At 42.9% G+C, this 60,948-nt stretch overlaps 1 protein-coding gene across 1 annotated transcript; it reads left to right on the top strand.

Moving 5' to 3' along the window:
* Positions 1 to 15,361: 15,361 nt before the first annotated feature.
* fgfr4 (fibroblast growth factor receptor 4) lies at positions 15,362 to 35,124 on the top strand. Its single transcript, XM_049591855.1, has 21 exons — positions 15,362 to 16,012; positions 18,403 to 18,597; positions 24,008 to 24,180; positions 24,300 to 24,450; positions 24,556 to 24,606; positions 25,287 to 25,556; positions 26,141 to 26,230; positions 26,333 to 26,499; positions 26,645 to 26,768; positions 27,649 to 27,839; positions 28,034 to 28,172; positions 28,383 to 28,576; positions 28,716 to 28,861; positions 29,191 to 29,312; positions 29,398 to 29,508; positions 29,727 to 29,917; positions 32,419 to 32,541; positions 33,107 to 33,177; positions 33,350 to 33,487; positions 33,892 to 33,997; positions 34,442 to 35,124. Exons 2-21 carry the CDS (start codon positions 18,510 to 18,512, stop codon positions 34,616 to 34,618), a joined length of 2,823 nt encoding a protein of 940 aa, XP_049447812.1. The 5' UTR covers positions 15,362 to 16,012; positions 18,403 to 18,509; the 3' UTR covers positions 34,619 to 35,124.
* Positions 35,125 to 60,948: the final 25,824 nt, after the last annotated feature.

Genomic DNA, 60,948 nt, shown 5'->3' with positions numbered 1-60,948 from the left:
CGCTTGGGCAGTGACTTGCAGCATCAGAAACCAACAACAAAGGTGTCCTTTAACGTCAGCATGATAGGCGACTGGTTGCCATTATGGTTTAAGGGTGCCCAGCAGGGTCAGGGGGAAACGCAGCGGGACGAGGACAAAAGCGAAGATGGCGAATGTCTGAGTGGGGCGGGCTGGAGGGGTGGTGGATGGATCCAACAAACACCGAGGCCGGTGTTCACTTCCTGTAAGATTGTAAAGCCAAGCCCCGTACTTTTGTCCTGAACTCAACCACATGTATTTGTTGTTGGAGGAAATAAATGTCAACTTGTGGTGTTGTAGTGATGTAGTTCATTTATTTTGAAAGAGACTGTACATTTCCTGTGAAAACAGAAGTGTATTTTGAAAAAAGACAATGCATGTAACAGGCTGAAGTTGACACGGCGTCCCAGAACGTCAACAACCAACACACCCAGGGTACCTTGGACGTCATATGTGGACGTTGAAAGTCCATGACCAAATGTGGACATGTGAATTAGAATGTGTTGACCACACACAGCATTGCTTAAATGTTAAGTTTCAATGTGTCTGCTAGATAAATGCGTTCAAATGAAGAAACGTACATTGCCAACATTTTTTCTAGTGTTTGTGTTGGTTGTGGCAGATTGAGAGGTATAGAGGCAGCTAATGGATGGTGGCTGGTGTCATGGTGGGTGAGGGGAACGGGCAGGAAGGCCTCCAGCTCCCCTTTTTTCTCCCTCCCAGCCTCTCCATCCCAAACCCTTCCTTCATCCCCTGCTTAGCCACCTCTTAACCCAACCATCACCCCGAGGCCCCTTCTACCATCCCCCTTTCCTCCCTAGAGATCTCCTCTTTGCCGCCTTAATCACATGATTACATCTATTCATAACGCCGACCAACCAAATGGGCAAAACGCACATAATAAAGCGTTAGCAGCAATGTATGATCCTGAATGATTGTGAGAACTGGATGGAACATCGAATACAAAACAGAATAATCCCACACATCCGACAAAAAAGCAACAGAACAGATATTTGTTGTCACTTCAGACAAAACAAAGATAATAAAGACAAGGATAAGTCTTTTTTCACAGAGGATATTTTGAGTTGGTACAGTAGTGAAACGCTCAGGTGTTAATAATGACGTTGATGTCTAAAGTCTGTTTGTTAATGTTATGAGCAACACCACTGCCTTCTACAAGTCAAAATGTCTGCTGTGAGAAAGGCCTGTTGTGATGGTAGCTCCTTTTAGACTGCCTGTTCAAGGCAGGAACATTGTGCCGTTATTCCGCCTCGACAGCCTGTATAAAAGGTACAGTCATGAAATGAAAGGACAGAGTTGTCTCACCTCTGAGCTGGAAACGGAGGTCGTAACAGCCCTGTCTCTATAAATGGGACAGCTGGCAGGACAGGATCATGGGCGGCACAGGTGTAATGTTTTGATGACGTGTTATGTGTATGACCCACAGCGGCAGAGTAGAAAGTAGCAGTTAGCAGTTGGCAGCTAACTCAAAGAAGAAGAATAGTGGCCGTAAAAGTCCCAAAATTGGAAAATCAAAGTGTATAACATATATTTAATGATAGTAATAATAATAATAATAATAATAATAATAATAATTAATATTATTGATAAACATGTCCTGGAAAATAAGAGGGCGCTTTAGGTATTGGTCTGTGGCTCAGAAGTAGAGCAAGTTGTCCACTAATCAGTGGACCTCCAGTCTGCATGATGAAGTATCCTTGAGGAAGATGCTGAACCCCAAATCACACACCGATGTCTGTTACATCTGTGTGTGAGTGTGTGTGAATGGGTGAATGTGACATGTAGTGTAAAAGCACTTTGAGTGGTTGGAAGACTAGAAAGGCGCTATACAAAAGCAGTCCATTCAAGGCTTTAAAGGTCTAGCGCAGGGGCAGGCAACATGCAGCTCTTTAGCCCCTCTCCACTTGCTCCCTGTGGCTTTGACGTAAAATTATATGGAAATGAATGACAGTTATTTTTTAACATTCATATTTTCATTTGTCATTGTTGTAGGCTGAAAGTGATCTTTGCATTCTGCAACTGTAAAATGTGTAGCCTATACATTGAAATAAAAAATGTTTTAATGTTTCATCAACTAAAATATGCGTCATAAGTCTACGACCTGGAGCCTTTTCCTCTAAATTCTGCTGAGCTTCAGTAGCGGCGGCTGCCTGGAGTCTCTCTAACAAAGCTAGCTATGGATTCTAAATCCAATAAAGGAAAAGTCTTGGAAGAAAATAAAGGATTTAATCATGTGTGGACAGATTAATTTGCTTTCACCACCAACACTGCAAAGTTAAAGTACTAAATGATTATAAATAGCCGACTGCAGGGGAGCCACCTTGTAGTAAAACATATTAATGAATGCTCATTTAGATCTATTCATAATATTGATAGGATAATTTAGATATAATAGGCTGTTACCTTTTTTCAAATATGATTCCGACTCCAGATTTTTTTCTTTTTTGGCCAATGATGGCTCTTTTAATAGTAAAGGTTGCCAACCCCTGGTCTAGTGCGTAGGATTTAGTGGCATCTAGCGGGGGGGGGGGGGGTCACAACCAGTTGAAACTTCTCACTTGTGCCAAGTGAGTAAAAGAACTAAGACCGCCGACACTAAAGGTGATAAGCCAGCCCACACACATAATACGCAGTGGCCAACAACTGAAGTCCTTAAATACGACCAGTGTGTCAGTGGATGTCTGCTTGAGGCCCAGTTCACCACAAGATAAAACTGCTTTAGAACGTAGCAGGGAAAAGTTGCAACGGTGTGAACTGGGCTACCATAGAACAACATGGCAGTTGAAGATGACCTGCTATATATGTAGATATATACATCCTATTCTAAGGTTAATATTATATTTAATTTCTGCCGATAGGTGCCACTAAATCCTACACACTGGACCTTTAAGTCGATGGAGGCCAACAACAGAATACATGGTGTGCAAGGATCATTCACTGGAGAGCTGGAGTGCGTGGCTCTTAATGTGAAGGAGGCGGTGTCTGGCTTCCTGCCCCAATGGAGAGGGCGGATCCATTAGCAAAAGCTACTGTGACACCGGGTGCTCAAGACCTTTGATGTGTTCACAGCAGCAGGCTGCAGGGGCGGAGGAGTGAAGACCTGAGAGCTTTCAAAGACAGGAGACCTGGTGTGTCCAGATGGAGTCTCTATCCACTCATAGTGTTGCCCGCTGAAAATGAGAGGAGTTTGTTCTTGTTGGAAAAAACAATATATTGTCAGAATACCAGCTTGTCAAAAAAGTTTGTGTCACCTGTTCTCAAAACCAGATGAGAAGAAAAACTACTGACAAATTTCAGGACACAGTCAAGGTCAACAACAAGTCACACAAACACAAGGCGAAGATGTTACCATTTAACTGTTTTATCTGATCAGAAAGATCTCTGAAGAAGAGGAAAAAGAGAAACATAATCTGAGATGAGATGAGATGAGAAGAGGAAGAGCAGACAGGAAAGAGGTGGAGAACAGGAGAGAGTCAGACCGCAGATCAGTTTCCATCCTCTCTTTCTGTTTATTGAACTGTAATCATGAATAATACCCCCCATATGTAACACGTTACCGGATTTCCTCCAGAACACTGCAGCCGGGAGTCTGCAATCGCTCAGACCACGTTGTGCTGAGGTTAACCAAACATGTGTCTGCATGTACATCCTGGGTATATCACATAGTATGTTTGGACGGCAGCGATCCCTCTGTTGCCAGCCAACCCTCTGTAACAACCTGCACCTGAGATTAAACTACCTAAGCACACACTTCTTTTTTTATTCTCCGCTCCCCAAATCAAAGACCAGAGCAGCTTTGAGCAGGTAGAACATCTATGAGAACGCTTGGCCTCATGCAGCAACATTCTTTAAAATTTCTCTTATATTTTCTCTTAATTTTCTGATAGGAGAAAAAATAAGAGAAGTCAACTCCAGATGCATCAATGTTCTTAAACGTCCAAATCTGCTCTTACCCAGGCATGCTGAAAACATCGTAACTCACCTATCAGCATATGTAACACCTCCTAAACACTATATAAGGGCAGGTGCAACCAGGTCTTTCTCTGAAGTCGTCGAAAAACAGTGTTTGGTCAGGGACTTCTGGTGTCAGACCACTATGAAGAAAGTCTTCCTTTCACGACAGCATGATACATGGCTAGTTACCGTTATTGTTTAACAACACCCAGCAGCATCAGGAGGAAACACAACACATGCACGTGGTTGATTTTAGGAAGAAAGAACAGGATTTGGCTTTATATTCAAACGGGAAGCCTTCTGGATGAAAGTTGATGGTTGTTGGATCCATCGACGATGCCTCCCACTTGGACTTTTGCACCCTTAACTTTTGTTGTTGTCCTGCTACTTTTCCGCCTGACGCCGCCGGGCACCCTTGCACACTAACGGTGTCCAGCTGCGAATCATACTGATGTGAAAGGGTGGCTTTTTTCATCTGTGTCTGAAGCTGCAAGTCACTGACCAAGTACCAGTATTCAATGACTTCGGAGTGACACCCGGTTGCAATGTCACAGCTGAAATTCAGGCACAAATCCACGTTGAAAGACATTAGTGGCCCACTGGGAATGATCTCTGAGGACAAAAGTAAGAAGAGATGATTCTTGATGACCACAGAAGAAGAATGCGTGAATCCATAATAGCACAACTATAGCAGACAGAATAGTTTGAATATCTAATACATTAGAAAAATAAGTGAATTTCAGCACTTTCCACCCCCCATCTGACACACACCCTCGCTGCCACAAACAACATGAACAAAGATATGCATGAGTCCAAATGCTCTTGATCACTGTGCTCCTTTTTTTATTAAAACTTTTTTGTTACATGTTGAGGGTCATCGAAGCATCCTGTGACATCACTCACCATCATCCTCCCCACAGATATATTCAAGAAACAGTGACGTTACAGAGAAGAGAAGAGGGAATCCTCCTCCTCCTCCTCCTCCTCCTCCTCTGCTCGAGGTTATCATCAGTGCTGGGGTTGTTTCAGCCGTGGCATCCATCCCAAATACTTCAAAGAGCGACGTGTTCATGCACACACACACACACACACACACACACACACACAGGCAGTCAGCCAGCCAAACAAATAATTAACAAAGTCAGTGAGATTAATTAAAGCAGCAGGGTTCAGGCAGGGTTCAGCCTTCTGTGTGTGTGAGGGGGGGACAGGGACTCCCCTGCTGGATGTGATTAGGAAAACCAAAGAAGAAAGGCAGAAGAGGTGAGGGAAAACAGTGGCTGTCATTGAAATCCATCTTCATGTAAACAGCTGGCTGTGTGTGTGTGTGTGTGTGTGTGTGTGTGTGTGTGTGTGTGTGTGTGTGTGTGTGTGTGTGTGTGTGTTAGTAACTTCATGTCCTTCTGAGCTAAAATAAGAGTAGGGTGGCAAAAAATTACATCAGTCCAGCAGTGGTGAAAGAAGAAGTCAGATGCAGATACAAAATGTAGTGAAAGTATTTAAAGTAAAAGTATTCGTTGTGGACTTGTTTTTGGATTCATATTCTTGCTGCATTGCTACGACATGTTATGTGTTCAAGCCACCGTGGGAGATTTAAAAAGTAGCTGTAGCAGTTAGCAGTTAACTCAAAGAAGAAGAACAGCATCCATAAATTTTCTTACCTTCTGAGTGGAAGATGAGATCAGCTGCCATGTAACAGAGACAGTAAATGATTGTTAATAACATGTTGTGTCATCGTTAAATAAAACGCTGCTGATGCATTTGTTATATGTCACATGAGAGGCAAATGCTGTTATGTTACATGTCATACCCATTGCGCCTCTTTTGATTCCTTGATGCCAACATGCTGTCTAAAATCACACACTCAAGCATTATGATGTTGCTGTTGTTTAGTTCTGTGTAAAGGCCCAGACTCACCAAACCGCCGTTGGAGAACTAGCGGCGATGAGAGCCCCCTGCTGCGTCACCTCTCATCGCTGGGTCTCGGCCAACAAGCACATACGTTCTGCTCCTCTGTAAGGGGACATACACCCCCGTACCAGCAGATGGCAGTAGTCTGTAATCATCATTCAAAAAGGCAATCAGGAAGACCGTCTTGATGCTAGTTAGCCAGTTAACATGTTAACAACTTGAATGTTGACAGAAGAGAGTATATTTACTGTGCACCAGTGAACAATAACACAAACCATCAACGTTTCTGCTAAAGAGCTCAGTGGATAAAGAAAAGTAATCTGATCTCATGGAACAAGATTTGTTTTGGTCGCACTCCATCTTGACTTCAGCTCTTGTTTACTTTCCTCTTTTCTGTTTCTCTTCTGGTGCACTGAGCTGACTGCTGATAATCAGACTGATTTCATTCACCTACATGCTCCACTGTCCCAACGCCAGTTCAACATGCTGAATCAGGTAAAAAAGGCCAACTAGTGCCAACAAGGGCCAACAGTGCAGGACACACCATACCAACAAGGGCGGCAGAGGCTCATTAATGGCCTAACTTGCACTGACGACCATCCTCAGCTTGTTGTGTCAGGGCTTTAAAAATGCACAGGCTGCAAACAGAAGTGACTTCGTAGCTGCTCTATAGCGCCACCTCTGTTTAAAAGGGGCTTGTCTCTCTCTGGTGTGTTTCCTCTGCTCCTGTAATGCTCCATTTACCTCCTGAGGATTCAGTCAAGTTTGATCTTATCTCTATTTCTTTCTGTGTGATCTGGTGTTCATTAAAAAGGTTTGTTTTAAAGTTTTTGTATTTGTTGTTTGGTTTGTAGGTATTAATTTGTGAAATGTTGAGTTTCTGACAGTGTTTTCTGCACAAAACAGATTATCTGATAGAAATTAAACAATCTATTTAAGACAACCAAACCAAGAGGGCGTAGGTTTCATTTCATCATTGGAGAGACACTTCTGAAATGGGAGGCTTCAAGCACTTCATGCTTTTATTGAAGGAGACAAATGCACATGTTCTAGATACAGAGTGGGAATTGACCCTTCTGTTTCTCCCGAAATCTACACCTATGGTAAACTGAGCAGCCTGAGACCTGTGCTGATTTAAACCCCTTTTGTTTCCTCGTAAGTAGCTTAAATTCATCTTCCTGTCAGACTGTATCGTGTGTTGTGCATCAGCTCGTTCCAGCTCTTCGTCGAAGATATAAAATGTTTAAAGTGAGTGAAATAATCAAACCTGAGACACCAGGTTGTTCATGGCTGCTCCATCAGATGGAAATAGAATGAGATGGAATCTGGATGATTTGTCTGCGAGCATCATCCTGACACAACTGATGTCTTTAGAAACCTTTGGATCTTCGCGACAATTCAAGATAAAGTTCTGCAGGTTTGAGCAAAGTTTGGCTGCTCAGCATGTGTCTGTACTGACAGGACCACCAGTACGTCAGATGAAGGTCTCTTGCCGTGGGACCCTCCTCCCTGCCCTCTCCGCTCCTTTCTCTCCCCTCCCCTCCCCCGTCTCCCTCTCGGCTCTGTCTCTCTTTCAGCCCTGTGTTTTGGCAGCAGCGCTCCCCCGCATCACAAAGCCCGTACTCTCAGCTTGTCCCATTGTGTTGCGAACATCGCAGGTAATGATTAACACAAACACACAACAATGGGAGCTGCAGCACCCAGCCAGCGTGGGAGTCCATGGCCTTAAGGTTACGGGGTGACCCCAAGCCACAAGATGCCACGAATACTGTGTGATTTTAGCTTCGTAGTTTACATATTTCCCTCGCCATGTTGTTCACCTTCATCTGTGACAATGCATTTTTGTCGTGGAGACTCTCGACACCTTACTGAGAGACTTAATAATCAGTTTTTCCAATCTCTTTGCAAAATCTCTTTGAAAGTCTGTTTGACCCAAAGCTCAGACTAAACACAGGCTGTTTGCATTAAATGTGCTTAATTTCTTTCATTTAACTCAACAGAATCCATGAGACAGTCATGCATGGGTTCGGCAGAGACTGGCAAAATAGGCTGAGGCTCAAACACACCACGATTCTGATCTCCATATTTCCTCTTTTAGGGGGGGAATCTGAAGTGATTTCTGGCTCCAGTATAAACTAATTAAAGGGAATAATGCTTTTAAATGAAGATGCACTGTTGTTGACATCTTGCAGAGGAGCATTCTCTCAACAGTCTGAAATTGAAATGTAAATGACACCTGATGTTTCCATAATGTGTCCCTGCTGTGAAGTAGACTAATGAGCGAGTGGCCACACCTCGCACATTCCTCCTGACCTTTATTCCACCTCACTTTCCCTCCACACACACACACACACACACACACACACACACACACACACACACACACACACACACACCCTCCTAACCTCACCTCACCCCAATGATTATCATTCACCCCGACATCACCCCTCCTCCACAATCTGTTATCAGCTGTCAGGCACCAAGCAGCCCTGGTATTCCCCATTAGCATTAGCATCTGTATGCAGCAGCCTATCAATGCTATCTGGACCTGAGGGCACCGGGAGGGTCAAGAGGGATCCGCCATATCACTGATGTCATCAGATAAAGATGTGGGAGGGAAGAGGGTCTGGTCCCGGTCAAGGGGGATCTCAAGGTAAGGTATTTGATTCCATCATGATATTGTAGTATTTAGTACTTGGATACAGAAGACTTTTGCTGTGCTTCAGTTAATCACGTTCCCAAACAAAACTCAAGATAACAAAGTTGTACTGCAATATTTTGGTGCACAAATGTCAAGGGAATATTCAACATTTTGGGAAACAACTTATAACCGGGTTATCCTAGAAAAGAAGCGGTTCAGTGGTCGTGTTGTCAGGAAATGAAAAGTGTTTATAGCTGTTATGGATGGCCACACTGGAAGGCAGAGTAAAAGGCCAGCAGTCGTCACACAGCCTCTTGAAAGTGGGAATTTCATGCTGTTATTCCGCCTCACTGTTCTGTACAAATGGTATCATCATGGAATGGGGGGACAGAGTTGTCTCGCCTTTAATGTGGCAACAGAGGCTGAAAACAATGTCTGTATAAAAGGGACAGCTGGCTGGACGGGATCATGGGCGGCACAGGTGTGATGATATGATGACATGTTATGCGTACAGCCCACCAAAGGAGATTCAAAAAGTAGCTAATAGCAGTGGGTGGCTAACTCAAAGAAGAAGAACAGCAGGCGTAAATTGTGAAAAATGTCTGGCAGTCTGAAAGTGTGCACTGTCCCCCTGTTTTTAAATATCTTGCTGACTGTCCCATTTATACAGACAGCGTTCCGACACTGTTACTACCTCAGATGGCGTCTCAAAGGTGAAACAACTCTGCCCCCCCATTCTGCAGTTGTATCTTGTATACTGAATGTCAAGGTGGAATAAGGGCATGAAATTCAGGGGCTACAGTGAGTTTAAACATGGGAGGAATGGCGTACATTTTCAGACAGTGTCTCGCGGATGACTTCATAATGCTGCACTCATGCTGAGAGAGAAGCGTAATCCTCTGCAAAGCTGGCCTGGTTACAGAAAATTACGGATGATGTCGGTGACGGTCAGTGTTGCATGAACATGCTTATGTTTTTGGTGAACGGTGAACTGAACGTGTCCGTTTGCAACAAATGAACATGAATGGCACTGTGTGTTACAGCATCCGACATGCCAGTGTTGTGTCCAATGTCTTGGATATGTTTCCTTTGACCTCAATCTTGACCAAACCCAATCTCATTTTTCACATACTCACCAAGAAAACAAACTAGCAAAAGCACACAAATACAAACCAACGTGAAACACAGACATGCAGATAGAACACAAAAGAAAGTATAAAAAGCATATAAACAAACTAAGTATTCTGCATAAGATTTACAGGATAAAACACTTAGTTAAAGTAACTTATATCTGTATATTCCTAAGGCAGAACCAAAGCTTTGAAGTCTTCCAGGTTCTTAAAAGTTCAGGTTGTGGATCATTAAGATCCTGTAGAAAAGACCTGCAGGTGCAAACCAGCAAGTTTCCCTGTGAGAATTAAATTAATTTTAACTCCTTAAACCTCAGTAGTGATGAATCTTTCTGTCAGCTCATACATCACCACCTATATGATTGGTCCTCTAACTAATACATGTCATGTGGCTGCAGTGCATTCTGGTCTCGAGACAATCTTGCTTGTGTATTAATTATTTATACTCTTTAGATTCAGAGCTGTCACAGATGTGCTTTTTTGTGTGCGATAACGTTTTGTCAGAAAGCGTTGTGCTTAAGTGTTTGCATGAAAAGTAGACAAGTGTCTTTACTGTCCGTACTTTGGCATATAAGCTGATGGTAAATATGTAAAGTTGTAGGGTGTATTTACTTTAAATGGCCAGTTTAGGGCTTTGAAATGAATATAAGGGTTGTGTGTGTGTGTGTGTGTGTGTGTGTGTGTGTGTGTGTGTGTGTGTGTGAGAGAGAGAGAGAGAGAGAGAGAGAGAGAGAGTGACTGAAGCTATTGAGGTGGCTGCAGTCCCACCTGTGTCTCATTAGCACAACAACAAGGTGCAATAACATTAACACTGCTGTCTCCTCCCAGAGACACAGGTATCTTAATAATCTATCAGTCTAAACACACACACACACACACACACACACACAGTGACAAGGCTAACAGTTAGCATCCCACGGCTAACAGTTTTGTGTTGGTGGGAGATTGGCTTGGTGTCAGATGTTAACAGCTGCTGCGGGCCTTCTGCCAAAGCGGCAAAACATGACGAGTAGTGATGAGATCACATTGTGCTGTGTTCGCTTGCATTAACCGAGCAGAGACAGCAGGAGGAGAGCAGCTCTGGGAGTCAGTCCCTCAGCGCCGCTTCGAACAGCAGCAGCAGCAGCACCTGATTGCCCCCCAACCCCACCACAGAAACACTGAATGCTCACAACAATAGCTGACAGCATTACAACTATTTCTGCAAATTGTACTTGCCCCTGCAATTTCACTGCAAAATGAAAAATAAAAAATAAAGAGACCTATAAACATTACAACATGCAACACAATTTTTTAGAAAAGCTGCTGCGAAATCAGACATTTCAGGCCTCGGTAAATCACAAACTACCATTTTGAAACTTTGAGTTTGGCACTTTGGCCACCGACATTCTGTTTTTTTGAGCCAGAAATGACCATATTTGGATGACAGGGTGGAGCTAGTGAGGGGTGAGGGGTGGATCTGACTGACAACCTGAGCTCACTGCTGTGGTTGCAACTTGTAAATCACAAGGTAGCCACACCCTAAAGCACACCCTGCTTTAGTGTCTAACTGCCGGCAACTTTTAAGGTGGAACGTTAACTTGTAATGCATGAGTTGATGACGTGAATCCACCAGCACACCTTAAATTTCACTGTGACAACTTTGACCATTACTTTAGTTTGTATATGACAGACACTTTAAGTAATGAGTGGCTCTTCAAGTGTTTTAAAATATATCTTAATATATAGTAATAAATATGATAATAAATTAAATGTTTTTTTTAATGAATAGGCCAATTTGTCTTTGCTAATAATATGTTAGATTTATCGTAATGTGCACCTTCAGACATATTTCATAAGACGGTGATGAGAGCAGCCATGTTGTTTGGTTTAGAGACAGTGGCACTGAGGAAGAGACAGGAGGCAGAGCTGGAGATGAAGATGTTGAGGTTCTCTTTGGGAGTGACAAGGATGGAGAGGATCAGGACTGAGGACATCAGAGGGACAGGTCATGTTAGATGTTTTGGAGATAAAGTCAGAGGGGCCAGACTGAGATGGTTTGGACATGTTCAGAGGAGGGATAGCAAATATATCGGTAGAAGGATGCTGAGGCTGGAATTGCCAGGCAAGAGGCCTAGAGGAAGACCAAAGAGGAGATTTATGGATGTTGTGAAAGAGGACATGAAGTAAACTGGTGTGAGAGAAGAGGATGCAGAGGATAGGGTTAGATGGAAGCAGATGATTGGCTGTGAGTGAACAGCCCAAAGAAGAAGACTTTCAGACATATTTTAGTTAAAAAAGAAAAAGAAAAGAAAAAGAAATCAAAACTTAAATTGCGCTAAATGACTAAACAAGAGTTTGGCGGCCCCTCTGCAGTAACTGAAGACCTCCTAGAGGTCATAAACCCTCTGTTGAAGACCTAGCATCTATTTGAATCTAAATGGGACCATAATTTTACAGAATGAACACTGTGCCGTTTGAAGAAGACTTGAGATTGGTGAGACCATAAAGTCATTAGGAAAATGTTTACTGAGGTAATAAATCAGGTAAGAAGTGGAGCCAGTGCCTCACAAGCTTCTGTACAATCAAACTTGTTTTTGCATCCAAAAAGGTCGCCCCCCGCAGGCCGTTAGAAAGAATGCAGGTATATGATACTTCTACATTGGCTTCACTTTTCAGACTCAGAGATAACCCCGTGCTCCTGACTAAATGGAACCTTTGAGCAGTGTGTTGAAAGTCTGTCTGAAGTAAATGATCGGTCAGCAGTCCTCACTTTCCAAAAACATCCGCACTCTCAAGGTCTAAAACTCAAATTGTTTCTCACAAAGAGAGCTATACAAGTGCACACACACACACACACACACACACACACACACACACACACACACACACACACACACACACACAGGGGCTGGCCCAGCAGTCCACCATGTAGCGGCTGGCATTAGCACAGCTCTTATCTGCTTTATGACTTCCACTCTGCCTCGTTTATTTGTGTACTTTGACTTTCGTTGTAAAGCTCCGTCTGACCCGCAGTAGCACCGCCGAGTGTCAAAGGTCAAATCTGGAATTTATTTCAACACATAAATTTCATCTAAACACGCTCACGCTGCGCACGCTGGAGGAGTTGGACCCACAGATAAAAGTAAACGGAGTATGCAGCTTCTCTCCTGATTTATTTTTAGAACTTTTATTTTGAAGCCGGCAGAGCTTTTTAGCTTTAGTCAAACATTTCTTGGAGCGTCCCGGCGGCTCGGTCCGGCTGAAGCAGGTATCACGTAACCATGTTTGAGTCCGGGCCAGGACCTTTGTAGCTTGTGATTGCCCTTTTTCTCACCAGTACTTCCTGTCTCTCTTCACAATAAAAACTGTGCTGCAGAGGCAAAAACAATCCTGAAATGAATTTACTGGTTGAGTTGAACCACTGTGGGTCATGGGTCAGCTGAGTGGCTTCAAACCAACTGTGGTTAAATTACATCATTTTCTCTGTATTGTTTGAGGTGAATTTGTAGATCTAAATAAATCCAGAGAGACGGCTGCTTGTTCCACCATTTTTGATATGCTACATAGCCAAAAGTATGTGGACACCCATATGTGATACATGCACCTGTGATTCCAAATTCAGGGCTTTAATGGCCTCCACTCCTCTGGGAAGGCTTTGCAAACTACAATGACATTATATTTAGACCTTTCATGTGCATCATTTCATCATTTCTGAAGTGGCATAATATATGAGCTGACTTTGTCATCAGGAGGTGGAGGAGAGGCTGGATGTTGAGATGCCTGCAAAGCTGCAGATCGCTGTTCCAGACAGAGAAACAACAAAACCACTTGATTTTAAGCATCATAGCTGTGTTTCAATCGGATTTTTAGGCACCAAATGTGGGTGTTCTGTAGTGATCCATCAGTGTTTGTCCAGCAGGGAGAGTGGCATGTAAAGCGAGTGTTTTTTCCTGAGACATCACTGCGTTTCCAGCTGGGATAGGGGTGTGAAAAATTATTCTTTTTTTTACCGAGACATTGCTGCATTTTCTTTCAGAATAGTACCACAAAAAAGCAGCTGTTGTGTTTTACAGAGACATCCCTGCATTTCCAGCCGGGATAGTCCCACCAGAGCTGTTGTTTTGCAGCGCTTTCTTCTAGAATAGTGGCACGAAGAGACACCGCTGTGCCACAAAAAGAGGTTGCTTTGTAACGAGACATTGGTGCATTACCTGCCAGGACAGTGGCATGAAAAGCAATTGCTTTTTACTTTTAACCAAGAAATCACTGCATTTCCAGCGGGGATAGTGGCATGAAAAGTAGTTGTTTTTTACAGATGCATCACAACGCTTTGTTCCTGTATGATGCCCCAACCAGGTATTGCAAGTGAAAAACATGATCATTTCATGCCATGCAGCCATGTCGCACTGTGTGCCCAAAACAAATTTCCCATCTGGGACAATAAAGTTTATCTTATCTTATCTTATCTTATCTTATCTTATCTTATCTTATCTTTTTTCTTTGCTGAATCAAATGTTTTGTTTGCCTAGTAAAGTTTCAAAGTATCCACTCCATAATAACAGATCTGCAGATTTGTCCAATGCCAACATTTTTCCTGGTGATACAACATAGAATAAAAACAGAGTCACAAAGGTCCAGACCTTTTCTGACTTTGGACATCACGCAGTAAACAGATCATCATTTTCATGTTATTTTTTCCCACTCACTTAATCACAGGAAAACACGTCCCAGTAGTCTGTACCTCTGACAGAACTTTATGTTGCTGATGCAGAAACTGAATATTTTCCTGCTCTGGTTCCCAAAGTTGCAGGGTTAAAGCTAAACATGGAGGATGTAGATATTAAAAGGACTCATTTGTTTCTTTCTTCTGGATTTAAACGGATTGAGCAGCTCTGCATCAGGATCAAACTGACACACAGATGGAGATGTGTTGTTCCTTGTTTTCAACTTTTTATTAAATGCCAGCAGACTAAACTGAAGAGTGGCAGAAAGGCAGAAGTTAATGAGTGAGTGAGTTCATATGATCGATCTCATGTTCACATTTTTATCACTTTATTGTCGCTATCATTTTTTTGAAACCTCCCCTGTATGCTCCTCTCATGGATCTCACCACACAACTACGTCTTGCTCTTATTTACTTCTTTGTGAGTCAAAGAGCAGCAGGGTCTAACTTTAACATGCGGGGAGACATCAGAGTGTTGAGCTGATAATCACAGCGCTGATTTTGATTCTCCGGCTGCAGCTAATGAGATTACGCGCTCCTCTTCTTTTACTGATGCAATTAAAACACGGAGGCAGCTCACAGCATTCACTCACTGCAGCAACTTAATTGCCTCAATGCTCTGTTTGCATAAAGGACAATTAGCCTGCAATAAATTATGAGGCTTCATTTTTTTTTTTTAAAGTGATTTATGTGGTTGATTTGGCACGCGCTCTGTCACTGCACGAGATGGTTTAAAAAGTGCAGTTTGCTCACAGAATGACAGAAAAATAAGAGTTAGATAACTTGTGATTGCAGGAGCTTGAGGAGGGAGGGCGAGGCAGAGGGTCTTGGGTTTTATTTGCCAGCTCTTTGGAGGGATGGGGGTGTTTTTAGTGCGGGGGTAACAGAAGCGCACCCCTCCCCTCCCCTCTCCCCCTCCCCCCCTCCTCCCTCCTGCTCCCCTGGCCGCTCTCAGACCATTGTTGTTGTGGCTGCCGTCCGGAGAGCAGCAGTGTTGGAGGAGGGCTGGTGTGTGACGGACGCAGTGTCTCTCTGCTGTGGAAGAGAAACGGACTGAGGAGGCTGAGCTCCACATTTGAGCGGCAGATCTCACCGGGATAAACTCACACAGGAGAGGAGAGCGTGTGCGTAAAGACGCACGGAGTTACCCAAGAGTTTGACCAAGAGGGGACTCTGAACTACGAGACACGTTTCTGACACCCTCTGTCAGCCCCTGTGTCTCTTATTCTTTCGCATCAGCGGATCTTTTTCAACATTTTAAACCGAGAAAGGACTTTTTAGAATTATTAGTCGCGCAAATCCACTTTCACGCTCCGTGTTTGGTTTTCTTTCTCTCCATGGATTTAGCCCTCTGAGCGGCCGGCTGCAGTGGACTTTGCCCAGGAGGGGGATCGCAGCTCCTTCCCCCGGTCACCAGGAGAGCCCGGCAGCTGTCGTTCATGTTCCACGGGGCTGTTTTTGATGGATTTATAAGCTCGATTTCGCTTTCAGCCGGATACACGACAGCCGCTCTCAGGCACAGCTTTTGGTGAAGGATACAGAGCTCCAAATGAGGATTTCAATATTCACTCTTATCGACCGGGACAAGGAGTGACTTCCCCCGCGGGACCAGTCATCAGACCGGGGGGAAAGGTGGGTGAATACAAACTGAGACAGCTGGAGGTTGGTTTCATTCATTTACAGCGGTGGAGTGTTGCTCAGATCGCGACCAGAAGCCTCACGCTGAATAACCTGAAGCCTCAAATCTTTTTACAAGAGAACCCGAAGTTTATTTTCCAGTTGTTTTAATCGAATTTCGCATAATTTAAGGGCGCATTTCTTGAATTCAGGCACAAGACGGTTTATTTCTCCACCGAGCAGGATCGCTCATTTGCATTGTAAATCCACGATTTGTCATTTTAAACAGGGAAGAATCTGCAGTTTTTCATGAGGCCAAGTTTAACTTGTTTTGCAGCGTGCACAGATCCAAAACAAGTCACTTATTAGACATTGAACCTTCCACACACACTGGGACTATTTGTCAGGAGGAAAGACGCTCGGAGCGGAGTTTGAACTCCTGTCAGACCACAAATCACAGCAATCACACACATTAAATTAATTAAAATGACACTTTAAATTGTAGTTTGATCCAACTTAAGTTTATAAACTTAAGCTTAAGAGCCCGTGCGTGATGTCCGTTCTGATCAGACATTCCTGCGTGGAAATCCTCTGATTTTTGGATCGATTTTACGCACATTTAAGGTCAAATTTTACTTAAAAAGCTTTTATTTTTGAGTTTCTTCTAGTGATCCCAGGATGACTGACTGCTGATTGACTGAACAATGTGACCCTGCAAGTCAGTATAACTGTAGGCCATAACAAAAATAGTAACTTGTTCACATAGGTTCTCCTACAAGGACTGTTTGAGACTAATAGCGCATACGACAGATTTTATTAAGTGAGATTTATGAGACAGAAATATGCAGTACATTAAAAAATAAAAGCCTCCACAGTGTTTTCGTGTTTGGAGACTGAAGAGTAGAATACAGTAGAAGTGTTTTGGCTGCAGCAGCGAGGCAGCGTGCCAGCGGAATTAGCAGCAGCAGGAGAAAAAGTTTTTTCCAGTCCCTAATTGAGAAAGAATACGTTTCATTCAGCAGGCTGGTTCTTTAAACTGTGTGTGTGTGTGTGTGTGTGTGTGTGTGTGTGTGTGTGTGTGTGTGTGTGTGTGTGTGTGTGGGCGCGGCCTGCATGGAGCGCACGCACCAGGGTCTGGCGCCTGTGCGCAGTTTGTCCCGACTCGCAGCAGCAAAATCACTGCATTATTCCTTTAGTGTTTCTGCTGTAGGCGGTTAGAGTTAATAGTTTGTTTGCAGAATGAGTACATGGGACGGTGTTGTACTTACATTTGAATTATCAATATCTTCATCAGTAATAAGGGCAGAATCCAGTTTTCTCATGGAACTGAGGTATTTGGATCATTTAACAGAGACACACGTTTGTAACACAAGTTTGTGTATTAACTTTGTACTTGTTTAGATCAGTAAACTTAAATACAATTAATACATTCATTAGTTAAACAGCTGAAACAAGAATCAAGAATTTTGGGGGATCTTTTTAGTCACCTTTAAGACAAAAGTGTCAAATAGATCCTGATTTTAGCTCCAACTTCATAATCCAGAGGGTTTGTGACCAGATGATAATTTCTGTTTTAAAAGTTGCTGGCTGTGATAAATGGTGTAAGTCCCTCCCCAGTTACTCAAAATTATTTGACATGCCCCCTATCCCACCTTTTGCACCACCCCCTTCCCCCTCATAAGTAACAAACATTCCCTAATAATCTGACTGTCTTTGGGCTTTGGACTGTTGGTGAGACAAAACTAGACATTATTGCCATTTATCCTACTATTTTCTGACAATTTATGGACCAAGCAGTGAGCAGCAAGCCTGATTTATATTCCTGAAACTAAAGGAACAAGGTATCATTTCCAGCCTTGATTCCAAATCTGCAAACACTGATATAAAAGGCTCAGATTTAAGGTATGACACGTGCCCTCTGCAGTCAGCGAGAGGAGACGATGCTCCCTAAAGTCACCTGTTTGATTATTTTGCTGCCTGTTGTCGTGTTTCCACCTGAGGTCTCATCAGCTGCCAGTCAAATCTCTCCACCGCTCCTTCAGATTCTGTAGCTTCCTGGCAGGTTTCAAGTGTTTTCCTAGCGAGGGCCCATTATCCCAGGGCAGACTGAGCCAGGCCATCCATTGACAAACAACAGGCGGTAACAGCCCTGCTCCTTATTCATGACGCAGGAGAGCCTGGACAATGTGAGGCCGACGAGCGGGACAGTTAGCAGGACATCTGGTTAAGAATACAGCTGCTCGCGGTCAAAACAGGCTCTCTCACTGTTTGTCTGAACTGTTTGTGTGTTTTGTTGCCACCTGGTTAAAACACTGAACAGAGAAGTTTGTGTCTCTGCAATCTGATCTCCTCAAATCTCTGACCAACAGATAACCGTCTCCCATTGTGTTTGTTTCCATTTGCAGGGTTCAGATTTAGAGACTTTGTGGGTTTCTGGAGTTTCCAATGCCAGGGGCCGGAGTGTGAGGCGTTTATTTCTACCCTTTTCAACCAGAGGACACACGTAAAGAAGATGGAGAGGATCTGCACATTCTGCGTTCTCCTGCTCTGTTTGATGGACAAAGTCTCAGCCAGGGCCATCAACGAGGGAAGGACCAAAGGTAGGACCTGAGCTGTGTTTGGTTTTCTGCAGGTGATGATGCCTGAAACTGAAATCACGTCATTATCAGGTGGTTAACAGAAAGTTTCCTTCCTTATCTTTGGGGGTTTGTGTTGCATAAGCTGAAACGTTTGTGGAAATGTGATTGTATTTAGTCTTCTTTTGCACTTAACTGCTCAGAAAAAAAGTGTGTTTCTGTGCCTCAGTCCACTTTCCCTTCTTAGAAAGTATCAGTTTCTTGGCAGCTGTGACCACAGAGGAAGTCAAGGTGACAAGAAAAATGACAGAGGCTGCAGTCGAGTCTTGGATGAAGTGAAGGAGGAAAAAAACTCAGTGTTTTTGCTGCCGTAAACTGAGCTACCTGATCCGTCAGAGGCCCTGAGGCTCGGAAGTGTAAATCTGCCTGGCTGTGTGCCAGCTGTAGAGGATGAGGATGAGGAGGAGGAGGAGGAGCAGTGCAGGGCTTTTCATTGATGCTTTACAAACAGAAGCCAGTGCAATAAGTCAGCCGTTGTCAGCTCCATTAAAATGTTAAGGTGTAATCAGAGTACTTGTTCCAAACAATCAGTAAAATTAGTTGTTTCTCGTTCGCTGTGAACTAGGTGATGATTTCTAAGGTGGATTAAAGGACTCAGTGACAATTTCTGTGTGGAGATTGATGAAAGACAAAGTGGATTGTTGCCCCAGAGGCATCGAGCACAGAAGCTGTCTCTTTCCGTCCGTGGCCCCACTTTGTACTTCAGGGCCCAGCGAGGCCAGCCGGGGCTTGCTTGTTCAGACGACAATGTGCAGGAGGGTGGAGAGGTGCACAGAAAAAAAACCTCTCAGGTTTACTTACAAGATGGATGAGCAGAGAGTCAAACTAGGATGGATGAGAGAAAGATCTTAAGGTCGTAAAACATGCAGGTCGCAGCTGTGGAGGCAGAATTGTAACTTTTATCTTGGTGCTTTGGAGTTTCAAACAGTCTCAACAAATCTGTGATTCTGTGATTTCGAGAATGAACTGTCCACTGTCCAACTGAATGAACTGGAAGAATGTTTTTTGGTGGTATGTGTGGAAGCAATCTGATACAGCTCTTCAAGGCAGGAATCTCACACCAATATGCTGCCTCACCATTCTACATAAAAGGTACAATCGCAGAATGGGGGGACAGAGTTGTCTTGCCCTGAAGTTGCCATCGGAGGTAGCTCCAAAATAATGTCTGTATAAAGGGACAGTCGGCAGGATGGGTGTGACATTTTGATGCCATGTTATGCATGCAACCTACTGCAGGAGATTCAAAAAGTAGCTGCTAGCAGTTAGCAGCTAACTCAAAGAAGAACAGCAGCTGAAAATTGGAAAACAATGATGTTCTTACCCTCCAATCAAAGGACAAGATCAGCCGCCACATAAGAGGGACAGTAGATGATCATTATTTTCATGTTAGGCCATTGTTGTTGTTTATAAAGCACTGTCAACGCATACGTTGTATGTAACATTGGAGGCCAACACTGTTGGGTTACATGTCACATGCGTCACACCTCTTTTGATTCTACGACGCCGACATGCTGTCTAAAATCGGAGCTGGAGTGACATGACTACCTCTGCTCCTGGCTCAGAGGCTTGACATCTCTGTCCCCATATTCTGCGAGTGTACCTTTTATACAGAACAGCGAGGCGACAATAACGGTATGAAATTCCTGCCTTGAAGAGGCAGTGTAAAAGAGGCTAAAGATGAACTTCTCTTTTGCGTTGGGTCCAGCTGAGAGGAGGTGCTAAGGGGTCAAATGGACCCACAATGCACTGCTCAGACTCCTGACAGAGTGGATCTGATCCGATACTATGCAGAGTGAGTTTCAGACACAAAGAAAATAGTTTACATTCAGGATGGAAAAGAAGAAACACTGAAAGACAGACATCTTTTTTCAAAGGAATGCATTTCATCTGACAAAGCTTTTATTAATCTCTTTATAGTCTTCTCCGCCTGCGGGGCGTTTCCTGTCATGTTGCTAAATATAATTATACATCTAACGTTACTAACCGCATGCTGCTAAATGCAGGGATCTGACTTGTCCAATGTTCTTTTTCCTTCTACCCCCTGGAAAAAAATTTCAGTCGAGTTTTCCGCCACATCATTGCAGATTATAGAAAAGTCTGAGTGAAGCATTTGTCTGTTCACTGCTGCTGCTTTTATAGAGACAGAGGGGATATACAAACAGGAAATGTACACAGATGATGTCAAAGTTTAAAAAGATGGTCAGCAACTTAAGTCCTTGGCTTGTTTGGTCCTGTGCCTTTAAAGGTCCAGTGTGTAGGGTTCAGAGAGCATACTGACAGAAATGGAATATAATATAATATGTGTGTTTTCTTGAGTGTATAATCACCTGAGGATATGAATCATTGTGTTTTTGCATCAGCCCTCACAATTAGCAGCCCCTCTTTGATGAGCAGAGTAGCAAAAACACTGATTTCTTAACATGAACCTGCTTTTTTCAGTGTTTTACCTGCTTTAAGTCACCTGGTCTGTGTGTGTTGGAGAGGAAGAGACCTCTGCAAATAATTTGGCTCCTAGTAAAAACCTCCTGGTTGCAATCTGCAATCTTCATCACTAGACACCATTAATTGTCCTTAAATCTTACACACTGCTCCTTTATGAGAGATTAAAATACATTTTCCTCCTAAACAGAATCACAAAAATAAAACAACGCTATTAAAAGTTTAACTTCACAACATCAAGAAGACAGTGCGTTTGCCATCTTTTGCATCTTTTGCTTCAGAGTGTTCAAACCATAGAGAAGCAATTCCTAACTCAAAGTCCACTTATTAGAATTCTGTCAGAGCTCACAGTCGCCTCTCATTGCCTCAGTTGTCATGAGAATAGAGAAGAAGGATTTCTATTGCGTTAGTATTTATGAGTATAATGACCAAACAATATTGTTAACCGTACATTATCTGTACATGTCTCTATCAGTGCTTCACAGGAGGAGTTAGAATTGTTAAATAGTTTATTAATTGTTCTATACTTTCTATAGATTCTAATGCAGGGAGGTAAAATAAAGAGCTACCTCAGCTTCTTAAAATCAAAGCTGCAAACAGATTTAATTTCATTTGTTGTCCTGCATAAGGAACAAAACTGAAAGACGTTGAGATCTTCTCGTCTTGTACTATTATCTCTGTAGGCTGCACATGTTCCATATACTGTGGATTCCTGCACAAAACTGTACGGCTTTTTAATTCTAAAACAGCTAAATGTACATATTCATTATGTTATAGTATTCTTTTAAAGTATCTTTCTCATACTTTTTTTGTAATACTTCTACTCTATATTTATGTTCTTGAGTGTTGAAGGACTTTGCCTCTATTCTTACTTCCTCTCAGGGACTGTTCATTATTTATGAAGGGGGAGGAGGTAGCGCAAAAATGGGGAGGCATGTGAAATAATTTTTTAAGCACAGGAGGTTGCTTTATGGTTTTTATTTTGGCTTGGGGGACGGGCATACAAATTTAAATTGTTGTGTTTTATATTTGTTTTACCACTGATTTTTAATAAAAACATGCATTTCAAAATACAGTGCATGTTTTCTGTTTTCATTTATCAAAGCCAGAAATAACTGTAAAAACAGAAATGATTCTTGGATTTTCACATTTCTTATGGTCCTTGTACACATCATGTCCATAAGAAACACTCATAACCAACTGTGAGCTTAAAGTTGGGATATTTCATCAAATAACTTGGTTTTACATCTCAACATTTGGCCAAAAAAAATATAAGCATGAACTAACCATGTAGCTTTGTGGTTCTAAAATAGAGCCGTAGCTCTGTTGCTCTACTCTCGGGTCAGGGCATGAGACTCCTCATTGTCCCGACTGAGCGCTCTCCTCTGCTCCTCTGCCATCCCAGCCGGCAGGCTGATGGCTGGCTCGCACACCGGCCGAGCGGTTTGTTTGTGTTGTGTTGTGTTTTGTTTGCCCCCTCGCCTCTGGGTGACAATTCACACTCTGCCGCGAGTTCAACTCCGGGGCACCGTCCCTGTCTCTGCAAGTTCATTAGCATGGCTCCAAGTGTGTGTGCTCATCTCTGTGATTTACTGCCGACTGTTTTACTGAGTTCAAGTCCTCTCCATTAGATGAAGATGTGTCGGCATGTTGGGATCTCCTAATATTTTGAACTCAGTGGACACAGTTAGTGTTTATTAAAACCATCCATCAAGACATTGCTTTGAGTTAGTTTTCCTTGTGGCTGCTCTGACCAATCAGCATTACTGATTTTACACTTACAAGGTCCTGACTGTGTGTTTGCTCCTGAAAGCTTTACCTCTGCGTGTACGCCGGGCAGCACTTCACACCTGACAAGCGAACAGATTGCCTTTTCACTAAGCGCTCGCAGGAAGCAATCAGACAGAAAATTGCCCTGGAAAATTGCTCGTTCTGAGTGACTGAGCAGAGTGAGCGAGGTCCCCGGCCAGGGCGCACATATGCTCTAACAAGTGAGTGGGCGAGCACATGAATGGGCGAGTGACCTGCTGAATGGATGGCACTGTGGCTGATGGTGACACGATAGTAGCTGCCAGGGCGCTCCATCACAGGTTTCTGGTGGAATTAAATGACAAAGGTAGCTCAGGAACACGGGGGGCTTTATGTTGCTGCACCTTTCAGAGGTAAACTGAAACTGTAAGGACGTGGTTTCACAAATTTTGTCTCATTCACTCGAGGGGCAATCAGACCAAGGAGGTTTATAGCAGTTTATTAAGACTCTTGACTCCTCTATTCTGTGACAGATCCATGACATGAAACCAGGGATCTGGTTACTTTAAAGTGGAAACAGAACATTTTTCAACTTTTCCCCAACAAGCTTTACGAAGTGGCATTACTGATGGTGCTGCTGTTGCAAAGATAACCAGATTGCTTTACATTTTCCCCCTGAGCCTAGCCAGAGTCAGACAGTCTCTGGCTTTCAAACAAAAGCCAGAGACTGTGTTGTATTGAGTATCTGTGAGCTTTAAATTCACTGGTTCTAAGTGGAAGAAAGAAGATAATGTTCTCTTGTGTCTCCTCCTCTCGGCACCTGCATTGTTTCAGCAACTGTTTGTGCCAAAGAATAGCGTGAAAGTCAAGAGCGCTCACTTCACGCAAAATCTGGGGACAAAAACGTCCCCAGAAGTTCACTGCATGGCACACTGTCGGCAGACCAAACTGTACAATGCAAAGTGGGGCTTATAGGGAACCGATCTGAACACAGATGGTGTCATTATTCTTTAGTCATTACATTGTGCAATCAACATTTACTTCATAATGAAAAGTTACAGCACAAAACTTTACTATTTTATACAGGGTTGTTATTTTAGTAGATACGAATCATTTAGAGGAAAAAGTTCCTCGTGACTCTCTTGAACTCTTGAATCATGACTGATTTTCTTCTTTTGTTACCCAGATCTTCGGGTCTCCAGGCCTCTGATCATGCCAGGTTACCCAGAAAACACCACGGGGGTGGTGGGTGGTCAGGTGAAGCTGGTGTGTAGAGTCCACCGGCCTGTGTCCACCAAGGTGCAGTGGCTGAAGACGGAGGTCATCCAGGGAGGACCGCCTCGCCTCAGGGCTCTGACGGTGAGAACAGATCAGCTGACAGATACAAACAGTGTCATGCTCTACTCAGACTACAAGTTTCATTCTCTCTTCATGGTGTTGAAAAGATGGTGAAGTGATCTTTCCTCTGTGACCTCCAGGCCCTGCAGAGCAACGTGTCCAAGGTGAACACTTTGCATCTGTCCAACATCACGCTGGAGGATGCAGGAGAGTACATCTGCATGGCCGAGAGCACCCACGCAGGACAGACAGTGCAGGCCATGCAGACGGCGTGGCTGGAGGTCCTGCCTGGTAAGACACTTAATCATCACACTTTACTTGTTTTGGTTTAAACTTCATCCATCTATCAGACCAAGTATCACAGAATTTCATAACCTCAACTATGCCCCTCCTCAGGTACGATCATTTCTCGGACTGTGGACCTGACTGCTGCAGACATTCCTTCAGGTAACTTCACATCCTCATGCCGGACAAGAAGTTGTGTGCAAATGTGTGAAATTTACTTTTGCTATAGTTGTCATCCCTGTCATTGGTCGATCCAGGATTTTAAGCCACTCCTGTAAAAAAAAATACGTTTGTAAAACCGAGAGAAGATGATACAAACTGTTGAGGGCCGTCTGTGTGGGCTGGAATAAACTTCTCTCCTCCTGTCGCTCACTTAGATCTCCAGTGAACCTTCACCGCCCCTCAGATTTACTCTCTGTCCACTGTCACGCTGCAACATGTTCATTAGCCTCAGCCTCTCTTCCTCCGCCCTCCTTTTCTTCTTCTTTTTTTTTTTTTGAGGAGGGAGTTTGCAGTGTTAGCTCGGTCGCTCTCTGTCCCACAGTAATCCACAGGGGAACAAAAAGATGAAGGGAGGAGGAGGGTGTGTGTGCAGGAGGGCTGGGTCGGTCAGGCCTTCTGGTCTCCATGGTAATTTCATTGTGTGTGTTTGTGGTGAGAGGAGATAATGGGGGTGAAGTGTTGAAGGTCATAGTTGAGGAGACGGCGACTTGCTTTAGAGGAGAGATGAAGAAATAACCTGCTGACTGGCCTGAGTGATGACGTGTGTGTGAAGTAGGAGTAAAGAAATTGAAAATGAAAGCTGACGCCTCGTGTGCCGATGTTCTCTTTGGTTTCATCAGATGTTCTGGAGGATCTGAGTGAGGACACCACAGAACATCTCCTGTTAGAGCCGGGAAACGTCCTGAAACTGCGCTGCGACACCAACACCAGGCCTGGCATGGCGGTCAACTGGTACAAGGAGGGAGCCCGGGTTCTGCCCACGCCCCGCATCCAGATCCGTGGTGCCACCATGGAGATCACAGACATGACATATGAGGACTCTGGTGTTTATGTTTGCGTTCTCCGGGGAACCAAAGAGCCTGTCAGGAACTTCACTATCACGGTGGCAGGTAACCAACACTGTTCACTTACTGTGGTTGTATTGCTGTAAGTTTTGTGGTTTTCAAAGCAAATCATGTTGACTTAATTCAGCTAATATTTTTATTTAAAGTTGCCGTTAACAAGCCAACAGTATGTACTTCATCTAAAGTGCAACGAGTCCATTATTTGGTTTGCTGGTGGACAGAAAGTTAATAGCCACCAATTTGAATAACTGGTTGATCATTAAAACATTTTAGAAGCAAAAATTCCTAAAATTCACTTGTTCCAGCTCCTAAAATGCAAATATTTGTTGCTTTTCTTAGACTTACATGATAACCCAGCTGGCACCATAGTTCAATATGACATCAGAAAGATGGAATGAAATTTTAAAAGTCAGCTGTGCAGCTTGTCCTGTTTATACAGACATCATTTTAACACTGTTACTACCTCCGACTCTGTTCCCCCATTCTGCAAACTGTGGACCGTTGGTCTGACAGAGTGGTTTGAATCATTCAACTTGGGTGATGTTGAATTTCAGTGTTCTCTCTGACCTTTACAGACCAAAGATAGTCACAAAGTGTTTTTTCATCTCCCTTCATTTTTTTGTTTCCAGACTCGTTGGGGTCGGGAGACGATGATGAGGACAACGGCTTGGAGGACTCATCGGCTGAGATTGAAAATGACCAGGTTTACTTCTCTAGAGGTGTGTTGTTGTTGCTGTTGTAGTTCCCTGAGGAATTCGTGCAACTCCAATTCCAGGCTTCATCAGAGCACTCTGACTAATGGCTGATCTGTGTCTATGCAGGTCCCTACTGGACCCACACCCAGCGGATGGAGAAGAAGCTGTATGCTGTTCCTGCAGGCAACACGGTGAAGTTTCGTTGCCCGGCCATGGGCAGCCCCATGCCGAGCATCCGCTGGCTAAAAAATGGACGTGAATTTAGAGGAGAACACCGTATCGGGGGCATCAAGGTGAGAACGGTTTCTTATCTCCTACCTGGCAGAGCTCTCAGTGATGTTGCAATTCAGTCATTCGTGCTTCATCCTGTTATCCGGATCATAAAGTGAGTGTTCAATCACGCTGATGTTATGTTTTTTTGTATGTTTTTTTGGTTAGCTGAGACACCAGCACTGGAGCCTGGTGATGGAGAGCGTCGTGCCTTCCGACAGAGGAAACTACACCTGCGTGGTGGAGAACAAATACGGCTCCATCACTCACAGCTACGTCCTGGATGTCCTCGGTAAGAAACAGATAATCCAGCACTGTCTGGCCACATTTTAGAGAGTGTGCAAGTTACAAAATTTTACATGTCATGGATATCAGTTGAATTATTGAACTGAGCAAAACAGACACAAGAGATTCTTCTGTAAACCTGAGTTTAAATGATGTTCGTGCTGGCTGACAGTATTACCAGCAGCAACAGTTATTAGTCAGCACTAGTAGAAAAAGCATCATGCCTCCAAATAAAAGCCCCCAGTGTGAGGGAGGGGATAACCGGGCTGACAGGGGCGCCTGGGCAGGATGTGGACGGTCAGGCGTCCACACCAGTTTTCTACCTGACCTGTGACAGGAGATTGAGGAGGGCTGCGGTTTGTTTGTTCATTTGTTCGCTGTCCGTCCACCACGGGGTCAGTTTCCGTCCCCGTCGACGGGGGGAGAAGACTAACGAGACAACTAACGAGATCAGAGAGCGAGAGTAACCGCAGATCAAAGGGAGCCCAGCGACCAGCTGACAAAGAGCCACGCTAATGGAACCGATTTTCATCCACAAAATGACATTTCCTGCTCTTGTATGCCAGCATGCAAACACATTATACGTGACAGTGACAACTGCCGGGCATTTTTAGACGTTTGTTTACAAAGCAGTCATGTTTGCCGGCTGTTAAACGGCCAAATATCTGGATGACTTGAGCCGCAGCGCCCTCTGATTCCCCCATGTTTGTCCTGCCTGCATGGACTCCTGGTGAGAGGGCAGATCAGTTAAATCTCTTTCACGTCCCTAAATCACCTTTGAACTGTTGCCCTAAGAAAGAGAGGAATCCCTTAAGCTCTGAGTCTGGATGTGATCTTTCATCCTCACCAACTTTGCTCACCTCTCCTCTGATTTCTTCCCCATACAGAGCGTTCTCCACACAGGCCCATCCTGCAGGCCGGTCTACCTGCAAACACCACAGCAGTGGTGGGCAGCGATGTTCAGTTCCACTGTAAGGTCTACAGCGACGCCCAGCCTCACATTCAGTGGCTTAAACACATAGAAAGGAATGGCAGCCGCTACGGTTCTGATGGGACGCCCTACGTCCGGGTCCTCAAGGTTGGTCAAACTTAAGAGAAAGTATGTTCCATGGCTGATGAATATCCAAAAGACTGGAGCTTGTAATACAGCTTCAAACTAATTTCTTTCTTCTTGTTTCCTAACCATAGTCTACAACAGTTAAAACCTCAAGTGGAAAATTTATTGTTGATACTAACTGTTAGCATCACTTTTTCTGCTTCTGTGTTGTGCAGACTGGAAGTCTGAACATGTCAGAGGTGGAGGTGCTCTACCTGTCCAAAGTTACCATGGAGGATGCAGGAGAGTACACTTGTCTGGCTGGAAATTCAATTGGATTCGCTCACCAGTCGGCCTGGCTCACCGTTCTCTCAGGTAAAGACTGATGGCTACATGATACGGTGCTGGAAAAAATTTACCAAATTGCTTGAATAATGTAACTCAAAAAAATACTAACAGACTATCTTAAATTTAAAACTACACTACGCTCAAAAAACTTGATATTCGTGGCTCTAAATTGGCAGCGAAAGATTAAGAGAGTGATATCTTGGAACTTAAAAAAAAAAAATCCCCCTCTTCTGACAGAGGAGGAAGCAGCAGATGCTATGGACACCATGGAGACCAAGTACACTGACATCATCATCTATGCCTGTGGTTTCCTGGCTCTGATCATGGCCATCGTCATCGTAGTGTTGTGCCGAATGCAGGTTCATCCCAGAAGGGAGCCGTTTGACGCCCTCCCTGTTCAGAAGCTCTCCAAGTTTCCTCTTCGCAGACAGGTTCGTAAAGTTCGGCTGGGGTAAAGTTCGACCAAAGAGTCATCCAAAGGCAAAAGTGTTGTTAGCTGTTCAGAGTGGCAACACACAAAGCTTTTCTCTACGTTCCTGATAGCTGAATTTTCTGTATCTCTTACTTCAGTATTCGGTGGAGTCCAACTCATCAGGGAAGTCCAGTGCGTCGCTGATGAGGGTGGCTCGCCTCTCGTCCAGCTGCTCCCCAGTGCTGGCTGGAGTCATGGAGTTTGAATTGCCCTATGATCCTGACTGGGAGTTCCCCAGGGAGAAGTAAGTTATCAGCAAAGTTAAAATCACTTCTGTCACCGTTTGCAAAGTACACTCTATTCTTACATTTGAAATTATCAGGAGAGAGGTGTATTTACAGAATTTGCTTTGCAAAGAGAATATTTCTTCTCTAAGTTTAGTTTGGCTTCTGGGACGGATTTAAACATCGTAGCTCTCAGATCATGTGGGGACCAAAAAAGAAAAAAGCCCGCAGCCCATTTTTGGCTCTACCCAACCTATATTTTAAGAAACCAGAGCCCCAAATTATGGATTTGTACAGTTTTCATATGGCCATACTTATTGTCACTAACTTTCGCTCTTCCGCTCTCTAGTTTAACACTGGGCAAACCTCTAGGAGAAGGCTGCTTTGGTCAGGTGGTCAGAGCTGAGGCGTACGGCATCAACAAGGACTCTCCGGATCCGTCCTCCACTGTGGCGGTTAAGATGCTCAAAGGTGGGGGAGAAATGATACAGGCACAAGAATACCACGAGACATCACCTTAAGTCGTCTCTAAATAAGGTTTATTTTTTCTTCAAAGACGATGCCACAGACAAAGATCTGGCAGACCTCATCTCGGAGATGGAGCTGATGAAGGTGATGGACAAACACAAGAACATCATCAACCTGCTCGGAGTCTGCACACAGGATGGTGAGTGTCTGACGAAACCTGTATTGTTTGTTTTATCTCCTACCCCGCTTCAACTGGGGGTTCAGGTGAAACGGTTGCTCTTACCGTCCTGTTGTTATTGTAAATCTCAACAAACAACTAACAGAATGAGTGTTTCAACGATGGTGGTCTTGGGCCTCCAGGCTACAACAACAATAGAAACAACCCCCATCCCTCATCTTGTTTGTGCTCCCCCTCAGGCCCTCTGTATGTGCTGGTGGAGTACGCCTCCAAAGGAAGTCTAAGGGAGTATCTGCGGGCCCGGAGACCCCCAGGCATGGACTACACCTTTGATGTGACCAAGGTACCTGAGGAGCAGCTCACCTTCAAAGACCTGCTGTCCTGCGCCTACCAGGTGGCCAGAGGGATGGAGTACCTGGCTTCTAAAAGGGTACATTCACTTTACAGGGCAGAAATAATTTAACTAACTAGTAATAACTAGTAGAAGAAGGATCATCTGAGAAACTAGCTGAAGCTCTGGTGGCTCTAAATCTTTTCTGCAAGCGTGGCATGGATGGATTACTGAATGGGCCTACCAGGCACAAGCCTAGGGGCTCAAGTGTTAGGACAGCATTTTGTAAACAGTAACCTTGGAATAACATGTCAATAACAACCATTTACCATCTCTATTATATGCCAGCTGATGTCATCCTCTGCTCGGAGGGTAAGGAAGGCCCGGAAGTCATTATTTTCCAAATTTGCGGTCATTTTTGACCACCGTTCTTCTTCTTTGAGTTAGCTGCTAACTGCTATTAATGGGTCACACAAGTAACACATGTCACAAAACATCACACCAGTCCTGCCCATGGTCCGGTCCTGCTGGCTGACCTCTTCTTACAAACACAGTTTCAGCGCTGTTACTACCTCCTATGGTGGATTAAAGACAAGACACCTCTGGCCCCCATCTGTGATTGCATCTTATGCACAGCACAGCGAGGCGACATAATGCCACAATATCTGTGCCTTGAACAGACAGTTTAAACGGGGCTTGTGTGTCTTGCTCCTGTGTGGGAGAGGTGGTGGGGCCCTTTGCATATCTGTGCCCAGGGGCCCATTGTCTCAAAATCTGCTTATGAATGCAAGAGGCAGGTATACCTCGAGTCAAACACTGTTTCAGTTTCATTTTGGTGGTATAATTATATGGTTGTTTTTTTGTAAACTTTATGCTTGGAGAGTTTCACTAATAGCTGGGAAGTTTGTCAGGAGACTAAGATTTAGTGCAGAAATAATTCAGTTCAATAACCAGCTGACTGACAGGAAGTTAACTAACAACTATTCTGATAATCGATTAATCATATCAGCAGTTAGTTAAGTTAAAAAAAGCCAAATTTCTGTGTTTCCAGCATCTTGGATTTGATCATTTTTCAGCTTTATGTCATTATAAAGTACATTTTATACTTTTAGTCTGGAGAAACAACATATTTGAAGACATGATCTTGGGTTCTGGGAACTTAAAATTTTTGACATTTAATAGATTAAATGATTTATCAAATGAGATACTGTAGCTTTTACTGTGAACTACAAACCTGTATTTTTTGCTAATTTTAGCAGAAGTATCCACATGCTTGCATAGCCCCAACAGACATGTTCAGTACTCCAATATAACTTGAGATTTCTGAAACATAAAAATTATACTTTTAGTGTGAGCCCAGCTGTGGGTTTATGGTTTTTGGGTGCTCTTAAGGAACCTAAGAGGAGTGTTTATGAATCAGAGCTTGTTACAGTGAAACAAATCCACATGCCTGGGTGGGAAATAGAGCCATATAATCAAAGCAGGACAGTGAAATGTTTTGTAATATCAGACGTTAAAAAGGGGATCTTGATTCAGATTGAGTTTTGTGTGATTCAGTCTTATTTTGGATTTGGGCACTTGGCCTTCAGATGGATGGCAGCACCAGCCTTCTCCTCTCTCTCTTTCCTCTCTTGCCATCCCCTGTCTGTCCCTTTCTTCCCATCCCCACCCCCCATGTTTCTACTCCTTTCATTTTCCCAGCATGCTCTCTGTCTGTGCACTTCTTATCAACACGTCTCTTTGTCTGCCAGCCGGTGTCTCAGACAGGCATTCCTGAGCAGAGAGCTGCCGCAGCTTCAGTCCTGTTTACTCTCCTCCATCCATCTGTCCGTCCCTCCGTCGCAGGGCTTTGTCCTTTTTAGTGCTGCCATAAATCTGTTAGCAAACAGGCACCAGAGCCATCGTCTGGGTGTAGGCATCAGGTTTCTGGCTCTACGGCCTCCTAAGAATGCAGGAGCCTGAAACTAACCCTCCATTATGGGGAGACCCACAAACCAAGACTGGTTCATTTCGCACGTCCCCACAAATCCCACGTCTATTTCGAATGAAAACCAAAATAAACTTAATGACATCCATTCAATGTGGGCAAACAGCGCCTTTCTTTTTTTCCTCCCAAAGGGGTTGTTTTTTCTTCAGACTCCGGGGTTTCTATATAAAGACATTTTCATTTTGTTGCGTTCACTAAAATGAGGAGCTGTGTGTTGACTTTATACTCCTGAGTCTTTTCATTTTTGGAGTTCTGCTGTGAATCATTTCTACCTCCATGTTTTTACATGACGCTCCAAAACCACAGCTTGGAACAGATGAGGACGTGCCGCATCACAAGTCGACATTCAAAAGAGCATTTCATGAACGTAAAAGCTTTGATGATGAAGTTTGACCTTCTGGTTCAGGCAGGACTGTCAATTTATACTTTTACCAAAAGGAGAGCAGAGGTCAGAACAACACAGAGAAAAAGAGGCGACATAACGAAAAAGAAAAGTGACACATTTAGCCCACATTTCAAATGAGACATGATGTGGAGACCCAGCAGTTGGCTCTCAGCTGACTTCAGGGTTTGTGTCAGTCTCTAATTGTCTCTCCTCTCTCTCTCTCTGCAGTGCATCCATAGAGACCTGGCAGCCAGGAACGTTCTGGTGACTGAGGACAACGTGATGAAGATTGCCGACTTCGGCCTGGCCAGAGGAGTCCACCAGATCGACTACTACAAGAAAACCACCAACGTGAGTAGTGGCGTGTTTTCAAGAATCTTTTTCTTGTTTGTTTTTCGCTCCTGTAGCTTTCCAGTGGAGAACTTCTGTTTTCCAGTAGTGACAGAAAGTAAAAGTGCAGCTAAATTATCACTAACATGTTCTGCTTGTAAATATTTGACCTCTGACCCTCTGAAATTACATGAACATTTCCCCTGAAAGATCAAACAAGTCAAGTATCATAATGTCAAGACATTCGGATTGTTAAAATGTGAAAGTGGATGCTGGGCTTTATTTAAAAAAAAACTGCTTGTAAACATGTCTGCCCCCCAGTCAGGTTCCTCCCAGCCTCCATGGTTCCTTTCACAGCTTTAATACTCCTCAAGACAGATGATGTCTGATGTTTCCCTTTGATTGGCAGCAGGCTTAATGGGACTTAATTAGAAAAAAAGGGGAGACAAGGAGGGAGGAGGGGGAGGATTGTGAGCGAGCATGCATGGAGCGAAAAAATTTTATACAGTGAGACAGACAGAAAAATGTGTTCATGATGGAAAGTGTTGAGTCGCTGTGGTAAATGTGTTCCATGTCCGCTCTGCAGGGACGACTGCCGGTGAAGTGGATGGCACCAGAGGCTTTGTTCGACAGAGTCTACACACACCAGAGTGATGTGTAAGTTTAGCTTCTCATACTCAGAATCACTGCAGGAAAGTTCTGTGAAGTTATTACTTTTCCTGATCAAATGGTGCTCATCAACTCTGAGCACCCTTGTATCCTGCACTAAACAAAATTAACCACGTGTCCTGATCATAAACACTCTGTGTTTCCTCTCGTCTGTGCTCAGGTGGTCGTTTGGCGTACTGATGTGGGAGATCTTCACATTGGGCGGCTCACCATACCCTGGTATCCCCGTGGAGGAGCTCTTCAAGCTGCTGAAGGAGGGACACCGCATGGACAAACCCTCCAACTGCACACATGAACTGTAAGCAGCAACTCCTCTTCAGCCAAACAGTCTCTTTTTAGGATGTTTTTGGGTAACAGCAGTGAAAGAGTGGTGTTCACTTCAACACAAATGGTGCAGCATATGATATAGAAAGCATACATCATTTTTCATGAACTCCACCTCTACTCTAGCATCCAGGGGGAGAGGGGACTAATGGAGTCATTTCTTTGACCCAAAAAGATTTTGTGGACAGGATGTATATTTTAAGGGCACTAAAAACAAGAAAGAACAGAAAAAAACTCCTGAAGCTCTGCAGTTATCGGTGGAGCTCCCCACAACTGTTTAGTCCACAAACACTTACTGTTAAACTTTTATCTCACAGCAGAGTTTCTAAATCACAGAGATCATTTTCACACTTGTGTTTTTGTTTTTGTCCTCTGTAGCTATATGATGATGCGCGAGTGCTGGCATGCTGTTCCCACCCAGAGGCCGACCTTCAAACAACTGGTGGAGGAGTTGGACAGAGTGCTGCTGTCCATCTCTGACGAGGTGAGTCTCAAACACACGTTCACACACCTTCTCCCTCCTATGAAACTGTATACACTCATGTATGTGCGCGCGCACACACACACACACACACACACACACACACACACACACATTTTCTTCCTCCTTTTCACAATCTGCTGTCCAGATGTCATCAGTACAGAGAGTGAATGCACACAGAGCAGAATCCAGGCCTTATTAACTCCAAACAACAGAAATAAAATCAAACTGGGTTTGGCTGCAGAGGGGTCGACAAGTTGTGTGACTGATTTGTTGTTGCACTAAAAAAATTTAGTTTTATGTTTAAAATCAAAACAGTAAGATGGTCTTAAAGTGGAACGGCAGCAGTTAAGCATTGAGAAGCTGTTAACTCCCAATTTTACAAACATTTAAATGTGGATAAGTTCCAACATTTCTCTAATGTCTGACCTCTGTCCTTCTCTTCAGTACTTGGACCTGTCGACGCCCTTCGAGCAGTACTCCCCGTCGTGTGAGGACACGTCCAGCTCTTGCTCCTCCGACAACGACTCTGTGTTCACCCATGATGCCCTGTCCACCGACCCCTGCCTCCTGGGCTACCAGGACGTGCGCTCTCGGATAGACATGAAGACGGCGCTCCGATAGACTCGCAACTGAAGGCACCCACGCATACACACAGACACAAACACAACACTAACACATCCACTGGCGGCCATATTGGAGGTCCACTGCTGCAAAGTTAACTTATCTTCATGAAGTTTTTCACTGGACCTCCATTATGACTCCAGACAAAGCCCTCAGATATAGATGGGCATTCATACACACACAGAAATACATGTACGCACGTGGAGCACTGAGGCCGGTGGGCTTCATCACCTGGTGAAGGTTTTAAGAGAAACATTTCATCGTAGAAGAAGAAAAGAGGACAAACACAATGTGGTACTTCGGAGGATCAGCTCTGGCTCTGTGCCCAAGAACAATTGCAAACATTGGAAAACTGCGGCACTAAACCTAACAGAAGACGACCCTGGTACTCCTCGAAATGCTTTCTGTGGTCATCAGAGGCGACGGACAATGATCTCACGCAACCCAAAACCAGGGCGTGAAACCTCGCTGATAAAGACATTTTTAACAAAAAAAAAAAAAAGATTTATTTTGCTATGATAAAAAAGAAGAAACTGATTGTTAAATATAAATCTCTCTATATAAGATTATTTTACTTTTGTGTTGCTTATTTAAAAAAGAAAACGGTCTTAAATCTCAGGATCTCTTGTGCTAAGACATTGCTGTAGTGGCAGCAAAGTGCCTGAATTTACGATTTCCTGTGAATATATTAGAATATTAAAATATTGTATGTACATAGCAACAGCAGAAAGACGATTGCCTTTTATAAATTATTCTGAATGACACGAAAAATGAAGGTTATTGGAGGGGAAGGGAGAGAGGAATTGAACCAAGTGTTTCAAAGTGCCAAACCTGTCACAGCTGTCTTCATGTTCAGGTTTCACTCCAAAATATTCAGTCCTAATCATCTCCAAATTAAAACCCAGCAGCAGAGTCATCACTAACAAACAGTAGATGCTCTTACTTTTGTCAACATTTTGTAAACGCCTGTATTTTGACCAAATTTGAAAAACAAAAGTCTGATTTCCCATCAACAGCTCAAACTTCTAATGTGTGTGGTCAAAAAGTATTGGACCTTTAAAGATGAATTCATCTTTGGAAATTTTGGAATGAAACCTCCATTTGTCATTTTGTTGTAAACTGCTTTGACCTCCAGACCAGGGAAAACAATTTGTGGTTAAATACCAGAAGGAGTTCCAGTTCTTGTTGCTCTTGTTAGATGAAAACCACCAGCTTGAATGCATTTCTTAAAGGGATAGTTTTTTAAATGGGGTTGTTTGGGGTACTTATCCTGGAGCTGGAGTCCAACATGGAAGCTCAGCCATCTACTGCTGTGGAGGGGTCAGCAACAAAATGTATTTTAGCCTCCTGAAAAAAGTTCCACCAAAAAAAATATATATATGTATCAGTTAAGTGTACGCTATGTTGAGAGTATCTTCTATACCTTAAACCAGACAGTGATTTCCATTGCCGACTGACTGATCTCCTGTATGTAATATACTGTCTGTGGATAAGTACCTCATTCAACCCCATTTCAAAAAAATCTGAACTATCCCTTTAAAACCAGTTTTGAGAAAAGTCTCAAAGGTCACAAGACTCATTTACATGTTCAAACAGCTAGTACACTTTTGAGACTTGGTCTTCCTCTAACAACAGCTTTGCTCTTTCAGTCTACATGACCGCTTTGTCAGAGACAGTGTGTCCAGGCTGAGGACTCGACCTGAAAGGAGGACTGACGATTCGGCATTGGGGACTCTGTTGGGGAGCTGGCCCAAGCCCACTGTCACTGCTGACAAGGAGAGGGGGGCACTGAATGTGAAAGCCAGTGTGATTGATTTCAAATAGAGGAGAATGGGGAGGGAGCCTCCTTTGTCTGGTTGTAACCCTTCACCCAGCCCAATCTGTTGGCGAGGGGTCCTCAGGTCCGCAGCCTGGCCGGACAATGAAGGCTTTGCAGGCTTAATGGGTGTGACTACGGACCAGAGGGAGTTTTTGGCGGGGGTGGTGGTGGTGGTGTGGGGATAGCTTGGGCTTGTGTGCAAATGAAGAGGCTCTTATTATGGTAATGTGTCCTCTTCTCCCCCAAACGCCCCTATCTTTATCCCCACAGCCACCATCTTTTAAATTACAAATCTTGATTCAGATTCACTGCACCGGGACCAGCTGCAGAAAATTCCCCTGTGGGGTAAAAAATGCCAACTAAGTCCTGGTGCACCTCCTGAATCTGACCATGGACGAAACAATTGAGACACAGACAAAATAACCACTGACAGTCGAGTGGAAATGACCAAACTCCTCAGAAGACAGAAAAAATGTCTTGTTTTGTGAAATTAAACTTCATTCATTTCAAATGTCGCTGATTTTAAGGTCATGACCTCCTTGGTTCTCCTGAAACACATTTCATTTAGCTGATTCCTGCATCATTCCTTGTGTCACTCCATTTCTCTCTGGTCCCTTTATTTCATGTGTTGTAAAAAAAAGATGGAGCATTCCAAAATGCTTTAAATGCATCATCATCATCATCGTCATCATCATCATCATCATCTCCCTGTGTGTAAAACCAGTTCCCTTTACTGTCAATGAAGGATTCATGTATCATCTCTGCTCATGTGTTAACTGTTCATGCTGTCATCCAGCAGCTGACTGTTGGTGTCTCATTTTGGAATGAAGCTCTTTTTACATTTACATCCACACACAAAGTGTCCGGATACATTGTCGCCTTTACATTCCAGATATCTCCCAGATACAAACTGTAAACAATCACAGCGTTCTTAAACATTTCCTCAAGAGAATTATTTTAGAAATATCTAATTTATTTGTTTATTGTTTTGTTTTTATATGAAATAAAGTATAATTTAAAATAAAGCATTTGGTGTGTCATGTTTGCTACAAAACTACAAAACCAGAAGTGATCTCGCCGTCTTTTCCCTCCAGCTGTGTGAGAGTGACCCTCAGGAGGTAACTGGCCGACAGTGGAGGCTCGTCAGCTCATCTGGTTCACCTGGCTGCAGCTACGAGGCCACATGCTCATTACTTCTCTCTCCCTGCAGCTGATATCAACATTTTGTTGGGTTGCATGCTTTTAATATATTTCCGATTCATCCGTCCCATTATTTTATGTAACTGCCAGTTTTGATAAGTTACATTTGTTTAAGTAAACCTCTTGCATAGACCTTGAACTTATCACATTTCTTCAAACTCTTTTACAACTTTTCCATCAAAATCAACACGTGTACGCAGGTTTTTAAACACTGGACAACGTGCTAAAATAGGTCATATACTCCCCTCCCTTTGGTGGTAGAATAGAGCCATGTACGTAGCTCCGCACCAGACATAAATAAGCTCATTCAAGATGGACCAGACCTGAGCACATTCAATCACCAGCAATTGCCTCAGAGCATGCTGGTTAGATTTGTGTCCAACTTCATCCTGACTTGCTCTGTACAGGTGTGAAGCCCTGATTATATCTGACTGATCTGTAATGAAAGCTGTTGTCTTTTATTTCTTTTCTCTGTGTTTGACTGTAGTTTGAGGGAACAGGTCAAACTGATATGATGCTGATTTACATGAGAATTCATGTAAAATGGAGGTCGAACCATGAACATAAATTACAGCTCACCTCTAAAGCATCTCAGTAGCCCTTTTTAAATAGGAATTGTGAAAATTTACAGGAAAGCCCAATCAGTCTTCTTTCAGCATTGGCAGTATAAAAACAAAATCGGGCAGTGCAGCAAAATGTTGCCTACCTACTTTTGTTTATACAGAATGCGCCTTTTTCGGGGCAATGGGGAGCGTGAGCAAGTGACAAAACGTGTAGCTCATTGTGTGACGTAAATAGAGACGTGGAGGGAAGCCGCCGCTAGTCAGTCCTTCAGCGATTCTCTCGTAAAGCCTGATTTATGGTCCTGCAGCGTACCTACGACGTACCTACGTCGTTGTCGTGACGCCGTCGTGAACCCTTCGAACTTCTCCGTTACTCCATTTCGTCAACATCACGGACAGGCCAGAAAACAGGTTAGTAAACATTAGAGAGCAGCATGGAGGCCAGTGAAAACGTTGCAGTGGTCACTTTTTTCTTATAAACTTACTCAGTGTCTCTTTCAAACTCGGGGTCAACTGCTTTGAATAATATGTGACCACTGCTTGGGTGGAGACAGACAGTATTTTGTGGTGGTGCATCAGTGCATCTCACTGGTGATGAGGAGTTTTGTGTTTCCATCAATGCCAATCGGAGCTGGAGCTGATAAAGACCCATAACAGAGCCGTGCAGAGTCGGTGAATGCCGATTGTTTCCTTTCCCATTATAAACAAAAGCCAGATGTTAGCTGCTGTTAGTGGGTTTTCCATACAGTGTAAAAGGGGCTTCTTTGACAGGATTTTGAGATCAAGCTTTAGTGAAATTTGTCTGCTTTAATTCTCTGGCCTTCACAGAGGCAAATGTGCCTGTAGATGATTTGTAGCCTTTCACATGGATATTTGTTTTATACTTGTACATATAAGTCACATAATGTTTTTTATTTTCTGTTTGAATCTACGCTGGCTCCTCTGACTATCGGTTAGGATTACCCAAAACATCTTCCTTTTTTAGTTAGTTGTACGTTTCTACAAACCACAGATATTTAACATTTGTAAGTTTTGACATAGCAGATATAATGTCCCTTTCAACAACACTGTGGTTAATGTGTGTGTAACAACTGGTGAACCAGGTGAGACTGGACTCAAACACACAACTCTGGAGACAGTTCAGGTAAAATATCGCAGTCTTTACTGGTCAAAGGGTAGGTTTGGTACACAGAAGGACCATCAGTGGAGACAAATAAATCCAATAGGGATGAGGCAGAGGCGGAGTCAATCAGGCTAAAAACAAAAAAAAGACACAGGCAAAACAAAAGACTGACATGTTCGACACACAAGGAGCTAAGACGAACTGACACTAAGAGAAAACAAGGCACACACTAAATACTGTGGTGAGGGGAAGGATGATGAGACACAGGTGAGGCTGATCAGGGCAGGACAGACAATCAGACACAGGTGAAGTCAACGAAAGGGAGGGAAGACACACAGGGGCAGGAAGTGAAGTGATCTGAAACCAGAGGAGATGTGAGTTTCAAAGTACAACAGCAAACAGCATGAATGACTGAAATAAAAAACACACCTTAAGACACTTGAACTGTGACAGTGTGGTCAGTGGTAATGGTTAGGAAAAGATCATGTTTTGGTTTTAAATTAAATGCACCAGAATGGGATCATGGACGTTTTGATGACATGTCATGCATGTGACCCAGTGCAGGAGTATAAAAAGTAGCTGTTAGCAGTTAGCAGCTAACTCAAAGATGAGGAGCAGCAGCCGAAAATGACTGCAAACTGGAAAAACAATGAGGTCCAGGAGCTCCTTACCTTCTGAGCAGAGGACGAGATCAGCCGCCATATAACAGGGACAGAAAATGATTGTTATTGTCATGTTAATGTCAGTCACTATGTTTACAAACACAGTTCAGTCGAGCTATTTAACTGGACTACTGAATGTTAATTCATTAATTAATGAATTAATGCTGTGTTCGAAATTCTTCTGAAGGTACAGAATTACTAGCAAAATGCATCGAAAGCACCAATAGTACTCATGATACAAAAGTGCCCCTTTCTGAGTGTTACAGCCTTTAAGATCCTTAAAGATAACATTTATTTTATCTAAAGATAATGATTCACGCACTCAAGTTTTTATCATGTGCAACAAGACAATCAAGGTTCTCTTGTTAGTTTTCCATCCTGAGTAGGTTTAATCATAAATGAAAACACAACAACAATGCATCATATTTAATACGTTCTGTCAGGAAATAACTGGCTACAACAGTGGTGGCACTCAAAAGTATGACTCAAAGACAAAATGAAAAGTTTTTACTGAAGATATCAGAGTTGGATTAAGAGGACTCAGTCTAAAAAACCAAGGCAAAGGTACTAAAAAAAAAACTAGGACTAGGAGCACACAAGGAATGAATATGTTTACTAGTAACAGTGACAATGAACTGGTGCAGACAAAGGACAGCACACAGACTAAATACACAAGGGAGGTAATGAGGGACAGGTGAAACTAATCAGGGCAGGGAAGACAATCACACATGTGGGAAACACAAGAGGGCAGAGAGTGAGGTATCTACAACCAGAGACACAGGTGAGTGATGAAAGAAAAGAAGAGGGAACGAAAACTCAAAAAACTGAAAACAAGAACATATGACCTTAACGGCCGGAACGGGATGTGACAAAGTTAATGTGTAAAATCAGTTAGCAGTTAAGTAAATTGAGTGAAGTACAATGTTTGTAGTGGAGTAGAGGTATAAGGTAGCAGGAAATGTGAAGTATGCAAGGAAAGCGTCCAAACATACCATGGACACACCGTAAGAGCTACAATGAAACAACACGAAAACAAAATATTACCTTTCTTTCTTAGCGTAACAAACCGTACGTACACTGCGCTAACAGCAATGTTAGACATATTTACGCTGTACACAAAATTAGTCTGGTTTCTCTCACACTACTGGAAATGAACCCCTTTCAAAAATAAAAGCATCCACCTTTACCTTTTCAACTTCCTGGCTTTTGCCTTTCAAAATAAGCACACGTTTACAATTCAACTAACAAATAAAAGCAAATTATAACAGAATGTGGCGAAGGTCATTTACACCCTCGCTCATCATTGTAAGTGCGTCAGCACTCTCAAGAAGAGCGAGTCGCTTGCAGACATTGTGTAACTAAACAACCTACAACATTCTCTGATCATTTATGTGAGTTTGTGCCAAGCAGCACTTTGTTTTCATTTCTATCTGTAATCTCGAAGGCCAGAAACGGACAAAAATCCCAGAAACTACAAGAACCAGTTTCTCCTCAGAAAGAGCTGATACCACCGCACACACCTCGACCTCTGTCAGTTTGAACTTTTCTTATTTTCTGCAGTTTGTAATGGCACTTAGAAAAATAATGCTGGTAGTAATTAACTTTACACACCCACACACACACACACACACACACACACACACACACACACACACACACACACACACACACACACACACACACACCTCCAGACACCCAGACTGTGAGATTAATCAGCTCAAGCAGGAGAGCTCAGAGACAGACACAGAGACTCTGACTGATCAGGATTTATTGTACATGTGAGATAAGACACACACATGTACAGACCACACACCATGTACATAGAACATAACACACACACATTGACACATGATCATGTATACACACACACACACACACACACACACACATCAAACGCCCTGGCTGGATGGGATCACTGCTGCCCTCTCCTCCCTCCTCTTGACCTTTATCCTCCATCTCGTCATTCTTCCGTCTCGCCGTCTCTCTGTGCCCGTCTCTGTCTTTCATCTTTCTCACATTTGTTTCCCTTGATGTCTGTCGCTGGCTCTCTGTCTATTTTTTTTAATTTAAATTACTGAAATGAAAAAAATCTGACACATTTATGTGGTATTGTATGATTATGATGACACACAAACAAGTCAAGTTTTAATGCAGATTTTGTGTGAAATTCTCGAATTACAGTTTGTGTGTGTGTTCCGTTGGTTATGACAACAACATTTACACGATAACTACTGAACTTTGGGAACTAAAAAGAAGTCCAACAGGTCAAAAAGCACAAATGATGTGAGTGTGACCCACTGCGGGAGATTTAAAAAGCAGCTGATGGCAGTTAGCAGCTAACTCAAAGACAAAGAACAGTGGCCTAAAATGTCTGCAAACTGGGAAAACAATGAGGTCCAGGAGCTCCTAACCCTCTGAGCAGAGGATGAGATCAGCAGCCCTATAACAGGGACAGTAAATGATTGTACCTGCCATGTTAATGCCGTTGTTATTGCCTGTGAAGTGCTGCCAATGCATATCTTATATGTCACACTGGAGGTCGACGCTGTCACACCCATCACATCTCTTTTGATTCCGTTATGCCGGCAAACCCAACAGTTCTGAGGAGCTCTCCCGACAACTGCAGACCTTCAAGAGCTTTTTTCTGCTCTTTTCAGAATGGGGGGACAGAGCTGTCATGCCTTAAGCTGGCCTCAGCAGTAGTAACAGCACCCAAACACCCTCTGTATAAACAGGACAGCCAGCAGGATGGGATCACTGTTCAGAAGGTCGACACTCCCCTACAGTAATAAAGGAAGCATTTTCCTCACCTATTCGTCTTTGTAATGATTTATCTGAATTCACTTCATTGTGTATTTCATGCCATACTGTTTATGTACATACAATATGTAACATGTTTATTGTTACATATTATTAACATATGTACATGTACTCTGTTAAATCCTTTTATTGTAGTAACCACGTCACAAAGGGATATTCTAACCAACTGACAGTAAATGAGCACCATGTCAGTTAGGACCTGTTTATATGATTGCGTATATTTCTGAAAAAGGGTATTTATCTTTGCGTTTGCACCCTATCTTTTACACGTAACTGTCGTTTTTCTCAATGAAAACGGAGATTTTCAAAAACCGCTTCCAAAGTGAAAGTTTTTAAAATATCTGTTTCTATGGAGACATGTAAGCAGGATAGACGGAGATTTTGGAAAACGTTGTAACCCAGTTCGCGCATGCCCATTAGGAGCCCGTTATCACATTTTGTTAGCACTTTTGGGACTACTTAGGAGCTTACAAATGAGCTTAGCACTGCTGCATCAACATCACCGCTACATTGGTGCACAAAGATGTCTGCTGTACCCAATATTAGTAAGTGCATAGCAGCTAACTATGTTACATAAGGTTAAAATGTAGTTTATCATTGTTTTAATCACTAGTGCCAAGAGGAAAACAAATCACTGTGCATGCACAGAATGTTCTTCTATGGTGTTTGACGTATCACCACCTATTGCAGCAAAAAGCCGCCGTTTTTGCATTTTTGTGTAAACAGGGAGATCGTTTTCATAACTGATCATGTAAACCCAGATTTTTTTTTATACGGGATAAATAAAAATCAGTTTTTATTTGTATCGGCATCCATGTAAACAAAGCCTTAGTGTGTGTACTGGATTTATTACCCATCACCATCTTTCCTGGACAACCTGTGAAGATTGAACATCCAGCCAGCCAGCATTCATTCATCGTCACTGAGGTCACACGCTTGGTATTCAGTAAACCAACGCCTCTTTTATAATCATGAATGGCACAAGTTTGTTGTTTTGATGCGATCCACTGCGGGAGATTTAAAAGGCAGCTCGTGGCAGTTAGCAGCTAACTCAAAGAAGAAGAACAGTGGCCTAAAATGTCCACAAATAATGAAAACAGTGAGGTCCAGGAACTTCTTACCTTCTGAGCAGAGGACGAGATCAGCTGGGATATGAGAGGGACCGAAAATGATTGTTATTGCCATGTTAATGTCAGTGTTATTGTCTATAAAGTGCTGCAGATGCCTATATTATATATCCCACTAGAAGCCGATGCTTTTGTGTTAAATGTCACACCCGTCATGCCTCTTTTGATTCCGCGATGCCGGCATGATCCCATCCAGACCTTGAGCCAATTAGCCCAGTTCCTTCAGTTTAATCCACACAGTCTGACACAGTTGATAATCTGACTGGGAACATACCAGTTCTTCGCAACCAGCTGTTATACTGTTCAGTTTGTTGTTGACCAGGTAGCTTCCCCTCTGAATAACTCACAGGGGAAGGAAAAAGCTTTTTTTTCCCTGGAGAACAATCCATGTTAAATCTGATTATTTTTACCAGGAGTTTGGTATATAACAATGTCCCACAGCCACTGAGCTTCATTATCCCACTAAATTTTACAGCATACCTGATGTGTGTTTTGTGCGTTCACGCTCCCACTCCTTACAAACCACAGTTTTCTTAGAACATCAGAAATCTTTATTTATAGCATCCTGCTGCCAAGTTCACTGCGTTTTCTTCACCTGCCAAAATATGCCAAACAAGAAGGGGAAAAGTCCAAAGTTTGAGTGAACTGCAGGTCACGATAACTGACTGTCTGAAGGTTTAAACCCACATCCTCAGCCGCACATATCAGCTTTGAACAGAAAGACAGAGAGTAAGACATATTCCAGATCCATTTTCAGTAAATTCCGGGCTGTATTTGTTGAATCAACAGCAGTTATCATCGCTTGGCGAATTTCAATAATCAAAGGATCATATTTGTTATGACGGCACTTAGACAAGTTGCTTTGATCCTTAAAAAGGCAAGGAAAATGTCTCTCAGAGGCAAAACAAACGGCGCTGCTGAAAATATGTCTCGTCTTTCTCGACTCGTCATCCTTATAACATCATAGAAATTACAACTGTAATAGACTCTCATCTCCAACAGCCTAAATATTTAAGGTTTGCTGTGCCAAAAATGGTATCATACCAACTCCAAACAAACCCCCAGTTCTCAAAGTCCCTGGTTACGGTAAACTCTCCATGAGATAAAGAAAGCATCATCTGACTCAGGAGACAACGACAGAAAGACATGATAAAGCACCCTTCTATAAAGTAGTCTTTAGTGACCATAGACTGTATAACAAAGGTAGTGACGTGACAACACAACAACAACAACCTTTGGGGGATGTTTTTTTCTGGTGGTGCACTGGCAGAAGCAGTGTGGTGTGGATCAGTGTGGATAGGTGAACAATGAAAACAATGAACACTTTACTTCAGGTGGTTACGCGTTACATGACATTGTAAATGTAATAATATTACCCGAAATCCTGTTGGTAACATTACGTACATGACTTTGTTACTCCTAAAACTTAATATATTATTGTAACCCCAACACTGGCTGTTGGTTTGCATAATTCTAGTTTTTGTTCGTTGTTGTTGTTTGTGACAGTGTATTGTACTTTGTGGTTCTTTGTAGTAGTGTGCAGCTCCGTGTGGGTCAAGATCAGCTGTGTCTTCAGACTCCAGAGGAGTCAGCTTTATGTGGGGCAAAACTTGGACAGCTTTATTGGTCACTTCGCCTTTTAAAAATCCAATCAGCCAGTAAACAGGGTGAGGAGATGGAACAGAGACATGGAGCAACTCCTCTGTTTATCACAGTTTAAAGTTTAACCACTTCTCTGTAGCACACTGAACCCTGGACCAGAAGTTCACACACACAGTTTACAGCCCTGTACCGTGTGTGTGTGTGTGTGTGTGTGTGTGTGTGTGTGTGTGTGTGTGTGTGTGTGTCCGGTCCGGTGCAGTGTTTGTTGGTCTACTTTATCTATTGACCTCCGGAAGTATTTGTGATTCTGTCTACACACACAGTGTGTGATAAGGCCAGGAAGAGAGTGTAGACACAGGATGTTGAGTTAACACTGGGACAACATGAGAGCAGCTTATCACACAGAAGAGCAGCCACAACACAACAGACAGCCACGTGGATTCATACTTCTGTCTGCTGACACAGCCTGCTGCAGGCAGGACACCAGTGACATTAAAGAGCTCATGCATGGCCTTAAAACACAACGAAACAGTGTGTATACATATTCATGAAAGGAAAAGGCCAGTAGATGGTTTGCATAGACAGCAGAAAAGTGTTGAAAACTCTGAATTACTGACCCGGCAGCTGCTCACATGATGCCAACCCTCTGAGGCCCTAAAGCTGCTTTTAATTGGCTGGCTTGTGGTAGTTTAATGAAATGCAAATATGCTTGAAATATGCACCACTTTAGCCCAGAATACCCACAAGTGGAGCCTTAAGTGCATGTGAGAGAGCAGAGATGTGACATCTCCGGGAGGTCGTGGTGGATATTTGACATTTCAGAAGGTCAAAAAACTGCAGAACTGTTGTGCAACATTCAAACCAGTTATTTCTCAAGCCTGTCATTATGTTTCCATTGCTATTTTTCTTTTCTGTCAACAAAAATATCTAGTAAGAGAAAGAAATCAATGGTTTCTTGGACACTTAAGTGCAACACACTGGAAACATCACACATACACACAGAGAGTCTTCAGCGCACAGTAGCTGAGATGTGCAGATCATCAGCGTGCTGTTTTTCTGGAGAGCTGATGTGTGTCGACGCCGTTGAAAGAATTCTTTACTTTAAGCTGCATTTGGTAACTTGAATGAAAAAAAATTGGTACCATATTTGCTGAAACTGTATTCCCATATTCCAAAAGAAGTACATTACACAGTAAGGCCCCAATCACACAGTAAGCATTTTAGCAGCTGGAGGCAGCATTTTGTAATTGTTTTTAATGAGAATGAAGCTTTTTGCTTGCTGTTTTTGTGTTGCTTCGTGACTTGTTTTTCTACACTCTGAGCTTCTGGTATTTTTGCCGGAGCGTTCTGACCTTCTCGAGTTAAAAAAAAACTTTAGCTCAGGGTGGAAAAGCGCCCCAGGTCATTTCTTTTTTTTCGAATGTCCAATCAGATGATTTGAGAGGCAGGCCTTCTGTGGTGGTCACAACAACTAGTTTACAGTTGGTAAACAATGGAGGAGAAACTGGTGGTAGCAGTTGCTGGATACCCAGAGCTATATGACTTTACAAACCACAGTTAGCACCATCTCAACAGAAAACAGCAGGTGTGGAAGCAGATAAGTGCAGTAGAAGCTCCTGGACCAACTGGTGGTACTCCCCATGATCCAGCCTCTTTTTTAGGGTCTCATGTACCCACACAGATCTCTGTATATCTGCTGACAGCCTCTCACCCTCGACCAGAGCTACAGACAGTACCCTCTGCCTCAACATGTCAGCAACTACACACAGATTACTAAACGGTTAATCTCTCAAGACAGATTCTGCAATTTACATTGTAGAATCTGTCGGCAGCCCTGTGTGAAAGACAACTAGAGAGGGGGGGAGGACGGGGCTTCAAGTTTGAACGATGCTGCGCCAATCACAATGGAGGGTGCGTGGCCGAGACATGTAGATGTCCCCAGGAAATGTGTACCTACAGAAACAGCAAACTCCGCGTCCATAGCGAGCCCTCCCCCGCCGTCTTGTCAACGTGAAAAAAAAAAAATTCCAGTGGATGTCTGAGTTACAACATGATTGAGCTAACTGGAGTAGTTTCATGTCGTCATCTTTTAACAGATGACGTCCTGATGTTAGCTTTGCTAACTGTCCCTGTCAGCTGCAGCCACTGATGCTTTCCAGACATCATGATTTAACATAACTGCATAAATACCACACATAGCAACACAAAACTGCTTTGCTAGCTCAATCATGTTGTAACTAAGATATCCGCTGGAAATATTATTTTATTCACGGACTGTTTATTAAGTTATTACCTTATTTTTATACAGTCTATGGTTATTACAGACACCGCTAACGGCTAACGTTAACAGCTAACGGTTAGCCCAGCTAATCTACGATGTTATTATTGTTATTTGCAAAATGTGCACACAGAAACAGTAGCGTTTGTTCAGTCACTGTGTTTATAGACTTAACAAACAGATTAGTCTACACAGTGATATAGTGACGTGAAAAATGTGATATATAGCTAAACTTTTTCTTTTTTTTTTTTTTTTCTTTTTTTTTACTGATGGATTTCCAGATTGCTAAACGGTAGATTGATTACACAGGAAGGTTAGTGTAAGGACGCGATGGGCTGGCAACAATAAAAAGGTGCAGCAAGCGTTTTTTTCTTCTGTTTTTTTTTTTTTGTTGTTGTTGTTGTTTTTTTTTACTAATGGCATTCAATTAAGAAAAAAAAGCAGTGCGGTACGCCTCACGTTTTGGAACCTGCAAAATGCTTTCTGTGTGATCAGGACCTTAGTCTGAAAAAAATCTTGCTCCTCTTCCTCTTCCTACTGCCTCTAGTAGCATTTGCTATAATCAGAATGCAACATACCAAAAACCAACCAATCAGAGCCGAGGAGTCTCTAACACAACTGTCCATCATGTCAACCACTGCTGGTGAACTACAGTCAGACTGTTAAACTAGTCAGTGCTGATCAAATGTTACTGCATTGCATCACCTCCAATGTATTCAGAAACAAGTTTGTGACCCAGTCACCATGATGGATACAGTCATGCACTGCCCATCAGCTGGAGCAAACGCTCCTTTTTCAACTAAACAGTCACCAAAATATGTTTCTGAGAAATCAACCCGTTCTCATCCCAAGTCGTGAAATACTGCTGCTTTGTCAGTGGGCTTTGACTTCTACAAGTAATGTGTACTTTATCATTCTGCATCTGCTGTTGATGCTCCGGGACGAATCTATGCTTGTTACATGCATTGTTTCTTTTCAAATATACACTTCCATTTTTACAGGAAATGTACAGTTTTTGCTCATTAGATACATGCAGTCTTTTTAAAAATAAACACAACATCAGTAAAACACCTCGTGTTTACATTTATTTGCTTGCGCAACAAAAGCACTTGGTTAGGTTTGGAAAAAACACATCAAAGTTTGGCTCAACATTTACACAGGAAGCAAACGCCAGGCTCCTGATGAAAGTCCAGGGTTTGTTGGACCCATTCACCTCCCTCCCTCCCTTCCCTTCCCTTCTCTTCCCCTATAGTGATTTTCCAGCCCCTAATATTACGCTGTTAGTGGTGGCGTTTCAATCAAAATTTACAGCGCCTGGCAGCGAACCAGCTTTTGGAGAATAGTCTACCAAAAACAGTATAAGTAGTTCTTGTATAGGTAGCTGTATGTAGTTCTCGGCTCCCAGCTCCTGGCTTGGACCTAGAAAAGATTTCTATCGAATGCCGTTTAGGCATCGTCTCTCCATTTAAGGTTTGTATAGGTTCTGTTTGTGCATGTGTGTGTATTTCGGGCCTGTGTGTATGATAACAGAGAGAAAAAAATGCATCTCCCCTTGGGGATTAACAAAGTATATTATCATCTTCTTCTTCTTGGAAAGAAGTCCCTATATGGCAGGTGCGAGGGTTGGTGGAGTGATTCAACAAACCCTGGACTTTCATCCGTGAGCCCGCTGTTTGCTTCCTGTGTTACTGTAACACAGCAACACATCCACATAGCCCGGCAGGAGACAGGCAGCATTATGGAGGGAACATGGGCAATTATTGTGATGGTGTCAAGGTCACTGTTAAACTCACTGTTTCATGCGAACATACAGTTTCGCTGTGTCAAGATTTCCCATACCCCCCCCGATCAGGAACCGTCTCCTTGTACAAAAACAGTAGCAGCTGGCAACGAATCTTAAATTTGGAAATATTTAATTTGTAAATATTTCAGTCTCAAAATATCATCAACTTTCAGGCTATAAAGTAATACCACCGACCTGACCTGCAACAGTACCAAGTAAGGTTAAAACCTTTTCACATGGCATCATTGAAATCTTGAAATATCTCAGTATGTGTGTGTTTGTGTGTGTGTGTGTGTGTGTGTGTGTGTGTGTGTGTGTGTGTGTGTGTGTTGGAGACAGGGTGATGCTTTGACTGGGACAGTCTGCAACAGTCCGGATCAGGTAACATCAGAGGACAGCCCAAGGTCACTGTCGATGCAGCACCCCGAAACTGTAGAGCACCCCCCCCCCCGTCATCTATGGTTACCCACAGGGCCAAAAGCTCATGGTGTTAAAGAGTGTATTCATGAAGTCTGTTTCTTCTTCTTTAAATTTAAATGCCTAAAGTTTAAGATGGCACACCTTGCCTGCACACAGTGCACAAGTTAAAAATGACAGATTAAATGTTGTGCTCATTAGTCTTTATTCTCTCTCTCCTTACACAAATACTTGAGTCTGTAAACATCACGCAGTGAAGCACACAGAAAGCTCATATTGTGATGTTGTTAGAGGTTGGAGGCCCCGGCATCCTGAGCTGCACATGCAGACAGGATGGGCCCCATAACTCTGGCTTCCCCTCCGCCCGTCTCTGCTGCTGCCGACTGGCCCTCGTTATTTATTGCTCTGTAATTTCTGCAGACTAATTGATTTGGCTCGGCTTTCAGGCTGCAGGGAGACAGGAAGTCAGGCAACCAAGAGGTTAAGAGGGAGGAAAGTGTGTGTGTGTGTGTGTGTGTGTGTGTGTGTGCGCACGCGCGCATGTGTGTGTGTGTGTGTGTGTGTGTCAGTGAGAGGAGAAGAGAGAAAGAAAAGTGTGTGTTACATTAGTATGAGTGTATTTAAGTGTGTGTGTGACTGTTTGTGAACAGATCATCAGAATTATCACCAGAGTGTAACTTTAAGTGTTAAAAGTAAAAGTTACATAAAATGGAAAAACATTAAAATACCTTGATTTTGTAATTATATACCATACTCAAGTAAATGTACTTAGTTACAGTCCACCTCTGCTGCTTATTGATATCAGTACTTATCTGCAGTGTAACTGTTGGGCCCGGGCGTCCGAGGCTTCAGCCCTCAGTGTTTTATGAATGTTTTACGTATTTTGAAGGGCTGCGATCACATGACCAATGATGGCAGTAACCAGGGAAGCAGTCTCGAGCACTTGTAAGGAGGCAGATTGGGGTGGTGGATGGGTCACAAAACTTTTGCCAGTGACTTTCCCCTGGAGACACATGTTCGGCACAATGTGAACTTTTAGTCATTTTAAGCATCATGTTTCTTTTCCTAAATCTAACCTCTGTAACTTTACGTTAAGGATGTAACATCATTTGTGGGGCACAAATTCATAGGATGTCAAATGGACTGTTCTGTGAGAACACGTTGAATGGAAACACTCAAGTACAGGCACTTCAAACTTTACAGGGTCTAAGGGAGCTGGCAGGGTAAAGTCCAGTTAATGTCTGATACACCTGAACTGGACATTTGCATTCTCACATCCATCTCCTCTGAGTATTGTCTAGATAATTTCAGGTTTGCAGTGCATGTGTGAGAGGGGCTAATTGTTCTCCATCTGTCTTCATCATTCTGAAACCAAAACACAACAAATGCTGAGGATGACTACGTTTCACGCCTGCCACCAAAAATAGGCAAAAATGACCTGACGTTATGATTCATTAGTTACACAGGGAGAGTAGGAACTGGCCATGTATATCATTAGAGAAATGATGGAACTTTTGCGGCATTAATTTGCCGATCCTGTCAGTGAGACTGAGAGGACATGAAAAACTTGAAGGTATTTTAAAAACATAAAAGATCTTGGGACTTTTGAGAAAACATTTGGAGCTGGAGCCCCAGAAGATCTGAGCTCGAACACGTTTCAGTCTGCAAACTGATTTTTATCATGTTAGGAAATCAAACGAAAACAACAGCTATCTGGATTTTAGTAAAACACTGAAAACAACCCCAAAGTGCCACAGTCTGCTTCTCAAAACAGTCAGCAGGAATGTAAATGAAACGTTAAGTATATGTAATTAGTAGTAAATGGGGTGAAACATACAAAGACACAAGTGTGTTCCTTAAAGCCAAACTAAGCATCATTTTAGCTCAGCCGTTTAGTCAGCATTAGATTTCTACAGTTTATGGCTCCATGCTAAGTGGTTTCAGGTCACAAAATGAGGGTTCAATTAAATTATCCCCCAGACAACATTCAGTAAAGGTCAGCAGCTCGCTGACACCAGCCTGCTCAATGTGAAAAAGCATCAATGAACTGCTGTCCAGCTGTTCTGTCAACAGAAGGCTGTCACAGGACACTGTCACACCCTGCAGCCACAACTGTCCCTCAGGACTCATTTTAGACACTCGATGGACAGCAGGTGGAAGAGGACTGGACTCCACAAACTCTACTGCAACACAAAACCACCTGAACCTCCACCTGATGTAGTATGTTGTTATAAAGGTCTGGTTTATATACACTATGTACACAGGCAAGCAGAACTGTGACATGATAAAACAAACAAGATATAATGTCTTTATTAGATTTAGAGGGTTTTTGGTAGGTGGATGTGTTTTTTAATTTGGACTGAGTTAGGCTAGCTATTTCCTCCATTTCCAGTCATTATGCTAAGCTAACCATCTACCCGCTCCAGCTACATATTTAATGGACTGATATGAGACTGATAGCAATCTACTCATCTAACTCTCTGCAAGGAAGCAAATGGGCATATTCCCCAGAATGTTGAAATGTGTCTTAAATGTTCTGTTTTTTAGTTTCAGTTTTGCATCACTCTGCAAATCTCCTGTTGGATGAACGTGTTTACCTTTGAGCTGTTGCGGGGCTTAAATTGGATTTGAGGAAAATACTTTATGTCTCCCAAGAGCTTTGACATATTTCCTAATGAGAGAAGTTGCTGATGCTGTGTTGTCAAGTGTCGGCGAAGAGGTCACGCAAACATTTGTAAAACTGTCAGTCTCAGCATCTGTTGCGTGCGTGTGTCGTGTTACAGATTTCGAGACGACATGCATGAAGAAAAAGTGAGGCTGTGTAAGAAAGAGCAAAGAAATCATTCTGGGGGAAAGAGGAAAAAAAAGTTTGTGTCTCTGAGAGGGAGAGAGTCTGAGGAGGCAGAAGAATGTGTGAATAATCTAATCCAACCCAAAACTACACGGCTGCCTCTTTTTAATGGGGAAAGATTTCTGGATCTGAAGCCAGACATGCTGGTGCTGGCTGAACTTCTCCAGCAGTCAGGCCAACATCTCTTTAGGTGGAAAAATAAAGGATTTAATAGCATAAGTGAAAACTGCTCAGTTAAGTGGTGTATTTTGTGAATGAAAGCTCCGACTGTGGAGCCTCTAAACTACTGCAGAGGTTAGGAGATATCAAGATATTTTCTTCTTCATGGGAAATAACGTGATTTTATTCTGATGGGCCTGAACCTCTTTAGGCTCACAAGATTCCTTCCTCTCTGTGTATGCTTGCAGACAAACCAGTAGGGGTTACTGGTGGAGTAACAAGGACATGATCCCTTATTGGCTTCCCACTCACTACAGCCCTGTTTCTACTGAGCAGCATGGTTCAGTTCAGTTCAGTACGCTTTTTTTTCTGTTTCCACTGTGAAAAGTTGTGGATCGTACCAATAGAACTGTTCCTTACTGTCCCCATGTTCGGTCCCCCCTCTGTTGGGGTACCTAGCACACAGATCTGGTACTAAAAGGTGGAGCTGTGAACACTGCAGTCTGATTGGTCAGTAGAGGACGGTCACTCTGCTCAGGGCTGAGTTGTGTCTGGTTTTGAGGCTCATGTAACCACTGTTCATACTGTGGAGAGTTTTATTAGTAAACTGTAACTATAAAATGAAAGGATGTTTTGCTGCCTCTCACAGCAGCTGGAGTCTGAGAAACAATAACTTCATTCACTGGGCCGACTGCCGGCAACTTTTAAGGTGGAACGTTAACTTGTAATGTTACTCAATGCATGAGTTGATGACATGAATCCATCAGCAGATTCAGCACACCTTAAATTTCAATATGACAACTTTGACCATCACTTTAGTTTTTATTCTCTCTCTTGGATGACAGACACTTTTAGTAAGTGTCTAAAAATATATATTAGTTTTGACTGGATTATGTGAACTGCAAATATTCTCATCCTCACTCGGAGAAAAAAAGCGTTGCACAGTGCATCGTTCCTGTGGGCTGCAGCAACACTAATCCCCTGAGCTTGCCTGAGAAGGACTAAATGCACAAAGCTGTTATTTTTAAATATCCCATGGAGAGAGACTCTCACTGCAGCCTGTTCTATTTTGTTCTGAAAATGTTGGCGTGCAGCCTCGTTCTGTGGACGATAAACCAGGTGCAGACTTCCATCTGTGTCACCGCTGATGAGGAAATACAGCGAGTGCTGGACGGAGCAATGAGTGACAACAACCCCGCCCACATTTAAGAGGACTGTCTGTGGAGGAAACACTAAACAGACCGAGGGTCTAGGTACCATGTCTGAAGGCTTACTGTTGGTTACAGAGGTACTGTACTGAAAGTGGAACATGATTATTTATTTAGATTTTTAAGCGTTTTCTGTAATCAATCAACTGAAATTAGTCATTTATCGTTATCATTATTTTGACAGCCTTATCTCTAAATTATTTAAACTATGTATGTTATTTAGTTTTTGAAATATGCTCATTTTAATGGGCAAATTGCAAAGGCACTGTGACAGATCCATTAATCTGGCATCACTGCAACGTAGCGACATCTGTACAACTGTACATGTTGACATGGAAGAAAAAAGGTTGAGCTTCTGCTGAAAAATTAATGAATGTTCTTGCTGTTATTGTTTTTAGTTTTGATTAAAATATACAGGATTATGCAAACAACTAATTTCACAGCCATTGAGAGGAAATTCACAGTAAAATTCTTATACACTTTCATCACACGTAAGGTAAGGTAACATGAGGTCATGACGTGATGAAGGTGAAGACAGAAGCCTTAGCTCTCTGCTGCAAGAAGAATAAATGCTCGAGCTATTAGGGTTCGTATTTTAGATCCAATTAAACAGGATCATGCAAACTATGATCTCCCCTGGCTGTCTGTGGGATTCCTGTTTTTAAAGGGTTATGAAACCATTTCAAAAACTGGATAAACCAAAGTAATGTTCGGCTGACAGCCATGTGTAATGTGGTGGCAGAGACAGCGATGACAGAGAGAAAGAGAGCAGCGATGCCATTTTTTCGAAGGTGTGAAAGAAAAACAGACAGCAGATGTCATCCAGACAGGGGGTCTGTCTCATCCCTCCCCATCCAGATGACTTATTACCTCTCACTGTGTCTGTCTGACTCTGTCTCTCCTCTCTCATGCTGACTGTAACTGCTCAACGTTTTGGATCACATGGAGGTTTTTGGTGTTTTTGTTCAGTTTTGACAAAAAACGTCCACGAAACAAAGATGTGTTTAGAGGTCAGATAGCAGCTGGGCCATGTCCAAATCCAGTTTCATCAGTTTGGTGGGATCCAAGGTTAAAATGAATTCTACCTTAGTTTGTGAGTTTTGTTTAAGACACTTTAAATAAAGCACAAATGCACCCTCAACCATTAATCTAGGAGCAGACTGAACAGCGTACCCAACATGTACTTTGGTTTTCAATAATTAAAGCTGGTTTGTCAAGAAAAGTGGACCAGGTGGAATCAGACGCAGAGACTTGAGGCAACAGGAGCTCAGAGAAATAACTATATATTCAATGTTTGTGCAAGTGATGTGAGACGGATCATGACAGAACAGTAAGAAGGATCCAAAGACTGAAGTGAAAACCAGGGTCCAGTTGTATGAAAAATCCCATGTTCTGCTGTCCAGGATCAATTCATCCATCTTATTTTTGTGCTTATTTTTCATAGCAATATTGGATTGGATCACCATGATCCAGACACAAACTTTTCAGGATTACCAAATCTGGATAATCAGTGCTCTTAATGGAACTACGTATCACAATGTAGGCTGCTATAGCCAGTGTGGGGTCGGTGTAAGGGCTCCACAAGGGAAGGGGAGCCTTCTGTCCGTGCTCCGCGTTCATTTCATCTGTATTTCTGCACATTGCCATAAAGCTTACGGATGCGGCCAAACAGAGCAGTACCACCGGGGGCAGTGTTGCTGTCACTACCTGATACGTAGCTCTAGTGAGACATAAAGAAGAAATAACAATTCAATTTCTCTCATCGGCAGTACTAGAGAAAAGAATTCTCCATCCCTCAGTCGCAATGTATTTAACGGCCTCACCGACCACCACCTCCTACAACGCTGCCCCTGTTTTTGTCTTTTATGCAAGAGGTACATTATCAATATCTCCCCCACAGTCGCCATGTTTCTTTTTGAGTTTGTTGTTGTCATAAACTTTTGACGCTGGGCTGCCTCCTGGTGGATATATTGGTAACATCCATGCCAACGTAAAGGGCACATGGAAGTATGTGGGCAGTGACGGTAACACCGTTTGAAACGGACGTATACATTTTTGTACGTAAAGGGAGCATAAATGAGCCCTTAGGGTTTAATTTGAAGAGCCAGAGAGCACCATGGGGGATGCAGCTGTTAGCAACTACTTTAATATAAAGTGATGAATAAAAGGTAAAATTAAAGTAATTATCTCAAAGACCGGTAACTGAGCCTTTGGCCCACTGAATTTGCACCCGCTGAGTACTGCCATTAGCATCAAGCTAGCAAACAATGTTCTTTCTTCATAATGGAGGATATAAAGGAATAAAATTCACAGATAGTGTCTGGGCCTTCACACAACACAGCTGCAGAGGCTATAAGCTTCATTTCAAACAGACTACATTAGAAACAGGACATCATTTATTATTCTCTCTGTATTTTTAGATTTTTATTCTTAATCTACTCCTGTTTGTCCTGTTAAATTTAACGCATTGCGCCGTCATTTCAAACTCAACACTTCCTGTATCTGTTTCAAATTAAAAGCCCCTTATAACTTCGGTTGAGAGAATCCCTTCATTTTCTGAAATGGCTTTTATTGTGAATCATTTGCAGGAACTTGTTGGGGAGGATCCTTTGATCTCACAGTTTGCATGCGGTACTTTGATTGTGGCTCCTCCCATCTTGCGACACATTTTACATTACTACAATACCAGTTTGGCTGGGACATGAACAGCCACAGTGACTGAAATTTTATGAATTCATAATCGTCTATTCTGACATAGTGAAAAAATGTCACGTAGTCTGAACTGAATGTAAATACATTCACAAGCCTGGTTTTAAGACTTAGTCTGCCAACATACACACTGCAATTGCTGCTCATCACCATAGGTTCCACCAAAGAGGACGAAAGATATATCTTTGTTATTGTAACTTCATATCATTTCTGTTAAATATTGACAGCTATTTAGGGAATTAATTTATGGGGATAAAATTCTTTTTTTTTTTAATTTTACCTCACCGAAAGACTTCATGGGTCTAATGTCTATCTACTTTATTACTGTAACGGTTCAACAAATCATGTGCAAAATATAAATAGTTGTATATATATTTGACCAGTCTGAAAATGTTTCATTACATTTTGTTCATAAAATACAACCCTCTACTGGGAACAGGATAATCTGGATTTTTCCGATCAAAGGTATCCCAGTCCTACCAACATGTTTTGTACAGCACAAACTGAGGGTTTGATCCAGATCCAAACCAAGACTGGATAACATGATCTCATCTGATTTCAGAATCCTTTTTCATGATCTGATCCAATCTGATATCTGAAATCCGATCAGATTACTTCTGAACAACTGAGCCCAGGGTTTCATAAAAAGAAAGAGCTTAGGGGAGAGACTAAGCTGCGGGTGAAGAGCTGGGTGAAGAAGCTCAGGTGAGAGAAATGAGGTGATTAGACTGGAGCTGACTGACTGGAAAATCTCTGGGAGCAAGGAAGGAGTAACGAGGCTGATACAGGGCAGGTGTGTGAGGTGCACAGGAGGAAAAGGCATCATGGGAACACAGCAAACAGAAAACCTCTTGATAATAAAGTAACCGGGGTGAAAACAAAGAGACTAGCTCATATAATCAGCTTAAGTGATTGTAGAGTCTTTTAAAGACAAAACTCCATCCAGTCGACACAAACAGAGTGAAGGCATGAGGACACACAGCAGTGTCACACAGCTGTTTCACCATTTAAAAGTTGCTCTGTCTTAATCTCAGTGTGAAGTGCTGTAGGAGCTTTAAAGGTATTAAGTTTAATTGCACAAATGCAGAGTAATAATAAATTGGTTGATTCACACATGGCTCTTTGATATGCTGAATCCTTGCAACGCCCTCACTCGGCGGTTATTTAGGAACTCTTTCTTCATGTCTGTTAGTGCTCCAGCGACCACATCACAGGTCGATCCACACATGGCAGAGAGGTTTCAGAGCCGAAGCCATGTGTGAGCTGCAGTAATTGGTGGTGGGTGGTAATTGTCCAGGCGTCACCAAGCGGGCGTGTTTGTATGCGTATAGGATGTGTGTGTGTGTACTGTGTCTCCACAGTGTCTCGAGGCCTCTGGTCTCTCTAAGCTGCTGACAGTTCCCCATTAGACACTTCATTACTGTCAAAGCAGCAGAAACAAACCATCCAGCACTCGCCTTTTACCCTCCTCCTCCTCTCTCACCCTCACAAGTGCACATCTGAAATGTGATTGTAATGACATGAGGACCTCAACAGGAGGAAGGCAGAGCCAGCACTTGGACACTCCTGTGATCAAAGCTGTTTGTACTTATACCTGAGGAAAGTAATGCACCAGAATTGGTGCATAACCCCAGGGCCGCCCCTCCCTAAACGCAGAACACGCGCTGTGCGTGGGGCCTCATCTTCCATGGGGGGCCACATTTTGCATGAGGGGACGCATTTGCGCATATGCGCAATGGATGCGCACATGCGCTACCGTGAGGTGTGCGTAAAATCAGCTCGAGGAAGGAGAGAAGAGACCTGACCGCCCATGCGTCGCTGCAATGATTGACAGCACTCCACATCTGAACAATCAGAGGGGTGCGCTGGCAGGCACTTGCAGAGCTGCAGCAGGTGAAGAGTTGTCGACATGTCGTCCAAAAGAGCCTCAGAAGTATGTGTGGGGTTGGGAGAGAGGGCGGGCTCCACGGAGGGGGGGCCCCGAGCCTCGGGGGTATGTGCGGGGCCGGGAGGTCGGATGCTCCCAGAGAGGGGAGAGGGAGAAATATAGCTAAATAAGATGAAAATAGAAAAGAATGTCTCTGTATTTTATTTCTGTTTTCAGTGTTTAATTAAGGTGGGAGAGGCGGAGGGTTGAGGGAGATCGGACGCCTCCAGAAAAGGGAGAGGGAGAAATATAACAAAATAAGATTAAATAGGAAAAACCTGTCTCCCTCTTTTATTTCATTTTCAGTGTTAAATCAAGGGTGGGGGATTGAGGTGGTGGAAGTTACTTTCTTTTGGTGAGTAATTGATGGCTATTTGTGACTCAGATTTGTTTATTTATTTATTTCAGTTTGAAGTTACTTTTATTTAATATTTATTTATTTATTTTAATGTTTTATTTTATTTGACTCATACAGCCAAACTACTGTATCTACAGTACATTTGTTATTGCCAATAAAGGTTGTCAAGTTAAATGGCAAGTTGTTGTACATTTTGTACCTATGATACATTTGGGATGGGGGCCTCTGAATAAAATTTCGCTTAGGGCCCCATTTTGGTCAGGGGCAGCCCTGCATAACCCCCATTATCCTGAGCCAGTCAATTATCTATAACCCCTGTTATCAGGAAGGCTGTGATCACATGACCAATGTGCTGACGGGAGTAAAGAAGGAAGTAGTATAAAGAGCAAAAGTCTGCCTAGTGAGTCAGGTTGAGAACTTTTCCCCAGGAAACCTGTATTTGTTTCCCACATGAAACTATGTGAGCTTTAAGTTATTTGATCATTGTCACTGTGTTTTTTTCTCTAAACCTAATCTACGTAACTTGGCATAAACTGCGTTGCGTTAAGTGGGTAATGTGACATCGCCCAACCGTGTTTCTTTCCCAAAACCTGACCCACATAACTACGTAAAGTACATTGTGTTAAGTATGCAACTTTATGTTAGTGCATGACGTGACGTTGCCTAACCATGTTTCTATCATTAAACCTAACGTATGTAACTTTACATAAAGTGTGTAAGTGTGTAACTTTACGTTAAGTGCATAACGTGATGTCACCAACCATGTTTTGTTCCCTAAACCTAACCTGCATAACTTCAGATAAGGTAAGTACGTAACTTTATGCTGGATACATGATGTGAGGTTGCCCAACCATGTTTCTTTCCTTAAACATAACCTACGCATCTTTATTCCATTGAGTAACTTTATGTGAAGTACGTAGCATGACATCACCAGCCATATTTCTTTCTCTAAACCTCACCTACATAACTTTGTTTAGTATGTGAGATTAAATACATAACTTTAAGTTAGGTACGTAACGTGATGTCACCCAACCATGTTTCTTTCCATAAACCTGACCTACATAACTTTACATAAAGTACACTGCTTTAAGTAACTTTACATTTGTTGTTTCTATGTATGTTTATTTCATTAAACTAACCTAACTTTATGTAAAGTATGTAACTTTATGTTTATGTGAGAGATGTGACATCGCCCAACCATGTTTCTTTTATTAAACCTAACCTACATAACTTTGCGTTAAAGGGAAATTTCGGTTTATTTCAACCTGTCTCCTATTGTCCTAAATTTGTTTCAAGTGACTAGTGACATAGAAATAATAGTTAGCATGTTAGCCGTTAGCCTAGATACAGCCGTAGCGTCAGACCTGTTAAAACTTAATTGAACGGGCATCCTTTCAAGTGCAAAGTTAGTCCACTAAACAAGCTTTTTCTCCACAAAGACCACCTCATATCGTTAGGATAAATGTCAGAGAACATATAGAAAACGACATGTAAACGTGTTGTCTTACCTTACCAGTGTGGTGCCATGTTTGTTGGTTACCATTTAGCTAAGGCTGCAACCGGTCCCATTCCTTGCAACAGAGGTATTCCTCTTCTGTGGGCATTGGGGTACAGCATTCACAGGTAACATTACACCACCGAGCTCCAGAGTTAAATCCTTCCAGCAGCCATTCCTCCTCTGTCGTCCTCTAACGTTACCTGTTGTGCCTCTCTCTGTCTCCTCC

The sequence above is a fragment of the Epinephelus fuscoguttatus genome, linkage group LG12 (assembly GCF_011397635.1).
Source record: "Epinephelus fuscoguttatus linkage group LG12, E.fuscoguttatus.final_Chr_v1".
In the NCBI taxonomy this organism is placed as follows: domain Eukaryota; kingdom Metazoa; phylum Chordata; class Actinopteri; order Perciformes; family Serranidae; genus Epinephelus; species Epinephelus fuscoguttatus.
This window is presented reverse-complemented; position numbering and strand designations above follow the sequence as displayed.

Coding starts and splice junctions, on each gene's coding strand:
- fgfr4 (XM_049591855.1), top strand. CDS start 18,510: ATGGAGAGGATCTGCACATTCTGCGTTCTCCTGCTCTGTTTGATGGAC. Junction 26,231..26,332: donor CCAGGTTTACTTCTCTAGAG/GTGTGTTGTTGT, acceptor GTGTCTATGCAG/GTCCCTACTGGACCCACACC. Junction 29,313..29,397: donor GGCGGTTAAGATGCTCAAAG/GTGGGGGAGAAA, acceptor TTTTCTTCAAAG/ACGATGCCACAGACAAAGAT.